The 64,729-nt window shown below is 43.8% G+C and overlaps 3 protein-coding genes across 4 annotated transcripts; all 3 read left to right on the top strand.

Moving 5' to 3' along the window:
• The first annotated feature begins 16,929 nt into the window (after positions 1–16,929).
• On the top strand, positions 16,930–24,846 carry LOC143773996 (platelet-derived growth factor receptor-like protein). The gene is made up of 6 exons (XM_077261292.1): positions 16,930–17,049; positions 17,569–17,899; positions 19,707–19,858; positions 20,016–20,309; positions 24,184–24,323; positions 24,443–24,846. Exons 1-6 carry the CDS (start codon positions 17,001–17,003, stop codon positions 24,662–24,664), a joined length of 1,188 nt encoding a protein of 395 aa, XP_077117407.1. The 5' UTR covers positions 16,930–17,000; the 3' UTR covers positions 24,665–24,846.
• A 13,053-nt stretch (positions 24,847–37,899) lies between these two features.
• Positions 37,900–44,507, top strand: LOC143776694 (zona pellucida sperm-binding protein 4-like). The gene is made up of 12 exons (XM_077266360.1): positions 37,900–38,115; positions 39,379–39,500; positions 40,011–40,107; positions 40,798–40,950; positions 41,687–41,877; positions 41,984–42,078; positions 42,151–42,278; positions 42,521–42,710; positions 42,790–42,937; positions 43,615–43,693; positions 43,814–43,921; positions 44,348–44,507. The coding sequence occupies exons 1-12, from the start codon at positions 37,932–37,934 to the stop codon at positions 44,485–44,487; spliced, it is 1,635 nt and encodes a 544-aa protein (XP_077122475.1). The 5' UTR covers positions 37,900–37,931; the 3' UTR covers positions 44,488–44,507.
• A 13,735-nt stretch (positions 44,508–58,242) lies between these two features.
• Positions 58,243–64,273, top strand: LOC143773995 (zona pellucida sperm-binding protein 4-like). Of its 2 annotated transcripts, none has more exons than XM_077261291.1 (13): positions 58,243–58,449; positions 59,521–59,642; positions 60,214–60,307; positions 60,966–61,118; positions 61,330–61,520; positions 61,697–61,794; positions 62,069–62,196; positions 62,748–62,937; positions 63,015–63,165; positions 63,417–63,495; positions 63,572–63,685; positions 63,810–63,935; positions 64,010–64,273. In XM_077261291.1, exons 1-13 carry the CDS (start codon positions 58,266–58,268, stop codon positions 64,150–64,152), a joined length of 1,773 nt encoding a protein of 590 aa, XP_077117406.1. In that variant the 5' UTR covers positions 58,243–58,265; the 3' UTR covers positions 64,153–64,273. The 2 variants fall into 2 exon arrangements, with proteins under 2 accessions (XP_077117406.1, XP_077117405.1); XM_077261290.1 differs by having other exon boundaries at positions 63,807–63,935; positions 64,010–64,168.
• The last annotated feature ends 456 nt before the right edge of the window (positions 64,274–64,729 follow it).

Here is a 64,729-nt window from a genome sequence, read left to right as displayed (position 1 = left end):
CAGTGCTTATTGTTTCCAGTATTTTCTATGTTTATTACCATTTTGAGGTACATAAAACTTTACTGTCGATTTTGTATTCCTTTTTTTGGGAGGCAAAGTGTTTAAAAAAAAAATCCTGTGATTTAAGTTCTTTCCATTTCTGCCTTTTACCCTATGAGATAGATAAACTATCGTTTTATTAGTTCGGACAGTTACACGGTGATACCAAATATGTTGATGTTTTACACTTTTTTTTTTTTTTTGTTATAAGAAAATGGATTGAAATAAATTTTCTATATTCTTTTATCCATTTATTTTATGTTTCCCTTTTTTTCCCATTTTTTTTTTCTTTTTTACAGATGACTCCTAAGATCACTCTTATAATACAATGTAATTCTGTAGTATTGCAGGGTATTATAAAATAACTGCTCTCCCATAAAGCCAAGGCACGAGGGTGTCTTCAGTAAGTCTTAGATGTCATCGGGCGATCATGTTAATCAGGAGCTGCCAGAAGCCAGAAACGACTCCTTCACCAGTTTCTTCCCTCTTAAATGCTGGTGTCATGGTTGAAAGTGGTATTTAAGAGGTTAAACTGCTGCGATGAGAGCTGGCTACAGTTGCAGGAAACAGACTTGGTTGTCAGCTGTATAACACAGCCGGCACCCGTGCTGTACGGAGCGAGAGCAGTTCCTGAGCTCCCTCCACTAACCCCGGGAACCTGTAAACCTTTTTGTACCATCTAGAGATTCCTGCACTAAAATGTTAACAACCTCTGAGCACTGCCAAATTTACTACAGTGCCTTGAAAAAGTATTGGTACCCTGTGAACTATTAAATTTATTTTTTTTCCAAATTTATATTTTTTAAATAATTAGAAAACCATTTATCATTTCCTTTACACTTCCCTAATACTTGCTATTGTGTGTTGGTCTATGACATAGAATCCCAATATAATACATTTAATTTTGTGGGGTATGAATACTTTTATAAGGCACTGTATAAGCTCGCTATAAAGATTCATTCCAGAAATCGGAAAATTGATGCACAGGACCTGAGCCTGCAGTCAGGTCCATATTCCGTAACCGACTCTTACCCGCCAGCGTCTGCTGTTCCCATTTTCATTAGCCGGCTGGCACAATGTTGTTTGTGCGTCACGCCGATATGACGACGTGGTTCCAGCCCAGCTGATCAGTAGAGGAGCCATATGCAGGAGCATTTATGGGGCAATGGTGGTGGTTGGACACTTTGCACAGCCACCGATTAGCTGTTTGTAGTGCCCGGATGTAAATAGAGTGATAGAGCACATCACTGTTCCGTCACAATGTGTAGTAGCTGCGGCCAGGTACTGAGGATCAGCTAATATTCATGTAATAGGAGCTGATCTGCAATACCTGGCTACAGACACTACATAGTGTGACAGAGGACATCACTGTTGTGTCACAATATGTAGTAGCTGCTGCCAGGTACTGGGGATCAGCTAATATTCATGTAATAGGAGCTGATCTGCAGACACTACATAGCGTGACGGAGCATATCATCGTTCCGTCAAAATGTGTAATAGCTGCTGCCAGGTACTGGAGATCAGCTAATATTCATGTAATAGGAGCTGATCTGCAGTCCCCGGCTGCAGAATCTACATAGTGTGACAGAGCATATCACTGTTCCATCAGATGTGTAATAGCTGCTGCCAGGTACTGGAGATCAGCTAATATTCATGTAATAGGAGCTGATCTGCAGTCCCCGGCTGCAGAATCTACACAGTGTGACAGAGCATATCACCGTTCTATCAGATGTGTAGTAGCTGCGGCCAGGTACTGGAGATCAGCTAATATTCATGTAATAGGAGCTGATCTGCAGTCCCCGGCTGCAGAATCTACATAGTGTGACAGAGCATATCACTGTTCTATCAGATGTGTAGTAGCTGCGGCCAGGTACTGGAGATCAGCTAATATTAGTGCAATAGCTGATCTGCAGTACCCGGCAGTAGACACTACATAGTGTGACAGAGTGGTGGTGTCCGACTCCAACATACTGTTTACATCCCACCTATGTCGGCACCCCAAACAGCTAATTAGTGGGGGTACTGAGTGTCGGAGCACCACTAATCTGATATTGATGCATATGGAACAGGGTGGGAAGGGGATAAAGAATGGCTCATGACACAGGTATAGAATAATTACCATACATTTATTAACACAGCATCACCGGGATGGAATGTGCTCCTCACTGCGACTTCACCATGGAGCGCTCAGATGTTGCCTCCTAATCACAGATCAGGAGAAGGTGTAATTTCAACATGGACGAGAAGGGTGGGATCGAACGACCAGTATCTTGGTACTAAGCCCGCTTCTGCGATGATGATATTTCTTAGCCATCCGTCCAACTCCTCATGACCACGTATGCCAAGCAGTATATGACGGGGTATAATGCGGCCACTGGCCTGGGCTCTTAACCCAGCAAAGCCCACGATCTGCCAAGCTACATCTTCCAGCACGGCGGCCAGGAAAACTGCAGCATCAGCACGGACAGGTCGGCCATTATTACTTCTTCTCAGAAACTGGTGTATGCGGCCAACTGGAAAAATCAGGCCAGCCATGGCTGACCTGCTCCTTCTCCTCATCTCTCTGCGACTTTCTCTATCTGACATGTTCCCAAGGAACAAATAGCTACTGTATAAAACAATAACCAAGAGTAAGCAGAGCAGGTGGCGACTATTTATGCCCAGTGCTGCTGTCTGGTGGAAAATCCAGGTGCGCTGTGACTGGTGGAACCTCATCGGCATTATGATCTCACAGTGGCCACGACTCATACAGTTCTACTGGGTTCTCCAGGGCGGGTCTGCTTTCTGATTGGTGGAAAATCTGGGCGGGGCTGCATTCTAATTGATGGAACCTCAAGTCAGTCTTCTAACCTCACGATGCCCATGGACTCCTACCTCATGGGTGGTTCTGTTGGTCCTGGGCGGGGCTGCATTCTGATTGATGGAACCTCAAGTCAGTGTTCTAACCTCACGAAGCCCATGGACTCATACCTCATGGGTGGTTCTGTTGGTCCTGGGCGGGGCTTCTCTGATTCATGGAACCTCAAGTCAGCATTAAGACCACACAATGGGCATGACTCAAACTTCATGGATAGTTCTATCTGCTGATCTCTAGTGGAAATTCAAGTTGGCTTCATGACATCATAATCAGAAAGAACTTTGCCTCAATGAATATTCAATTTACTTAAAGGCATATCTGTCAGTAAGATCAACCGCCTATATAGGCATGTAGGCCATAGAAAGTTTAATAAAATGAGACTTTTATATCAGCGATTCAATGTCTTATTCCAGAGAAATCCATGTTTTTCTTAACATGTAAATGAGCTGGTAAGATCTATGAGCTCAAAAAATCTGCCTTCAGATCTTATTATAAATAAACTAGACTGTGGCCCGATTCTAACGCATCAGGTATTCTAGAATATGCATGTCCCCGTAGTATATGGACAATGATGATTCCAGAATTCGCAGCAGACTGTGCCCGTCGCTGATTGGTCGAGACAACCTTTATGACATCATCGTCGCCATGGCAACCATTATGACATCTACGTTGATACCGTGCCCGTCGCTGATTGGTCGTGGCCTGGCGGCCTCGACCAATCAGAGACGCGGGATTTCCAGGACAGACAGACAGACAGACAGACGGAAAACCCCTTAGACAATTATATATATATATAGATTAAAGGGGGCGTTACCAGTGGGAGACATATAGATCAGGAGAGCAAGCTGTCAGTCATTACATGTCTCACACTGGTAACGCCCAGAATATCACTCCAAAATCATTATCCTACATTATAACCCCACGGAAATCAATCATACATAAAGTACCAAAAACATTTGTATTTATTAATGAGTAAATATAAGACTCTACCACATAAAAGCAAGTAAAATCAATTAAAAGAGAGAGGCAATGACCATCACTGTACATCACAAGGCAGCCAGATATGATGGGGAGACAGCAATTCAGCTTCATATTCTTCTTCCCTTCCCTCAAAAATGCATGAAAAAGGTGATTTTTTTTAATCATCTATCAAAAATATTACATCATATATATAATATAGGGTTTCATATTATTTACATATACACAAATTATATATATTTTCTTCTGTATATATCTCTGTATAATACATACATATATAGATTACATCCTTTACAGAATATGGGTGCAATATACAGCTGCTTCTCACTAAATTAGAATATCATCAGAAAGTTAATTTATTTCAGTTCTTCAATACAAAAAGTGAAACTCATATATTATTTAGAGTCATTATAGAGTGATCTATTTCACGTGTTTATTTCTGTTAATGTTGATGATTATGGCTTACAGCCAATGAAAACCCAAAAGTCATTATCTCGTTAAATTAGAAGAATTAACAAAAAACACCTGCAAAGGCTTCCTAAGTGTTTAAAAAGGTCCCTGAGTCTGTTTCAGTAGCTCCACAATCATGGGGAAGACTGCTGGCTTGACAGATGTCCAGAAGGCAGTCATTGTCACATTCCAATCCAAGAAGGGTAAGCCACAAAAGGTCATTGGAAAAAAAGCTGGCTGTTCGCAGAGTGCTGTATCCAAGCATATTAATGGAAAGTTGACTGGAAGGAAAAAGTGTGGTAGAAAAAGGTGCACAAGCAACCGGGATAACCGCAGCCTTTAAAGGATTGTTAAGAAAAGGCCATTCAAAAATGTGGGGGAGATTCACAAGTAGTGGACTGCTGCTGGAGTCATTGCTTCAAGAGCCGCCACACACACGTATCCAGGACATGGGCTACAAGTGTCGCATTCCTTGTGTCAAGCCTGTTATGATCCGGTGACCTTGGAGCCGCATGAGAGACTTTCTCAGGAGTAGGTGGTACCTGTACTGACCGCAAACCCTAAACTAACACCGCAACTAGAAGTAGCCGTGGGATGTACCTAACACGTCCTAGGCACCTCGACACAGCAGGAGGACTAAATATCCCTATAGATGGAAATGGGAATTCTATCTTGCCTCAAAGCAGAACCCCAAAGGATAGGCAGCCCCCCACAAATATTGACTGTGAGTATAAGAGGAAAAACACACGCAGGCAGAAAAACAGGATTTAGCAAAAGAGGCACTTCTAGCTAAATAGAAAAGGATAGGACAGAATTCTAAGCGGTCAGTATTAAAATCCTAAAAATATACACAGCAGATAATACAAATATTCTACATCTAACTAAAGACATAGAAAGTATATCTGCATCTCCTGAGAATCCAGCATGACTGAAAAATCCAAACAAAGTCTAAGCTGGACAAAAACACAATGAATTGCACTGATTTGCAAAGCACACTGCATGTGTGCACAGAGACAAAAAAACAGACACTTATCTTAGATGAATTGGCAGCAGGGCATGAGGAGCCAGAGAGATGCAATCCCTCCAAGTACAATGGACAACTGGCATGGACTCATGGATCCTGCAGACCTAAATACCTAATAGAGCTGCAATAATCAGAAACACCTGCCCGGATTACAACCCCAAGACAACTGCACTACCACCAACAACCACCGGAGGGAGCCCAAGAGCAGAATTCACAACAGTATCCCCCCCCCCCTTGAAGAGGGGTCACCGAACCCTCACCAGAGCCCCCAGGCCGATCAGGACGAGCCAGATGAAAGGCACGGACCAAATCAGCAGCATGGACATCAGAGGCAAAAACCCAAGAATTATCCTCCTGGCCATAACCCTTCCATTTGACAAGGTACTGAAGCCTCTGCCTCGAAAAGCGAGAATCCAAAATCTTCTCAACCACATACTCCAACTCCCCATCAACCAACACAGGAGCAGGAGGATCAACCGAGGGAACAACGGGCACCACATATTTCCGCAATAAAGATCTATGGAAAACATTATGGATGGCAAAAGAGGCCGGAAGGGCCAAACGAAAAGACACCGGATTGATAATCTCAGAAATCCTATAAGGACCAATAAACCGAGGCTTAAACTTAGGGGAAGAAACCTTCATAGGAACATGACGGGAAGACAACCAGACCAAATCCCCAACCCGAAGCCGGGAACCAACACACCGACGACGGTTAGCAAAACGCTGAGCCTCTTCCTGAGACAACACCAAATTGTCCACCACATGAGCCCAAATCTGCTGCAACCTGTCAACCACAGAATCCACACCAGGACAATCAGAAGGTTCAACTTGCCCCGAAGAAAAACGAGGATGAAAACCAAAATTACAAAAGAAGGGCGAAACCAAGGTAGCCGAACTAGCCCGATTATTAAGGGCAAACTCGGCCAATGGCAAGAAAGCCACCCAATCATCCTGATCAGCAGACACAAAGCATCTCAAATAAGTTTCCAAAGTCTGATTAGTTCGCTCGGTCTGGCCATTTGAGGATGAAATGCGGAAGAAAAAGACAAATCAATGCCCAGTCTAGCACAAAAGGCCCGCCAAAACCTAGAAACAAACTGGGAACCTCTGTCGGACACAATATTCTCCGGAATACCATGCAAACGAACCACATGCTGAAAAAACAACGGAACCAAATCAGAAGAGGAAGGCAATTTAGGCAAAGGCACCAAATGAACCATCTTAGAAAACCGGTCACAAACCACCCAGATAACCGATATCCTCTGGGAAACCGGAAGATCTGAAATAAAATCCATAGAAATATGCGTCCAGCGCCTCTCAGGGACCGGCAAGGGCAAAAGCAACCCACTAGCACGGGAACAACAAGGCTTGGCCCGCGCACAAGTCCCACAGGACTGCACAAAAGAATGCACATCACGTGACAAAGAAGGCCACCAAAAGGACCTACCAACCAAATGTCTGGTACCAAAAATACCAGGATGACCAGCCAACACAGAACAGTGAACCTCAGAAATCACTCTACTAGTCCATCTATCAGGAACAAACAGTTTCCCCACAGGACAGCGGTCAGGTTTGTCAGCCTGAAATTCCTGCTGAACCCGTCGCAAATCAGGGGAAATGGCAGAAAGGACCACCCCTTCCTTCAGAATGCCGACCGGCTCAAATACCTCAGGAGAATCAGGCAAAAAACTCCTACAGAGGGCATCAGCCTTAAAATTCTTAGAACCTGGAAGATACGAGACCACTAAATCAAAACGGGAGAAAAACAGGGACCATCGAGCCTGTCTAGGATTCAGCCGCTTGGCAGATTCGAGGTAAATCAGATTTTTATGATCGGTCAAGACCACAATACGGTGCTTGGCTCCCTCAAGCCAATGTCGCCATTCCTCAAACGCCCACTTCATAGCCAACAACTCCCGATTGCCGACATCATAATTGCGTTCAGCAGGCGAAAACTTACGGGAAAAGAAGGCACACGGTTTCATCAAGGAACCATCAGAATTCCTCTGAGACAAAACGGCCCCTGCCCCAATCTCAGAAGCGTCAACCTCAACCTGAAACCGAAGAGAAACATCTGGCTGACGCAACACCGGGGCAGACGTAAATCGGCGTTTAAGCTCCTGAAAGGCAGAGACAGCCACAGGGGACCAATTCGTTACATCAGCGCCTTTCTTCATCAAATCGGTCAGGGGTTTAACCACACTGGAGAAGTTAGCAATGAAACGGCGATAAAAATTAGCAAAGCCCAAAAATTTCTGAAGGCTCTTCACAGATGTGGGTTGAATCCAATCATGAATGGCCTGAACCTTAACCGGATCCATCTCTATAGATGAGGGAGAAAAAATAAAGCCCAAAAAAGAAACCTTCTGCACTCCAAAGAGACACTTAGACCCCTTCACAAACAAAGTATTATCACGAAGGATCTGAAATACCATCCTGTCCTGTTTCACATGAGACTCCCAATCATCGGAAAAAATTAAGATGTCATCCAAATATACAATCATGAATTTATCAAGATAATTCCGGAAGATATCATGCATGAAGGACTGAAAAACAGATGGAGCATTAGAGAGCCCGAATGGCATCACAAGGTATTAAAAATGGCCTTCGGGCGTATTAAACGCAGTTTTCCATTCGTCACCCTGCTTAATACGAACAAGATTATATGCCCCCCGAAGGTCAATTTTAGTAAACCAACTAGCCCCCTTAATCCTGGCAAACAAATCGGAAAGCAAAGGTAAAGGGTATTGAAACTTGACCGTGATCTTATTCAAGAGGCGATAATCAATACAGGGTCTCAAGGAGCCATCCTTCTTAGCAACAAAAAAAAATCCCGCTCCCAACAGTGAAGAAGATGGCCGAATATGCCCTTTCTCCAAAGACTCCTTAACATAACTCCGCATGGCGGTATGTTCCGGCACAGACAGGTTGAAAAGTCGGCCTTTAGGAAACTTACAGCCTGGAATCAAGTCAATAGCACAATCATAGTCCCTATGCGGTGGAAGGGAACTGGACTTGGGCTCATCGAATACATCCTGAAAATCAGACAAAAACTCTGGAACTTCAGAAGAGGAGGAAGAGGAGATTGACATCACAGGAACGTCATTATGAACCCCCTGACAACCCCAACTAGTCACAGACATAGATTTCCAATCCAACACAGGATTATGTATCTGCAACCATGGAAAACCCAGCACAATAGTATCATGCAAATTATGCAACACCAGAAAACGACAATCTTCCTGATGGGCTGGCGCCATGCACATGGTCACCTGCGTCCAAAACTGGGGTTTATTTTTAGCCAAAGGTGTAGCATCAATGCCCCTTAAAGGAATAGGGTTCTGCAAAGACTGCAAGGGGAAACCACAACGCCTGGCAAATTCAAAGTCCATTAAGTTCAAAGCGGCGCCTGAATCCACAATCGCCATGTCAGAAAATGACGACAATGAGCAGATCAAGGTCACAGATAACAGAAATTTAGGTTGTACAGTTCCGATAGTAACTGAACTAGCGATTCTCTTTGTACGCTTTGGGCAGACTGAAATGACATGAGAAGCATCGCCACAATAAAAACACAACCTATTCTGACGTCTGAATCCTTGTTGTTCCGTTCTAGACAGAATCCTATCACACTGCATAGGCTCAGACATCTGCTCTGAGGACAACGCCACAGCGCGCACAGTTCTGCGCTCCCGCAAGCGCCGATCAATCTGAATGGCCAGAGACATAGAATCACTCAGACCAACAGGCGTGGGAAATCCCACCATAACATCTTTAACAGATTCAGAAAGACCCTTTCTGAAAATTGCCGCCAAAGCATCCTCATTCCATTTAGTCATCACAGACCATTTTCTAAATTTCTGACAATACAATTCTGCCGCTTCTTGACCCTGAGACAGGGCCAACAAGGTCTTCTCCGCTTGATCCACAGAATTTGGTTCATCATATAATAATCCTAGAGCCTGAAAAAAGGCATCTACATTAAGCAAGGCCGGATTCACAGATTCCAGGGAAAATGCCCAATCCTGAGGGTCACCACGCAGCAGGGAGATGACAATTTTAACCTGCTGAATGGGATCACCAGAGGAACGAGGCTTCAGAGCAAAAAACAGTTTACAATTGTTTTTAAAACTCAAAAATTTGGACCTGTCCCCAAAAAACAAATCAGGAGTAGGAATCCTAGGTTCTAAAAGCGGAGTCTGAGCAATATAATCAGAAATACCCTGTACCTTAGCAGCAAGCTGGTCTATACGAGAAACTAATCCCTGAACATCCATGCTAGCACAAGACTCCTCAGTCACCCAGAGGAAAAGAGGGAAGAAAAGACAAAGCAGGCTACAGAAAAAAAAAAGGCTCTTTCTTCCCTTCTTCTGAGATGCATTTAACTCATTGTGGCCAGTTGTACTGTTATGATCTGGTGACCTTGGAGCCGCATGAGAGACTTTCTCAGGAGTAGGTGGTACCTGTACTGACCGCAAACCCTAAACTGTCACCGCAACTAGAAGTAGCCGTGGGGTGTACCTAACACATCCTAGACACCTCGACACAGCCGGAGGACTAAATACCCCTATAGATGGAAATGGGAATTCTATCTTGCCTCAGAGCAGAACCCCAAAGGATAGGCAGCCCCCCACAAATATTGACTGTGAGTATAAGAGGAAAAACACACGCAGGCAGAAAAACAGGATTTAGCAAAAGAGGCACTTCTAGCTAAATAGAAAAGGATAGGACAGAATTCTAAGCGGTCAGTATTAAAATCCTAAAAATATCCACAGCAGATATATATATATATATATATATATATATATATATATATTCTACATCTAACTAAAGACATAGAAAGTATATCTGCATCTCCTGAGAATCCAGCATGACTGAAAAATCCAAACAAAGTCTAATCTGGACAAAAACACAAAGAATTGCACTGAATTGCAAAGCACACTGCATGTGTGCACAGAGACAAAAAACCAGACACTTATCTTAGATGAATTGGCAGCAGGGCATGAGGAGCCAGAGAGAGATGCAATCCCTCCAAGTACAATGGACAACTGGCATGGACTCATGGATCCTGCAGACCTAAATACCTAATAGAGCTGCAATAAGCAGAAACACCTGCCCGGATTACAACCCCAAGACAACTGCACTACCACCAACAACCACCGGAGGGAGCCCAAGAGCAGAATTCACAACACAAGCCACTCATGACCATTAGACAACGCCAGAAGCGTCTTACCTGGGCCAAGGAGTAAAAGAACTGGACTGTTGTCAGTGGTCCAAGGTGGTGTTTTCAGATGAAAGTAAATTTTGCATTTTATTTGGAAATCAACGTCCCAGAGTCTAAAGGAAGAGTGGAGAGGCCACAATCTAAGCTGCTGGAGGTCTAGTGTGAAGTTTCCACAATCAGTGATGGTTTCGGGAACCGTGTCATCTGCTGGTGTAGGTCCACTGTGGTTTATCAAGATCAAAGTCAGCGCAGCCGTCTACCAGGAAATTTTAGAGCACTTCATGCTTCCCTCTACCGACAAGCTTTTAGGAGATGGAAATTTCATTCTCCAGCAGGACTTGGCACCTGTCCACACTGTGAAAAGTACCAATACCTGGTGTAAAAACATCAGTATCACTGTGATTCATTGGCAGCAAACTCACCTGACCTTAACCTCATAGAGAATCTATAGGGTATTGTCAAAAGGAAGATGAGAGACACCAGACCCAACAATGCTGACGAGCTGAAGGCTGCTAACAAAGCAACCTGGGCTTCCATAACACCTCAGCAGTGCCACAGGCTGATCACCTCCATGCCACACCGCATTGATGCAATAATTGATGCACAAAGAGCCCTCACCAAATATTGAGTGCATTTACTAAACATACATATCAGTAGGACGAAGTTAAAGGCGAAATGTGTGGCAGTGTATGATGTGGTACCTGGAGGTGGATTAAATCAACTGTAAACAGTCTGCTCTCCTGATTTTACTACAGAGCTGTGTGTGAGTACAACTTACACAGTACAGCAGAGTGAAATTTGACTAATTGCAAGCACATTTACAGCTGTAGTGGTTTTCTCACAGTGCTGTACAGCCCTTCCCCCCACACGGGTTGTCTGTGAGTTGGAAGATGAAGAACTAGGCAGATGTGTTTATAATGCCGTGCTGTATTAGTTGTAATCACACACAGCTCTGCAGTGAGAACAGGAAAGCAGACTGTCAGTCATTACATGTCTCACACTGGTAACTCCCCCATTCTTTTAAAATAAGCTCTGGTATCAAATTCACTATTGGATTTCACTGGTATAAGACATCAGATGGCAAATATCAAGGTCTCATTTTATTGAACCTTCTATGACTTTATATGCGTCTTAGGATTGTTGATCATACTGATAGAATCCCTTTACGATGTCTGATCCTAGCAAAATGCACAGCAGTTGTCCTTGTGGAGATTATTAGCAGCTGTATAAATCCATATACTGATAGTGCCCCATAACAAATGAGAGACCACAGTACAGACTTTAATTCCTACTTGATCCTCTGTGGGCCTCTCTATATCTTTTGTTAAGCACAAAATATATATCCTGAGTGCTGCTCACTCCCACTTGCTACCTAGTTATAAAGTAGACACTCTCTGCATTCATCTTACATCTACTGCCGGGAGACAGGAACCTTTTATTCTCCTGCCTCATGCTTCCTTTGAGCATATTTGCTCTGACCCCATTCTGCGCTCTACCCCAGCCATGACACCGGCAATTAGTGCATATTAAATAAAGGACACCATGCAGAGATTTCAAAAAGTCATGTTACCCTACCTTGTTAAATATCCTCCAGCTTCAATGCCATAGCTCAAGTTGTCCTTTCCCGCCATTGCTTACTTTGCTCCTATTACATAAGATACATTTACAAGAACATGGCAGCCGAGTGCTAACTGAACTGAACATCAGTGCTGGAGCAACAGAGTATGATGACCCCGACAGCCCCCTATATACAGTATGATGACCCCCACATCCCCCTATATACAGTATGATGATTGGGGGCTGTGGAGGTCATCATTCGGCATATAGGGGGCTGTGGGGGTCATCATACTGTATCTAGGAGGCTGTCGGGGTCATCATACTGTATATAGGGGATGTGGGGGTCATCATATTGTATATAGGGGACTGTAGAGGTCATACGGTATATAGGGGGCTGTGGGGGTCATACTGTATCTAGGAGGCTGTCGGGGTCATCATATTGTATATAGGGGATGTGGGGGTCATCATATTGTATATAGGGGACTGTGGAAGTCATACGGTATATAGGGGGCTGTGGGGGTCATCATACTGTAGGAGGCTGTGGAGGTCATACTTTATATAATGGACTGTGAGGGTCATAATACTGTATATAGAGGGCTGTGGGGGTCATTAAACTGTACAGGGGATGTGGGGGTCATCATACTGTATATAGGGGGCTGTGAAGGTCATCATACAGTACACTGGTTTCCAAATTATTATGCAAATTAGAATTAAGTACCATGAAGATGTATTTTTTTTGTTTTTCAAATAAACTCATGGATGGTATTGTGTCTCAGGTTCTTTGGATCACTAAAATCAATCTCACACTCCTGTGATAATTTGTTATCCAATTAAAGGAAAACTACTTGAAGGTAATGTTTGCCTACCCTACTAATAGTTACATAGTTATTAAGGTTGAAGGAAGACTGTAAGTCCATCTAGTTCAACCCATAGCCTAACCTAACATGCCCTAACATGTTGATCCAGGGGAAGGCAAAACAAAAAACCCCATGTGGCAAAGAGTAACTCCACCATGGGGAAAAAAATTCCTTCCCGACTCCACATACGGCAATCAGACTAGTTCCCTGGATCAACGTCCTATCAAGGAATCTAGTGTATATACCCTGTAACATTATACTTTTCCAGAAAGGCATCCAGTCCCCTCTTAAATTTAATTAATGAATCACTCATTACAACATCATACGGCAGAGAGTTCCATAGTCTCACTGCTCTTACAGTAAAGAACCCACGTCTGTTATTATGCTTAAACCTTCTTTCCTCCAGACGTAGAGGATGCCCCCTTGTCCCTGTCTCAGGTCTATGATTAAAAAGATCATCAGAAAGGTCTTTGTACTGTCCCCTCATATATTTATACATTAACATAAGATCACCCCTTAGTCTTCGTTAAATAGCCCCAAGTGTAATAACCTATCTTGGTATGGCAGACCCCCCAGTCCTCTAATAACCTTGGTCGCTCTTCTCTGCACCCGCTCCAGTTCAGCTATGTCTTTCTTATACACCGGAGACCAGAACTGTGCACAGTATTCTAAGTGTGGTCGAACTAGTGACTTGTATAGAGGTAAAATTATGTTCTCCTCATGAGCATCTATGCCTCTTTTAATACATCCCATTATTTTATTTGCCTTTGTAGCAGCTGCCTGACACTGGCCACTGAATATGAGTTTGTCATCCACCCATACACCCAGGTCTTTTTCATTGACGGTTTTGCCCAGAGTTTTAGAATTAAGCACATAGTTATACATCTTATTACTTCTACCCAAGTGCATGACCTTACATTTATCCCCATTAAAGCTCATTTGCCATTTATCAGCCCAAGCTTCTAGTTTACATAAATCATCCTGTAATATAAAATTGTCCTCCCCTGTATTGATTACCCTGCAGAGTTTAGTGTCATCTGCAAATATTGAAATTCTACTCTGAATTCCCCCTACAAGGTCATTAATAAATATGTTAAAAAGAAGAGGGCCCAATACTGACCCCTGTGGTACCCCACTGCTAACCGTGACCCAGTCCGAGTGTGCTCCATTAATAACCACCCTTTGTTTCCTATCCCTGAGCCAGCTCTCAACCCACTTACACATATTTTCCCCTATCCCCATTACTCTCATTTTATGTAACAACCTTTTGTGTGGCACCGTATCAAAAGCTTTGGAAAAGTCCATCTACACTACGTCCACTGGGTTCCCTTGGTCCAGTCCGGAACTTACCTCTTCATAGAAGCTGATCAAATTAGTCTGACATGAACGGTCCCTAGTAAACCCGTGCTGATACTGGGTCATAAGGTTATTCCTCTTCAGATACTCCAGTATAGTATCCCTTAGAATGCCCTCCAGGATTTTACCCACAGTAGAGGTTAAGCTTACTGGCCTATAATTACCGAGTTCAGTTTTTGCCCCTTTTTTGAATATTGGCACCACATTTGCTATACGCCAGTCCTGTGGTACAGACCCTGTTATTATGGAGTCTTTAAAGATTAAAAATAATGGTCTATCAATGACTGTACTTAGTTCCTGAAGTACTCGGGGGTGTATCCCATCCGGGCCCGGAGATTTGTCAATTTTAGTGATTTTTAGACGCCGCCGTACTTCCTGCTGGGTTAAGCAGGTGACATTTAATGGGGAATTTTTATCACTGATCATATTGTCTGCCATGGGATTTTCTTTTGTAAATACTGATGAAAAAAAGTCATTTAGCATATTGGCTTTTTCCTCATCCTCATCCACCATTTCACCCAGACTATTTTTAAGGGGGCCAACACTGTCATTTTTTAGTTTCTTACTATTTATATAGTTAAAGAATATTTTGGGATTATTGTTACTCTCTCTGGCAATGAGTCTCTCTGTCTCAATTTTTGCTGCCTTGATTTGCTTTTTACAGAATTTATTTAATTTTCTGTATTTATTTAATGCCTCATCACTACCTACTTCCTTTAATTCTCTAAATGCTTTCTTTTTGTCACTTATTGCGCCCCTTACAGCTCTATTTAGCCATATTGGTTTCCTCCTATTTCTAGTATGTTTATTCCCATACGGTATATACTGTGCACAGGTCCTATCCAGGATGCTAATAAACGTCTCCCATTTTCTTTGTGTATTTTTGTGTCTCAGGATATCGTCCCAGTTAATTGCACCAAGATCCTCTCTCATCCGTTGGAAATTTGCCCTCCTGAAGTTTAGTGTCCTTGTCACCCCTCTACTACACATCTTATTAAAGGTTACATGAAAACTTATTATTTTGTGATCACTATTCCCCAAGTGACCCCCAACCCTTATATTTGATATGCAGTCTGGCCTGTTGGTTAATATTAGGTCTAGCAGTGCCCCCCTCCTTGTTGGGTCCTGAACCAGTTGTGAAAGGTAATTGTCTCTCATAGTTGTCAAAAACCGATTACCTTTGCTGGAACTGCAAGTTTCTGTCCCCCAATCTATTTCAGGGTAGTTGAAGTCCCCCATAATAATGGCTTCTCCTTGAGTCGCAGCTTCATCTATTTGCTTTACGAGGATATTCTCCATTGCTTCCATTATTTTTGGAGATTTATAACAAACCCCTATCAGTAATTTATTATTTTTTTCCCCCTCCCCTTATCTCTAATAGCATCCTGATATAAGGCTTGGGTGACCCTTTCATGATATGTAGCTTTTATTGCCCGTTGTGTTGCTGTATCACTCGTCCGAGGATTGCAATGTGATCCTCGGGCGAGTAATATGGCAGTAATACGTCAGTCCGACTCTGCCCAATCAGTTACATGGAAGCAGAGGAGTGGGCAGGATTATGGGCGGGGAAAGGGGTGAATATTAATTTCATATTTACATATGCTTGGCTAGCTGGCGCGCATGTAAATACAAAATAATCTCGCCCAATTTCTGTATACCCAGCAGCCGCGATAAGGAGATTCTCTATGCTGGGAACCTCAGGATAGGATCCTGCTGTGATTAAAACCACCAGAGGCTGATGGGTGGAGTGATTGGTCAGAAAGCCTATGTATACAAATAACAAAATACTGGCCGTCACTTTCAAACAGAAAACAGGTGTGTACATGTGCATACCAAGAGTAGCCATCTCCATATATAACCAACAGAAAAACGTTCAAAAGTGATCTATAGCAAAATCATCTTCATGCATGACAATGAACCATCGCATGCTGCAAAGAAAACTTCTGAGTCATTGACTGCATTACGTGACTTTTCAAAGCGTTTTACCCCAGTTTTCTGTCGTATAAGCTTTTATGAATCTGGGTCTCTATGTCTAACCGTACTGGATCTGTCTACACATTAGCCTTGAAGGGCATCTGTCAGAATGATCAACCTGCCTACGTTGTCTATGTGAACAGGCAGGTCATAAAAAGTTGAATTAAATGACACTTTGATATCGGCGATCCGATGAATGGTTCCTGAGAAATCCACGTTTTTCTTAATATGTAAAACAGCTGAAGAGATCTCTGGCACAGAGATCTTTTCAGCTAATTTGCATATAAGAATAACATGGATTTCTCAAGAACCCTTCATCAGATCGCCGATATCAAGGTATCATTTTACTCATCTTTCTATGACCTGCATCCTCATACACATGGCTTAGGTGGGTTGATCACTCTGCAGATGCCCTTTAAGATCTCCAAAATGTTATAGTACTCAGCCAGACAGTTTTACAGACTCACTTAGGCTACACATGGGTTTTTTTCTTCAAGTTCCTGAATTCATGCTTTAGTACAATCCTACCTCTTCATTCCTACTCACCACCTCCTTAAAATGTCCCCTGAATGCACCTCCCCTCCTTCTGTAAAGTCAGCAGTGTGGATTCCTGTGACCCTCCATAGCTTTCCTCCTGTACACACAATTTCTCACTCTGGAGAGGAATTTACAGGACTAGTCATGGATTACAAACTGCTGCTGATCCTACTACCCAGCCTCTTACTTCTAGGTAAGTTCTGACCCATCTGTTTCCCCCATTTCTGATATTATAGCTCATCATTCCCTTAGCTTTGCACGCACATCCAATGTACATCAATGCACAGAGGGATTATTGTACTGTACGAGGCGGCACAAATTCACAACTAGATTTTCTCGTAAACCGTGAAAGTTATAGTACGTTCTTAGTACATCTTCGGCCTCACTCGAGATGTTGCAGCATATGTTAAATATAAACTGAAATTCCGCGATTAATGCATTTTATTAGCAATCCATAGGTTGCAATGTACATAAAGTATCACCATTTTGAAATATGACTATGGGAGAAAGAGGAAAATGGATCATCTCCCAGGACACAAAGATTTATTTATACATTTATACTGCTTTGGATACAATATGAGAATGAAAAGGACAAAATCTTTCACCAGCGTGCCTAAAATCACCCCCAAAAACACAGAAACACCCTTAAGCCCATACACACTTTGTATTATGTACCATTGTTTAACTAACTTAATCATGAATTTCTTCCCAGCTGAATGTGATGTCAGGCAAAAACAGGAGAAGGCTGCAAGCAAGAAAGTGATGAAGCAAGCGGCCCTTGGGGCATCAACCAAATCAACGACAAATAAGCCCAAGCAGGACATCATCAAACATCAGCCCAAGGCTAAACCTGCTTCCTCATCTTCCCAGGGCCAAACAGCAGGGTCCATTCTGTCTCAAGTTGTGAAGAAAGGAAAGTTTCAACCAATTAGTGACACAGTGACAATAAAAGCCGGTCAGAACTTGGATTTCCGCTGTAAGGGCACTTCTGTACGCTGGAATTATCCTCATTACTTGCAGGAGGACGATGAAGGAAGATTAAAGTAAGTAGAACTTCCAAAATATGGTGTAGTGAAGGTTACACAAGTCATACATTAACAAGGAACAGTGGCATGACATGTCAGTCCTTGGGCCTTGACAAGTCTTTACTTGACAGTGGCATTTACGCCCATACTTCTGAGATAAAAGCATTAGGCATGGCACTTTTAGTATCGATCAGTAAGGTGGTTAATGTCTCTTGAAGACAGCCTCAGTCCATACGTTTGACTAGGAAATGCAGTATATGGGTGTGATGCTGAAGGTCATCTTTGAGGACTTCTTTTATAGGTAGGATCAGAGAGCCTCTGTTTTGTAGAACCCAAGCCATCCTTGAACTGTAAGATATGGTATCCTAATGACTACCATGAAGTACTATATTGGGGATGTCATTAAATGTCATGGAAAAATAAGTTTTTTGCCAAGGGTGCCAGTAGTGGAACCTAGAGCCATCAGCTGATTGCCATTGTGGCTGCTTATTGGAGACAACTCCTTTCAAGAGAGTATGTCACCCCCAAAATGGATTTTAAATGAGCTATACAGGGATATAAAGGATTTAGCCCCTATAGAAATCATACTGTACCTGGTTCAGTGCCTGAGAAAGTAACATTTAATTTGTATGTATGTAAATGTGAGGGCTTTGATGCCCCCTTGGTATCGCCAAGACCTTGGTGCACCACTATACCCCTTCATTTGCATGTTGGGGGCTTCCCCAACTTTTGATTAAATTGCTCACTGGCATGGCCAGAGCTTTTAATCACGCCAGAGGGGCACCGAGGCTCCCTCATTTGCTTACAAATTAAAAGTTATTTTCTCAGGAATTGAACCAGTATCAAGTACAATGCTGATATAATTTTTATAGGAGCTAAGTCACCTAAATCACGATATAGCTTGTTTAATATCTATTTTGGAGGAGACAGACTCCCTTTAATAAAAACATTATTAACATTCTTGGTGTTTAAGGAAAGTAAATGGGTTAATGGTAATGCACCCCGTGGTCAAGGGTGGTGAAGGAGGTTATAACAACATCTCCAGTGGTATAGGGTAACATAGGGATTTGTCAGTGTCACGAGAGTTACCTATTTTGTCTCAGGCTTATTTCAATCTTTCCTGTGTGCTGCACTTTCGTAGTAGTCAGATTACAGTAGGAAGTATAGGGGACTGTTTGGACTAGGGGCAAATACATTCAGAAGATGGCTCCTGTGCCCTGTATATGGGCTCTTTGTAGTCCAATAACTCATCACATTGCACCCCTCTATGAGTCTGCAACAGAGGCTGCTTGCTGCTTTGGAGATGGAAGATGCGCCACTGTTTCGGTACAGATCAAATCAATGGTATGTCTGTCCTAGCTCGGCCATAATTTCATATTGATCACTAAAGAACAATCTTCCCCATTAACAAGGATCTTTGGATTAGTCCAGCAGGAAATATAAATTGATAAGAACCGATCGCTACTACTTTATTTAGAATTGGTAAACATCCCTAATCCAAGGCTTGGTCCTAATCCAAGGCTTGAAACTACTGCAAGGAGTGCCACCAAATTTTGGATGTGCCTAGACTTTGGTTGGTTCAGGGTCAAACTAGGGAGACCTTGCAAATGTGTATGAATGGCAAGTCTGAGTAACCCCCAATTTTTTTTGGCTGCAATGTATCATCTTAATATGCTTATTAATCATGTACATGGGCTGCAAAGTTCCACTGTTTTGTCATTCTATCAGCCAAAGAAAGTCACCCATGTGCAGTAGGTCACTTGCTTCCCCATATAGAGATATTCATTTTTTAATCAATGAGATCATTTTGTCTATTTCATCCAAGGATAAAACACTTTGGACGTTACAGTCAGCTCATCCTGATTAATGCCTCAGCAGCCGATACAGGGGAATTCGGCTGTGGTGGTTACCAGTGCAGTGGACATGGCTGCCATGGTGGAGAAGAGAAAACCGGCAAGACCTTTGTGTTTGTGGCAGGTGAGCTTATAACACAAACACTGGTGTGAAAATAACCTAGCAATAAGCGGAAATATACTCACCTATGGGTAACTGATGGTATGTTGTCTGCTTTTAGACGATCAGTCATAGATTACCTCTTACACTTACTTTGTTTTCTCTAAACCTTTTCCTCTAGATCCTCAGGAACTTTTTGTCCCAACAGAAGACTATTATGTGGTTGTCCAGCTTCGAACACGACAGCCAGCACTACTTCCATGCCAAGTTACCAACCCACTTGCCAAAGTGACTCTTCATAGAGAGTTTCCACCAGAGCAGATCCCCGTGGATGGAGTGAAGATTGCTTATGACCAGAAGAAGGGAATTGTCATATACCAGCCACAACCATCTCTTGCGGGATCTCTGTTCTGCATTGCTGAGCTCGGAAACCTTCGACAGATGTCGACCAAGTACATGCTGATATATGTGCACTGTAAGTGCTGTTACCATACTCCAGTTACATAGAAAGATCAAATCTAACAACCTCATTACAATTCATTGTAGGCCTCATTCAGACGTCAGTGATTTTTCACATGCGCAAAATTCTGTGAGTTATCGGTGTTTTTAATTTGATTTTCATCAGTGTTTAATAGATAAATGACAAAGCAATTCCGATTCATTGCAATGTTAATCATTGATGGCAGACGGATTTCACACTGATGCCATCTGTGTGCTGTCCGTAATTATTCCACACCCATAGAATTCCATGATGCAAATCAAAAATGGACATGTCTGAGATTTTTTGTAGACCACTCGGTCCTCAAAAAAATGGACATGTGAGAAGCTCCAGAGATTATAATGGGTATTTGTTCTATGTGTTAAAAACACAGCTAGAACACATACGTGACTCACGGACATCTGCATGAAGCCTTACCACCAATAAAAAATACCTCACCACATGTAATGTGTCTTTGGTGTGCTCGAAAAATATGTTCGAGTCCCCACGCCTGCATGTCTCGCTGCTGTTCAACAGCCGGAACACATGCAGGGATTGCCTAACAGACAGACAAACCCTGCATGTATTGTGGCTGTCGAACAGCCGTGAGACATGCAGCCGTGGGGACTCGAACAAATTTTTCGAGCACGTCGAAGAGACTCGGTTAGCACTCGAGCATGGTCAGATAACACCTTAACCCAGTGTAAGCAGGTAGCGGGATGCAGTGGCGGACAGGAGGCAGACCAAGGGTTAACAAGGGGTTTATTAAACAATAGTTACTCCTCGCAGGGAGATATGTACACAAGGAGCAAGGTTATACCTAATACAGAGAGAACTAATAGGGGGAATGTTTTTTAACGAACAGGGGAGAATAATACAAATAATACTCGGAACACTTTGGGCATCAGCTGTGGGTGTGGTCCTGGCCGTGACGGAGGATGTCTAGATTACGTGACAACAGTTCTGTGAAAAAATGGGGTAAACTTCTCTAGCGTTAACGGTGTCCTCCTGTGGTCCTGATGATGGCGGTGTCCTCTGGTGGTCCTGGCGGTGGTGATGTCCTCTGGTGAACCTGGTGATGGCGGTGATAATCTGTGGTATTATCACGGGCACTGGCCCTAACGGATGAAGGGAGGAAGGAGGAATAGTCTCTTCCCTCAGCGGTGAGAGTCCCTACACTGCCGGACTCTGTGACACTGTTCCTGACACACTCTATAATGGCCAGCTCGGTCCGCTGTGCCGTACTGATAAGCACCTGTATCCCAAACACAGACCTTGCCTCTCACGATCAGTACTCCCGGCCAGGGCGGTCTTGTCAGCGTCATTGGCTGAGTCAGTAGTCTCTTAACGGTCCGCAATGTAAGCGGAGACTGCGGTGTTAGCGAGGACAGCGTTATCTGTGGCGTCTCATCAGGACACCATCGGTCAGTTCCTGTCAGCGCGTTCTCTCATCCCCGAGCTCTCCCCCTATATCCTAGGTGACAGACCCATTACGGATGAGGCAAACCTGGCACCAGCACGATCACTCATCACAAGTAATAATGTATAAAACAAAATTATGGCCAAGTCAAGTGCCCATGGCAGCTAATCACTGACATCACTGGTTATATGTTGTCCAAAGTGGCATCTTTGTGCGACCAGTGATTGGCTGCCATGGTCAAGTGGCAACTACAACATGTCATCACATGTCTTATACTAAAGCAATAAGAAAAGATCGTTTGACCCTTGTGACCAGTGATGTGGGCCCCAAATTTCAAAGGTAAGTAGAGTAAAACTTTTTCAGACCTGGGAGTGAAGGCTCTGGCTATGGTGTTCTTGAATTTTAGGTTTGTGAGGGTGAAAGTGATCTTCACAAACCTTTGTCCCTTTTTTTGCTTTTAACGATTAAGTAACTCCTGTTGAAAGGGACATTAAAGTGTGTGCTGTCCATTTTTCGCAGAGTGTTTGGTATGAGAAACCTCAATCAGTTCATCCGAGAAAAACGTATGAAATTCTGACCAAATTATGAACGTAAAATCTGGCACTGACCAAACTGTGGTGACAATCTGATAAAAAACATTGACGAAGCTCAGACCTTTTTTTGAGTATGAGAGAAATCACTGACATCTGAATGAGTGGGAATGTAAGAACAAAATGCCCAATCTTCCCGTATATCAGCATATATGATAAATTACCACCATCCAACACCTTCAAGGAAGTCCTAGAAATTCTTGTTCATAAAGTTTAGATTAAACCAGACATGATTTTTAACTATTCCAAGAGGCGTTCAACAATGTTATAGATTTTAGTTTTGCTTTTATTTACCACGCTTTACCAAAAACTGGTTGTTGTACCATACAGGATTAGGAAGACATGGCTGCTTCCTTCCCCAAAAATGACCACAGGTTGTGTTTGGTAGGGCATATGAGCCATGTTTCTCCCATTTTGTACAGCCCCTCTAAGGCCTTATTCAGATGTCTAGGCTTTTTTGCACATGGGAAAAAATTGACTGTTTTAATTCGTGTGCTGGATCAAATTTTCGTCCATTTTTGATCTGTGTGTCCGTTTTTACCATCATGATGATACCTGTTTGTCTCATATGCAAAAAATATTAATTCCAAACTTCAGCACTTTGATAACACATGGATGGTATCCGTTTGCTGTCCTTTTTTCACAGACTTTTTAATTTGGATAGGTGAATTTGATTGGTGACATGGATCAAAAACCATCATGTCTCCATGTTATTTTGTGGACACCTGGTGTGCTATAAAACATGGACATGTGATCAGCCCCACAGACTATAATGGCTATGGTCCCATCCATGAAAACACGGAGAGGACAGGAGCATGAAAAGAAGCCTCGTTGCTCAGTACGGTGACCCCAAGAACAGTACAGATTTTGCTTTCTCTACAAAAAAAATTCATATAGTCCCAAAATTAGGCGTTACACACACAACTTGTTTTGAGGATTTATTTTGTATGCCTCTGAATTCAATGCTTTATCTCCATTTTCAAGGAGAATATTACATACAAGAGGGGTGCCATAAGGAATGCCTACAGTGATGTCACAAGTGTGTCACGTCCTCCTGGGAGATCACTACATATTGTGAATCGCAGATCTTCCATTTAGCCTGTGTGTTTGTGTCCCATATTAAATGGATTTTGTTTCTTTTGGTGTTGAAGAGGTTAACAACCCTTTCTGTGCTGGTCAGAAACTTGCAGCTAAATTTTCAGCTGCTTCTGATCTGGTCATTACCTCTCCCTATAAAACCTGGCCTGACCCTCTCTGCCTTGCCAGTGAAAGCTTTGCTTGCTAGCTTCTTTATCTGTGCTGAATAGGAGCTACTACTCTTGCTGCTGGAGATTGTTGCGTGCAGTTTTCGGGTGTATGCTTTCGTCATTGTGCTATTCCAATTGGTTGGCACATTCCTATCATTCTCTATATTCCTCTTTACCTTTGGTGAGTGTTTGTATATTTGTTGCTTTCTGTTATCCCTGTTTTGTCTTTGCGTCTTGTTTCCTTATATTTCTGTCCAATGCCTTATGGGGTGGGGGACGGGATAGATCAGGGTTTAACAGGAGCATAGTAAGGTCAGAGACTCAGGCCTTTCTACCTTCAAGAGTACCCTTGGGACAAGGTCCCAGTTCCAGGGACAGTTTGAGGCCCCACCTTACTGAAGATGGTCACTGCGGGATAAGTGACCACATCCACAGGAACTCTGAGGGCCAGTAAGGGAGTTGGATGCAATGTTACAATAGATCCTAAATATCATCTTCCAATGTGTTCAATAATCCCCAGTTACGCCAAGAAAGTTGGTTGTTGGGGGATGAGGTAAAAAATGTTACTCGGAAGATAAGATTTCAATTTCAAAAAGTTCTGTATTTTTTTGCAGACCCATCAGCCCCACCCAAACCCACCATTGAAGCATCAGTGAAGTCAATACGAGCAGGAGAGAATTTCATTGTCACCTGTACCGTTTTAGGAGAACTGGAAATCAGTGTGGAGTTCACCTGGGAATATCCTGGGCAACAGGTAAAAGATAAGTGACCTGGACATGTTGGAAATTGTAGTAATGTAATCATGATTAGACCTTTAAAGCCATAGTCATAAAACGACCATCATCATCGATTTACGACTCTTTCTTTCTATAGATTGGCCGACCTCCTTATGTCCGGGAGAACACATCACAGACAAGACGTGGAGGAACGTTAATGCAGGAGTTTCAAAGTATTTTGTATATTGATGAATCTCGTGCTGTGGATGATGGCACTTATACCTGTACAGCACAAAACTTACAGGGGAGCACGTCCGTAACCACAAGGGTTACCGTCCTCCCACCAACGTCTACAACCCGAGTAAGAAACCAAGGATGAGACGCCTAGGTCTCCGTGTGTATGGATGTTCGGTGACGTCATTAGTTCTTTGTGATCGAAAGATGTATTCATAAAATAAAATTTGTCCTTATATTTTGAATATTTTTGAATGACTGGTTCTACAGTCTCATAATAAACACATTCTGAATGTACTGTATTGTATCCGCTACGTTAAAGGTCTAATAAAGTGTTCATCTCAATCCAAATATCAGGTTATCACCTCTCTGCCGTGGTCTCAGGCAAAATTCCCTTTTATCCAGGTCGGTCTAATGGCTTTAGATCAAATAGTTACTGTAAAACCATTAAAAAAATAGATGATGTCAATACAGAGGACATAAAATAAAAAAAACTGACGAAAGGGAGAACAAAAGGATGTAACATTAAACTACCAACATTTAGAGTGCACTACAATGCTGCGGGCATCAACCGTCCCCAGAATGGTGTGCTGGAATAAAGTAGTGCTGAATGGTGTTGGAATTAACCAATTCAATGCTGAATACAAGAGAGGAGGATGCTGACAGGGCTATCTTATTAGTAAAGTGCTCAGTGCTAAACAGTGGGGACAAAAACAACCACCCAATTCACAGCAGCCTTATCCACAGCAGCAACTATAGTAGCATGTGAAAAAAACAATGCACAAATCATAGCCATTAGATATGTTACCCAGGACATTGACACTGTCAGTATACTCCTTTAAGGTATGCTTTAAAGTGTGCCATCTGTGTCCTGTACATGTGCTATCCATGTGCCATACGTGTGCTATCCGTGTGCTCTTTGTGTGCTGTACGTGTGCCATCTGTGCGCTGTATTTGTGCTGTGAGTGCGCTGTACGTGTGCTGTGAGTGTGCTGTACGTATGCTGAGAGTGTGTTGTACGTGTGCTGTACGTATGCTGTGAGTGTACCATACCTGTTCTGTTCATGTGCTGTATGTATGCTGTGAATGTGCTGTACATGTGCTGTATGTATGCTGTGAATGTGCTGTACATGTGCTGTATGTATGCTGTGAATGTGCTGTACATGTGCTGTATGTATGCTGTGAATGTGCTGTACATGTGCTGTATGTATGCTGTGAGTGTGCTGTACATGTGCTGTACGTGTGCTGTGCGTGTGCTGTACGTATGCTGCGAGTGCGCTGTACATATGCTGTGAGTGCTGTACGTGTGCTGTACATATTGTGAGGCAGTGACCGGTGCTATATGTGAGGGTCACTATGTGTCCCCCAGGAAGTGCAAAGAAGCATATGAAGGCCATGGGAGTGCAGTCCCATGCTTAGCTGTGATAGCAATGCAGAATAAAAGTGAGTGTTGATCTTGGGCAAGCTATTTGTCCAAGGCAGATTTAGGAAAACCAGCTCTGGGCTTTTATTTCTTAAACAGACTGCAGGATGGTAGTAAGGCAGTCCTTTTCCTTCCCGGCTGGGTTCTCCATGTGGCTTAAGGCCACAGGTTCCTTGTAAAGAAAAATTCTTCAGGAAAGGGTTGAGTGTGTCAGTTTGTTTTTTGCAAGCGCGCAGAGCAGAAGGCTCTGCAGAGCTCCATCTGTGCGAAGCAACACAGAACCTAAGTGGAGCCAAAAGGCCTGGCACCCCTCAGCGTACATGGCGGTGCAGTCGCCCACAGTAACATGGCCGGGTTACCGACTAACCTGTTTTCCCGGCTGCAATCCGGAAGATCCTATTTACTTTGTTCTGTTTATGAGAATGCTGACCATTTAAAAGAGACTTTGCTTTTGAACTTTTTTGAACTGTCTGTCACACTGCACCAACACCACTGCACTACAATATGCTGTGAGTGTGCTGTACGTATGCTGTGAGTGTGCTGTACGTGTGCTGTATGTAATCTGTGAGTGTACTTTACCTTTTCTGTTCATGTGCTGTACGTATGCTGTGAGTGTACGTACCTGTTCTGTACGTATGCTGTATGTGTGCTGTGCATGTGCCGTGCGTGTGCTGTGCATGTGCTGTACGTATGCTGTGAGTGTGCTGTAGGTATGCTGCGAGTGCTGTACGTGTGCTGTACATATGCTGTAAGTGTGCTGTACGTGTGCTGTGCATGTGCTATACGCGTGCTGTGCATGTGCTGTACGTATGCTGTGAGTGTGCTGTACATGTGCTGTGAGTGATATACATGTGCTGTACATATGCTGTGAGTGTGCTGTACGTGTGCTGTGAGTGATATACTGTACATGTGCTGTACATGTGCTGTACGTGTCCTGTGAGTGTGCTATACATGTACTGTACATATGCTATGAGTGTACTGTATGTGTGCTGTGCATGTGCTGTACGTGTGCTGTAAATGTGCTGTACGTGTGCTGTACATTTGATGTGAGTGTGCTGTACGTATGCTATGAGTGTGCTGTACATGTGCTGTACGTATGCTGTGAGTGTGCTGCACATGTTTAACATTGTAAAGTATAAGAGAAGCTTTGCCATTTATTTCTTTATCCATACTGGAAAAACACTGATGATAAAAAACCAACACACAGATGATACATGGATGACACACAGATGGAAAACACTGATGGCACCAGTACTATTTTTTCACGTACGTGTTTAAACACGGACGTATGAAGGAGGCCTTTTATATATATATATATATATATATATATATATATATATATATATATATATATATATATATATATATATATATATATATATATATATAAAGAAAAGGGAACAGCACAGAAATACATATCTTCGGGAGCAAGGCCCCAGATAATCAGTCCAATGATCATCCAAGTTTTCATAGAAGTTCAAAAAAGAGGCAGCACTCCATTATTCAGTGTAAAAACGTGCAGGGTTTAATTTACCCACATGTTAAGGCAACGTTTCAGCTCGCAATGAGCTTTTCTCTGTAAAATCAAATTACAGGCTGATCCAACTTCAGTGGAAATGCCTCATGACAAGGAAAAGATGCTCAGTATTGTATGTGGCCTCCACATGCCTGTATGACCTCTCTACTGTACAACGCCTGGGCATGCTCCTGATGAGGCAGCGGATGGTCTCCTGAGGGATCTCCTCCCAGACCTGGACTAAAGCACCCGCAACTCCTGGACAGTCTGTGGTGCAACGTGACGTTGGTGGATGAAGTGAGACATGATTTCCCAGATGTGCTCAATCGGATTCGTGTCTGGTGCATGGGCGGGCCAGTCCATAGCTTCAATGCCTTCATCTTGCAGCAACTGCTGACACACTCTAGCCACATGAGGTCTGGCATTGTCCTGCATTAGGAGGAACCCAGGGCCAACCGCACCAGCATATGGTCTGACAAGGGGTCTGAGGATCTCATGTGACATGTGCTCAGTGTAAACCTGCTTTCATCTGTGAAGAGCACAGGGCGCCAGTGGCGAATTTGCCAATCCTGGTGTTCTGTGGCAAATGCCAAGCGTCCTGCACGGTGTTGGGCTGTGAGAACAACCCCCATCTGTGGACGTCGGGCACTCAGACCATCCTCATGGAGTCGGTTTCTAATGGTTTGTGCAGACACATGCACATTTGTGGCCTGCTGGAGGTCATTTTGCAGGGCTCTGGCAGTGCTCCTCCTGTTCCTCCTTGCACAAAGGCTGAGGCAGCGGTCTGGGGTCAGCACTGAGGCTGAGGCAGCGGTCCTGCTGCTGAGTTGTTGCCCTCCTATGGCCCCCTCCATGTCTCCTGGTGTACTGGCCTGTCTCCTGATAGCACCTCCAGCCTCTGGACACTACGCTGACAGACACAGCAAACCTTCTTGCCACAGCTCGCATTGATGTGCCATCCTGGATGAGCTGCACTACCTGAGCCACTTGTGTGTTTTGTAGTCCGTCTCATGCTACCATGAGTGTGAAAGCACAACCAACATTCAAAAGTGACCAAAACATCAGCCAGAAAGCATTGGTACTGAGATGTGGTCTGTGGTCCCCACCTGCAGAACCACTCCTTTATTGAGGGTGTCTTGATAATTGCCAATAATTTCCATCTGTTGTCTATTCCATTTACACAACAGCATGTGAAATTTATTGTCAATCAGTATTGCTTCCTAAGTGGACAGTTTGATTTTACAGAAGTTCGATTTGAGTTATATTTTGTTCTTTAAGTGTTCCCTTTATGTTTTTGAGCAGTATATATATATATATATATATATATACACACACACCCTGACAGAAGTTATGTCGCTTATCCATGTTATGTAAATCAAAGCTTATAACCTGACGTTAAATTCATCCATTGGTTGTATAAATTGTTCTTTTGAAAGCTGAAACCCTCCGAAATGTGGTTTAGGTTAATAATATAAATTGGCATCAATGCAGAAATATTGATCAGTTAATGGACACAGAATGGTCAGATTTTGGCAATACAAAAGTTTTGTCACCTTGTCATGCACCCAATCCTAGTTTACATTCTCACGTGTGCTCAGTAAATGATCGGTCAATTAGTGTGTGTGTATGAAAAGAAACCCAGCACCCCAGACCTTCACTTGAACTGCAACTTGAGCTCTGACAACATGCCAAAAATCCACCCTGCGACCAAAGCCTGGATTATCAAGAGGCTGAAGACCAGATCCACTGCAGAGGTGGCTAGCACCTTTAATGTGTCTCAGCGTCAAGTACAAAGAATTAAAAAAAAAGATTTGAAGAGACTGGAAATGTGTTTGACAAGCCCAGGTCCGGCAGACCCTGCAAGACAGCTGCTCAGGAGGAACGTTTGTTGGTTAGAAAATCCAAAGAAAGCCTCTCTTCCACCGCAGCAGAGCTCCAACAGGCCTGGTCACCTCAAGTCCCCATGTCAACTAGAACAGTTTGTAGGATTCTGTCTCGAAATGGCCTCCATGCAGTGGCGTAGGAAGGGGGGGGCGAGGGGGGTGGGCCGCCCCGGGCGGCACAATGCGGGGGGCGGCACAATACGGGGGGCGCAGAATTTACCTGTTCGCATCTCGGCTTCAGAAAAATGGCCGCCGGCGCTGCGATCTCCATCTGCGCATGCGCGGCATCCCGCGGCCATTTTCCTGAAGCCCCGGGCAGCAGAGCACTCCACCTGCGCACGCGCGGCCTCAGGAAGATGGCCGCCCCCACCGATAACCAGAGAGAGCAGGATCGCGGTCAGGTAAGCAGAACTTTTTTTTTTTTTTTTATTGAGAGCGGCGATCGGGGGGGCCCAGGGCAGAAAGCTGGACACAGGGGGTCAGAAAGCTGGACACAGGGGGTCAGAAAGCTGGACACAGGGGCAGAACGCTGGACGCTGGGGCAGAACGCTGGACATTGGGGCAGAACGCTGGACGCTGGGGCAGAACGCTGGACACAGGGGGGCAGAAAGCTGGACGGTGGGGCAGAAAGCTGGACACGGGGGCAGAAAGCTGGACGCTGGGGCAGAAAGCTGGACGCTGGGGCAGAAAGCTGGACATGGGGGCAGAAAGCTGGACACGGGGGCAGAAAGCTGGACACGGGGGCAGAAAGCTGGACACTGGGGCACAAAGCTGGACACAGGGGGGCACAAAGCTGGACACAGGGGGGCACAAAGCTGGACACAGGGGGGCACAAAGCTGGACACAGGGGGGCAGAAAGCTGGACACAGGGGGGCAGAAAGCTGGACACAGGGGGGCAGAAAGCTGGACACAGGGGCAGAACGCTGGACGCTGGGGCAGAACGCTGGACGCTGGGGCAGAACGCTGGACACTGGGGCAGAAAGCTGGACACGGGGGCAGAACGCTGGACGCTGGGGCAGAAAGCTGGACGCTGGGGCAGAAAGCTGGACACGGGGGCAGAAAGCTGGACACGGGGGCAGAACGCTGGACACGGGCAAAACGCTGGACGCTGGGGCAGAAAGCTGGACACAGGGGGGCAGAAAGCTGGACACAGGGGGGCAGAAAGCTGGACACAGGGGGGGCAGAAAGCTGGACACAGGGGGTCAGAAAGCTGGACACGGGGGCAGAAAGCTGGACACAGGGGGGCAGAAAGCTGGACACAGGGGGGCAGAAAGCTGGACACGGGGGCAGAAAGCTGGACACGGGGGCAGAAAGCTGGACACAGGGGGGCAGAAAGCTGGACACAGGGGGGCAGAAAGCTGGACACGGGGGCAGAAAGCTGGACACAGGGGGGCAGAAAGCTGGACACAGGGGGGCAGAAAGCTGGACACGGGGGCAGAAAGCTGGACACGGGGGCAGAAAGCTGGACACAGGGGGGCAGAAAGCTGGACACAGGGGGGCAGAAAGCTGGACACAGGGGGGCAGAAAGCTGGACACGGGGGCAGAAAGCTGGACACAGGGGGGCAGAAAGCTGGACACAGGGGGGCAGAAAGCTGGACACAAGGGGGCAGAAAGCTGGACACAGGGGGGCAGAAAGCTGGGCACAGGGGCAGAAAGCTGGACACAGGGGCAGATTGCTGGACACAGGGGCAGAATGGAGAAACGGGGCATGATTGGAGACACAGGGGGCAGGATGACAGACATGGCGGCATGACTGGAGACACTGGAGGCAGGATTGGAGACAGATGGGGCAGGATCATGGGGCAGGATGGATACGATGGAGACAGATGGGGCAGGATGGGAAGATCATATGGGGCAGGATGGATACTCATTAGGGCAGGATGGGAGAACATATGGCTGACGCCAGGAATGAGACACACAGGGGCTAGGATGGCGAATATTATTACCATAGGGGCTAATTAAGGGATATTATTACTGCAGTGATGTATTTATTTTATTTTTTGAGTACACTGTTTTAAATGGAGGGGCGGTCCTATTAATGTGTACAGTGACACTATGTCGCCTTCTTCGTGTGGTGTAATGTAAAAGTTGGGAAAATTAAGTAATGTGTTCTGCAAGTGGAACTCGAGATAACTGTGTTATTTCCTGCAGAGACGAGTCCTGGCTGGATGAAGTGATGGCGGTCTGTGCGGGATGAAAGATGAAGGACTTCACCTAGAGACGTCACTGGTGAGTCAGTGTGTTACCTATACACTGACACTATACACTGTATACTATATACAGAGGTCCTGTGTATAATGTCACTGGTGATCACTGTATTACCTATACACTATATACAGAGCTCCTGTGTATAATGTCACTGGTGATCACTGGATTACCTATACACTATATACAGAGCTCCTGTGTATGATGTCACTGGTGATCACTGTATTATCTGTACACAGACACTGCATACTAAGTACAGATCTGCTGTGTATAATGGCACTTATGGTGATAGTATTGTGTTTTTTTTTATTATTGATCAGTACTATAGTATTCAGTCACTATGTGGTGGTAATATGTGGTCTGGTCATGATGTTTTGGTATTTGTTCCTTGTATTTGATATTATTCGATCACTGTGGTGGTAATATGTCATCTGGTCATGGTGTGGCGGTATTTGTGCCTTGTAGATAGTATTATAGAGGGGGGGGGCGCCAAACTCGGGAACAGCCCCGGGCGGCCAAAGCTCTAGCTACGCCTCTGCCTCCATGGTCAAATCAGTGCCCAGAAGCCAGCTCTAAACAAAAGGCAAATAAAAAAACGTGGCATTTGCAAAGTCCCACAGCCTGCTAAACAGATGGACGCTGGAAAAGTGGCAGAAGGTGGATTTCTCTGATGAATCTTCAGTAGAATTACACCACAGCCACCGCAAATACTGCAGGAGACCTACTGGAGCCCGTATGGATCCAAAATACACCCAGAAAGCAGTTAAATTTGGTGGTGGAAAGATCATGGTCTGGGGTTACATTCAGTATGGGGGTGTGCGAAAAATTTGCAAGGTGGAAGGCAATATCAATGAATGATGAAAGAGGAAGCTTGGAAGACAAAACTGAAGAATCTAGATGAACTCTGGGAGGCATATAAGACTGCTTTCTTTGGTATTCCTGATGACTTCATTAATAAATTGTATGAATCATTGTTGAACCGCATGGATGCAGTCCTTCAAGCTCATGAAAGTCACACAAAATATTAAATATGACTCTAATAGCACCACAACTTCATTCACCAATATTAGGCTACTTTCACACTAGCGTCGGGCTCAGCCCATCGCAGTGCGTCGGGCCGAGGTTACCGACGCTAGCATTGTATACGCCGCACAACGGGGGCAGCGGATGCATTTTTCCAGCGCATCCGCTGCCCCATTGTGAGGTGCGGGGAAGTGCGGGGAGGTGGGGGCGGAGTTCCGGCCGCGCATGCGCGGTCGGAAAAAGCGGACCGTCGGGGGCAAAAAACGTTACATGTAGCGTTTTTTTGTGCCGACGGTCCGCCACAGCACGGCGCAACCGTCGCACGACGGTTGCGACGTGTGTCAATCCGTCGCAATACGTCGCTTAATGTTAGTCTATGGGGAAAAAACGCATCCTGCAAGCACTTTTGCAGGATGCGTTTTTTCTGCAAAACGACGCATTGTGACGGATTGCAGTTAACAATAGTGTGAAAGTATCCTTAACCTAAACCACATTTCGGAGGGTTTCAGCTTTCAAAAGAATAATTTATACAACCAATGGATGAATTTAACGTCAGGTTATAAGCTTTTATTTACATAACATGGATAAGCGACATAACTTCTGTCAGGGAGTGTATATATATTGTAGTACAGCAGGGTTGGTGCAGTGTGACAGACAGGCAGTGACCCAGGAAAGTTAATTAAAAACGTATTTTATTGTCCAGAAACTCACAAAGTACACGGTATCCTCCGGGTCGCAGCCAGGAATCAAGACAGTCCATAAACGAAACCCAGAACTGCAAGAGGGGACCTAATGAATGACCTGCATAGAGCTGGGACCTCCGTAACAAAGGCTACTATCAGTAACACACTACACCACCAGTGACTCAGATCCTGCAGTGCCAGACGTGTCACCCTGCTTAAACCAGTACATGTCCGGGCCCGTCTGAAGTTTGCTAGAGAGCATTTGGATTATCCAGAAGAGTATTGGGAGAATGTCATATGGTCTGATGAAACCAAAGTAGAACTGTTTGGTAGAAACAAAGCTTGTTGTGTTTGGAGGAGACAGAATGCTGAGTTACATCCAAAGAACACCATACCTACTGTGAAGCATGGGGGTGGCAACATCATGCTTTGGGGCTGTTTCTCTGCAAAGGGACCAGGATGACTGATCTGCGTACATGAAAGAATGAATTGGGTCCTGTATAGTGATATTTTGAGTGCAAACCTCCATCCATCAGCAAGGGCATTGAAGATGAAACATGGATGGGTCTTTCAGCATGATAATGATCCCAAGCACAATGCCAGGGCAACGAAGAAGTGGCTTCGCAAGAAGCATATGAAGGTCCTGGAGTGGCCTAGCCAGTCTCCAGATCTCAACCCCATAGAAAACCTTTGGAGGGAGTTGAAAGTCTGTGTTGCCTAGTGACCGGCCCAAAACATCACTGCTCTAGAGGAGATCTGCATGGATGAATGGGCCAACATACCACCAACAGTGTGTGCCAACCTTGTGAAGACTTTCAGAAACCGTTTGACCACTGTCACTGCCAACAAAGGATATATAACAAAATATTGAGATGAACTTTTGCTAATGAGTATGTGCAGGGTTGGACTGGGGTGTCTGGGGCCCACAGTGGGAATTGACTCTAAGTGCCCACCCTACAACTATATGCAAATACCTGTTAGCAGTTATCACCGTTGCAGTGGAACATCGACTGTAAAACACAGGTGGCTCCTGTACATCTACTGTGCGCCACCATAGCTGGGATGTACAATTACTGTAGTTTGTATTAAAGGTGCTCTTTAGACAAAAGAAGATATAATAATCCCACATACAAGGGAGAAATACTGCTACACCATGATTGAACTACATATTCCACCACATAATGATCAAATAATACCACATAATAGGGACAAATACCACCACACGGTGACCAGACCACATATTACCATATGAAAAGAATAAATACTGACACACCATCACCAGACCATATACTACCACACACAAGGAACAAATACCGCCACACCATGACCAGACCACATATTACCATCACATAGTGACCAAACAATACCACATACAAAGGAGAAATACTGGGCAGCACAGTGGCTGGAGTCCTGGGTTCAAATCCCACCAAGGACTACATCTACAAGGAGTTTGTATGTTCTCCTCGTGTTTGCGTGGGTTTCCTCCGGGTTCTCTGGTTTCCTCCCACATTCCAAAAGGCACACTGATAGGGAATTTAGATTGTGAGCCTCATTGGGAACAGTGATGATAATGTCTGTAAAGCGCTGCGGAATATGTTAGCGCTATATAAAAGTAAAGATTATTATTATTTAATTACAGCCACACCAAGACCAGATCACAACCACATAGTGACCGAATACTACAATACTGATCATTAATAAAAATTACAATACTAACAATACCATTATTACCACCAGTGACATTATATACAGGATTGTATAGTGTACAGGTAATACAGGGATCACCAGTGACATTATACACAAGAGCTTTGTATCCAGTTTACAGGTAATACAAGGATCACCAGGGACATTATACACAGGATCTGTGTATATAGTGTACAGGTAATACAGGGATCACCGGTGACATTATACACTGGAGCTCTGTATATAGTGTCAGCGTACAGGTAATATAGGGATCACCAGTGACATTATACACCAGAGCTCTGTATATAGTGTATAGTGTACAGGTAATACAGGGATCACCAGTGACGTTATACATAGGAGCTCTGTAGATAGTGTATAGTGTACAGGTAATACAGTGATCACCGGTGACATTATACACAGGAGCTCTGTATATAGTGTACAGTGTACAGGTAATGCAGTGATTACCAGTGACATTATACACAGGAGCTCTGTATATAGTGTATAGTGTGCATGTACATGTAATTCACTGACACACCGGTGATGTCTCTAGGTGAAGTTTTCCATCTTCACTTATCTTCTTTATCTGGCACAAACCACCATCACTTCTTCCTGCCAGGACTTGCCTCTGCAGGAAATAAGCAATATTGTATGACTCGTTAAAGGGTTGATTGTGACCTGTAGGATTGCTACTTCCAACAGGTGGCACTATAGAGTTTAAGTCCTCTTTCTCTCTGAAGAGTCAATTTGCATACAGGAAATAACAGTCATTTATAGCTGATCTCTTGTAGAGCACATTCCTCACTTAATCCCCAACTTCTACACTATGCCAGATGATGAAAAAAGGCGACATAGTGCCTCCCTGCACAGTAATAGGACCGTTTTATTCCCCCCACGGAAAACAGTCTCCTAAAAACTAAATTATATTACAGCAGTGATAATGTTCCCCACTTGCTATCATAAACTAATAATGTATGTTACTCATTCTAGCCATCATACAGTGATAGATCTATGTCATCTACTGAGGAAGAAGGCTTTGTACTTCGAAATGCGTTGAGAATCTGAATAAATCATCAAGTTTTATCTTCTACCTGCCTGGATGTTTAATTGCACAGTAGCGCAAAGGATATCCACAAAATTTTCCCCGGTTTATAAGTTCAGAATTCTAAAATCTGTACTAAAAATGCATCAAATAAAGGGGAAAACACACAAAAAATGCAATAATCAGAGCAGATTGTTATTACGTAATTTGGTGAAAACATTTTATCTGCACATTTTCTGCAGAAAATGTGCAGATAAAAAGCAGCAGGAAAAAACGCCGCAGTTACGCTACCTGTGAATATTGGCCAAAAGGCTTATTCACACAACAGTTTTTGGTCAGTATATTCCATCAGTGATTTCGCTCCTGCAGATGAACGTAGTTTTGGTCTGAGCGCGATCCATCAAAATAATCAGATCACACTCCGAGCAATGTTATTCAATGAGGCTGTGCTCATATTTAATATTTTCCTCGGTCCGAGGAAAAAAATCCTAACATGCACAATTTGCCTCCGAGAATTGGATGACACTCAACCATTCATGTTTATGGATCCGTGGAAAAAATTGGACTGCACATCCAAGTGCAATCCGATTTTCACATTTTTTTTCTTCACCTCTGAAAAACATGGTTTCCAGTCTGATCAAACTCTGATCACAGTGATTATCATTATCGGACCGTTTTTCTGGGAGGGAGATCATACGGTCGTCTGCACCTGCCCTTTGTATGCCACAACCAGGACGGATTGAACAGAGAAAAACTGTAATTGAAAGATTGACACTTGTTTTGTGTATGGAGACTCACCTGGTTTTGGCAAACAACAAAATACTGATGAAATACTGATGCAAAAATACTGACGTGTGAATAAGGTCTGACAGAAAAGCTTTTTGTTAAAACATGTCAGAATGGTTTTCTCCAAAATCCTGTTATGTGCCAACTTTGGGCTCATTAAGATGTCAGGTTTTTCACGTATGAGAAAAATGGAACAAGTTTCATCAGAATTTCATCAGAGTTTGGTCAATTTAATAATTTTTTTCTCTGAGGGAAAAAAATGTTTCTCTAGCTTCTTCTATTAGTCAGTGAAAAATGGACAAGCACACAAATGTGCCGAGCTCTCCAATTTTTTCGCTGACCCATAGGCCATGTTCACACCTTCAGTATGTTTTACCTCAGTATGTATAAGCCAAAACCAGGAGAGGAACAATCAGAGGAAAAGTATAACAGAAACAAGTTACCACTTCTCTATTTCTCACCCACTCCTGGTTTTGGCTTTCAAATACTGAGGTAAAAAACTGACCAAATACTGAATGTGTGAACGTGGCCTTATAGGTATGAGGGCAATCAGTGAAAAAAAGAACCTGGCACTAGCAAACTAAGGACACAGTTCCCCCGGCTAGGTGCAGTGTCGCATCACCTTGCGGGTGACAATTCCACCCCCCGCACACTTGCATTGTGCTGCAATGTAGCAGCATCCGGCGATCTCTGGTCCCGTGACTTGTATATCATAGCCCAACTTGCCGTGCATCCCCGACCTAATAAAATACATTTTTACACAGTGCATTTGAAATCTGCGCACCTATGCCCATCTCTTGCATTATCACAGCCACATCTCAGCCATACGGAGACCGCTATGTTGGAAAATACCAAAATCCCATTTGTTTTCAGATTCTTACCATTATTGCCCCTTGGGGTAGGATTTTCCATAGTTTGCTGCTGCAAGAATCCTTTGCTATAATGATGACATCTTTTGACATTTTTTTAAAAATAGTCTCATGTAAACTACAGCTGCATGTGTAAACTATGAAGGGGTTAAGCTGATCATAGAGGTCACTAATGAACATTGGGGGTCCGCCCTGCACCTGATGCCACTTAATTTCTTGTCCTATCAGAGATGCTCTGGTGTGTTCACATTGTATAAAACCCTGGACTATGGTGGCTGGTGATACAGGCAGCTGCTGACAAGATGGGCTTGTGTAGAGTGTGGTTTGGGCTTGTAGTTGCCCTTTGGGCCTCTGGTCTGGGGTCACCAGTGGGTGCAGTGCAGGACTTTTGGAATGAGCCATCACATCTGCAGTGTGGAGCTGATGCCATGGAGTTTTCTCTCCCTTCCTTGCTTGGGGATGCAGTATTTGCCTTGGCTGTGATTGGTAAGTGCCATAATGTGTGGGAATGTTGCCCATAGAAGTCATGGTGGTTTGTAGGAAGCTGGGCTGATAATAATGATCAATCACAGTGCAGCCTTTACTTTATTTTTGCCCTGTATGTGGTTGCTGTGGATGACTCTTGGACATGAGTGGTTTTTTTTTGGTTTTGTTTTTTTCCTGTGAACCTTCTATCACCTTCAGGCAAAATGATGTATGTTTACTATGGTGTTGTGTGCTTGCATGCTGAGGTTGCATTTTTACATGATGGCTGAGTAAACCAGTAATCCTGTGCCTGTAACAGCTGTTGGGATTGCCAGGTCAGACTGGTTTTGTCCTCTAGGGACCATGATTTCTGCTCTGCATAGTAGTGTTGTGTATTGCCATTGGATGATTGCAGTAAAAAGCTTAAGTTTCAAAAAAAGTTCAAATTTCCACCCTTTTGCCTCCTATATATTAAAAAAAGAGAATAAATAATAAAAAAACACGCTTAGTATTGCTGCATCAGATGTATAAAATTACCTAATTGGCATAGCATAAGCTCAAATGTCAATTATGTGGGTTTTTTTCTGCCTCAGTGCCATACTGTGGCAATAAAACCATTTTTGGGGTGTAAATAGGTTTAACAAAACTGTCAGATTCCAGAAAACTAAGCCATCCCTGCCCCAAATCTCAAGCAAAAATGCTGTGGGTGGGTCTCTGAAAAATGGTGATGACGTGTGTGTGTGTGTGTGTATATATATATATATATATATATATATATATATATATATATATATATATATATATATATTTTACAGCTTATCCTGTAGAGAAAAGCCCTCTCACAGCTATATTGGTAAAAAATAACAGTTGGGTCTTCGAAGAAGGGGAAAAAATAAAAATTGGCTGTGCTTAAAAGGGTTAAGCTCTCCCTGTAGCTGCTCCTAATACAATGTGTAGTGACTGATATCTCCCTACAATGCTCAGTAATCCTGGCTGTAATCTCTCCCTGGCACTGACAGCCAGCACTGCAGAGCATTGTGTAGTGACTGCAGTGTGCTCATTGTATAATAAGTGGTACCTGGGGAACAAGCAGCTACAGGGAGAATAACTCTTCCATTTTCTTCCTGTAGCTGCTGCTTCTGAAGGTGATGGGTTCCCAGTAAAGCATTTCTCCCTTGTATAATGATCCTGAGGATGGCCTGGATAACACCTTTACACAAATGTGGTGATAACACTTCATGTTGGCATGCCAGTAATGTCATATATCGCTTGCCTTTCTTATAGACAAGAATGGAAAGTCTCATTACTTTCACAATGATTCCGCTTGTGGCACCTGGCTTGGACAGAAATCTGATGGCTCAATGGCGCTCGGCTCTACATTTCGTGGCTGTTATGTGCGAGAGGAGGTAAGCTGAAAAAGGGAAAGAAGAACATTATATAAACCGTAACTGGATATTGACTTCAGTGAACTGTTTGCTTCCAGCTTCTCCATAGACTTTTATAAGCAGCAACTGATGTGACTTATCCACCCAGGAGGATAGATTTCTAGATGTATGACAAGGTTACTGAGTTCTCATGCTTTGCACTGACGAGGGCCAACAGCCCGAAACACCGTGTCTGCGAATTGAGATACTGATTTGGCTTTTATCCTAAGTCATATTGCACGACTCGTTAAAGGGTTGATTGTGACTTGTAGGATCGCTACTTCCGACAGGTGGCCCTATAGAGTTAAGTTCTCTTCTCAGAAGAGGCAATTTGCAAGGTTACTTACTGTCACCAAACTTGTACAGTTATTTCTATGTAACAGACATGAAGCTTGCGTCCTATGAAGACCTTTTTATCTATATGGAAGGACTACCAAAGTAGTAGTAGTCCTCTTGCATAATGAGGCAATTCGTTTACTTTATTAATTGCAGAATGACAACTATGTAATGACCATCACTCTAGAAGAGGTCTTCCAGGATGGAAAATCCCAGTATCGCAAGAAGGACCTGATGTGCCCCATTCTCCTAGGTAAATGTCTATGGTGTTAACAGGACTTAAATCCTGTGACTTGTTGCTACCTTCCTTTATAAACGGGGTTTGTCATGGTCCAATGGCTATTCAAATGAAGCACGAACATTTAATATACCCTTGTCATGGCCAAGCAGCTCAATGCACCTTCTTGAGGTCTTTCCTCCTATCCACTATCTCTCTTAAGAAATAATCCCTGCTAGGAAATGTCCACTCATCTCTGTAACTCCCTCAAGGTTAAATACCAGGGCAAAGTACTGTACCAACTCGGCATTTCGTTCAACTTCACTTATTGGAGCGTGCATGGATGACAGATGCTGTGTGCCCCCAATCCCAGCTTTCTTTAAACTTGGACACCAGCAGAAATTTAACAAAAGTTGTGGCCTACCATCATAACTTGCACCATTTCTGTGTAGGATCTGACTGTCTTCTCCCCCACCAAAAAAAGATGAGCATATGCTGTAAATGGCAGGGCATTGTCTGCACCACTGTAGTCAGTTGGTGTGCATCACTTTTGGCAGTATGGACCTACTGGAGGCAGTCAACAACACTTAGTCTTGACTAAATCTTACTGCCCATTTCTTGGGATTAAGCCATTCTCCAAAGAACACCATGAACTCAGTCTTGGACTAAAAGGCCAAGTAAATCATTAGTGATCCAGTAACTCTTCTGGCCTTCTCTTCCCCATAGCTATGGATGCTCCAAGCCCAAGTGACTGTGCTTCAGTTCAGCCAGCCGACCGTCTGCCGTGCGCCAATGACTCCGTCTCTAGAGATCTCTGTGAAGGACTTGGATGCTGCTTTTCTCAGTATGACCGGCTGCGCTGCTACTATGGGAAAAAGCGTAAGTTTAACTGCACATAGTCCCATATAAAGCTACATCTACATGGTCCTGATATAGCAAAGCTGAGTTTGACATGACGGCTGTAGTGTTTTATATATCTTGCATGGGACTGCAGTGTTGCTTAAACCATTAGGTGTTATCAACATTTCATGTTAAGGCCATGCTAGAATGCTAATACAGTTGAATGTGGGGTCCAGTGCTGGCACCAGGGCAGCCATGTGGTCTGCTGCCATTGGCAGCACCCGCCATTGGCAGCACACCACTGGCTGAGGGAGTGGGGGGCCCTAGGCAAATGGCTAGTCTGCCTTGCCCTAATGCTGGGGGAGGGGCCCCTACAGTAGACAATTATCAATGGTTTAGCCAACACTCGAATGGGGAGCCAAACTGGTTGTTGAGGAGTGTCAATTTGGCTTGTGCACTTTTTGGGTTTCCAAATGCGTTGATATGCTGGAGATACGCCATTGATGGGATTCTCATAAGACACAAGCTCACCTGGCTTCGCAAATGCCCCTATGGGATCATCCAGTCTTATGATCTCACTGGTTAACTGGCCTTGGGTCTCAAAACAGAATTATGGCCAATAGTAGTACTGTGCTAAACTTCCAGTCTTTCACATTACTTGTGTAAGTGCCAACCATCTTTCCAGGTATTAATGACTTTATACGTATGAAAGGCTAAAATTCTTGTCTCGCCCGTGATGCTTATTTCCATATTAACCATTTGACTTCCTGTGCAGTGACGGCTTATTGCAATGCTGAAAACAAGATGGTGGTTGCCATTTCAAAAGACCTGACTGTACCTTCCTTAATTTTGGACTCTGTTAACATTATGGATGTGGACTCTGCCTCCTGCCCAGAGCTGAGAGTGGCCACAACTGCATCATTCATTGGGTTCCAGTTACCCCTTTCCTGTGGAGGTGCAAACCAGGTGAGCAAAAAAAGTTAATCCGATCAACTGCATAAAGTCAAGCCTGCCTTGCTCTACCTGCAGCAACTGATACTCCTCTATAACTTGGTACCATCTGGTTTTACAGGTGGCCGAGTCATTGGTATATGAACGCACTTTTGTGGCAACCAACCGTGTACTCACCTGGCAGAGGGCCTCTATCACTAGAGACAGTAACATGAGGTAGTAAAGTACAACTCTAATCTAATGGATAAGATTTTCTACAGACTTTTACTAATATACTCTTTAATACAGGGTGACCGTACGCTGCAACTATGGACATACTGGAGTCATACCTCTGCAGGTTGAAGTTTTGACGCTCCCACCACCTCTTCCTGTGTCCACCTCTGGACCTCTTCTTTTGGAAATGAGAATAGCCAAAGGTAAGCTTTTCTATTAATACTTAAACCCATGATATGGTGTCAAACAATTAATATTACAGAACAAGTAGAGTAGTGCGCAGAAGTCTTGCAAAAAATGCCATTTAGTTAGGACAAGGCTTGTCCCAGTTGGTTAATCAATGAAAGCCTTGGGTCTGTAGACTGTATGAGTTTTGGCTCATGACAGATGATGGATCTTATGATCTTGTTTTAATGAGAAGCAATCACCCATCAATGTCTTGCAGATCAGCAATATACTTCATATTACACTGAACGAGAGTATCCCATCGAACGAGTCTTAAGGGATCCTGTGCACACAGAAGTTCGGATACTGCAGAGGACTGATCCCAGCCTGGTTCTGGTGTTGAACAACTGTTGGGCCACCAATTCTCCTGTGCCTACTGACAGTCCTCAGTGGCCTATCTTGTCTAACAGGTAAGGGTTAAACTAAGGATAAAATCCTTGTCCTGTTGAGGACTTCCATGATGTAATGCATAGTGTTCTCCCTCCTCAGCTGCCCTTTTCAGGGTGACAACTATCTGACGGAGCTGGTTCCTGTAGTCTCTTCACAGAGCATGACTTTTCCAACACACTACAAGCGCTTCATCGTTAATGCATTCACCTTTGTGGATGCAAACACCCAAACTGCTCTTTCTGGACTGGTAAGCGTCTTGCTTATATATGGTCCACTGCCACACTAATCTGTAAAGGAGATTGCAAAGTCTTGTGAGAATCACACGACTGGTCTCATTTCATTTTTTTTTTTTTTTTTTTTTTCCAGCTAAAGGACACCTTATTGTATTGAGCAGCTAGAAGTTCAGCTGACTCTCCTACTTGGGTGACTTGTAAGGGCGGCACATTTCCAGCCACTGTTAGACAGCAGGGTTGGTGGGTCCCCTTGGCAATGATTCCTAAAACAAACAATCGGGCATATGGCAAGTGAGGGGGGGGGGCGGGGAGGGGGGGTAGGGGGGTGTACCATTTAAAATCTGCATCAATTAAGAAGCTTCATACTGGACACAGTGGTGTGCTTAGCTTTTGAGGGTCTGACCTACTATGACTTCAGGTGTTGGGACTCTCTTGCTGATACGTATTTAAAGTCTTATCCAAAAACCATGTTGTATACATACTACAGGATATTTACCCACTCTTGATTTGATATTGGGCCTTGTCTACTACTCAAGCAGGAAGTGTCAATTGGGGCTAAAAAAAAAAAATCTCCTGCCAAATCCCAACAGTCAGACAATCCTCAACACAATTAGAGACTTGCCATGCAGTAGAGTATAGTAGGTCTGAGCTGTAACAAACCTCAGTTGGTGACTTCTCTGTGGTCCTACAGGTGTTCTTCCACTGCAGTGCGTCAGTGTGTGTGCCATCTGCCACAGAATCGTGCTCCATCAACTGTGCCAGAAGAAAAAGTAGGTGGAAATTGAGTTACACTCAACTACTGTCTTGGTATTGAGGGGCCTCATCTTCTGGAATCTGTTATTTGACGTTCTGCACATCTTGTGGGCCTAACTTTCAGACTTGTCTTGCAGAAAGAATGGTTGACACATGGGGGTCGGATATAACAGTGACTTCCAATGGGCCGATTGTGTTTAACACTAAACTAACGGAAATGGAGAAGTTGCTCCATGAGGAGGAAGGTAAGGAGCTACATACTAGGCTTAATCTATTGCATCACATAACAACTATGTAAGGGGTATTCCCTGACATGTGTATTGGTTGGGCATAGACATTGGTAACATGTCAACCTCCCTGTACTCCAACTTGAGAAGACTACCTTCATCGTGAAGGAACCTAGCAACTTTTGATGCTAAGGCCCCAATTCATAAAGTAGTCTATGCCAAAAAACTTGGCTTTTAATGTCCCAAATATTTAACTAAATCTTTCAGAGATTTAAAACAAAACAATTGTATCATGGATATCAGAAGATGGTTGACGTTGGAAGAGTCCAGCCTTGGCTTTCGGAACCAATCCTAGGTCTCAATAAATTAGGCTCTTATCAGTCCAGGTTACATCGTCTATTGGCTGTCTGATCTCAAATACTCAGTATATGTTTCTTCTCATAGGCCGTCTTGATTCTGAAGTTCTCATGGCTTGGCTACAAGCAGGAGCGGCTGCTGTTGGTATACTCCTGTCTGTGTATCTGCTGGGGATTTATCTGTATAAAAGGCACAATAAATGTGTTGTGTCCACACTGAATCCTTGAATAAAACAGACTTTTCAGAACCTTGTCGCATGTCTTTAATCAACTTCATATTTCTAGTCTCCTGTCTAAAGCTTACTCTATAAAAGCATAGGGCCTAACAAACATGTCTGACTAGTCTTTGGCTTATCTAGGCAACTGACAAGACCTTATGTGCTTTGGTACACACTTGGCCACCAAATGTGTACAAGCTTGTCTAAATGACTTGTGCATTTTAGGACATAACTCAAAATATGGAGTATTGTTTCAAGATCAATCACATCTAAGGTTATTATGCTATTCTCAATTATATCATGCTATGTACTTACAATTGCTCTTTTTGCCCTTCAACCCATCCTGTTCCATGAGGTCCATCACATGACAGTAATTTTATCCTTCCAAGTTCTATGTAGAAACAGTCTCTTCCCTGCTTGAGTCATCACAAATGCAAATACACTTTTTTTTTTTTTTTTTTTTTTCTCCCCATTTCCTTTTATCATTGAGCAGGATTGTAGTTTTAGTGAGGACTCGTGCAACAAAGACATACTAGATGAATCAAAGGTCCATATAGAAACAGGATGATTTTTGTCATGTGATGTCATAGACCTAATAAAAATGAATCAATAGGGTAGAAAGGCAGAATAAGCAGTTGTAAGTTCAGTGTAACCAAAAAAATTAAACACTAAATGGAGTAATTCAATAAGTAAATTTTTGTGGCTCAAAGCAAATCGATTTGCCATTTCCTTTCTGTACTAGGATGTCATAAATTTAACTCTTAACCTAAGTGGGCTTTTTTTTTTTTTTTTCTTTTTTTCCTTCTTCCTACACCAGCTTTATGTATTAAGCAACTTGTCCAGCTAGAGTGTCTGCTAATTAGGTGGTGAGAACAAGGACTACAATCTCATAATTGACAGCTTTACCAAACTACAGAGATTCTGATAAATCTAATGCAAAACTGCCTGAAAATGGCACCTTACTTAATACACTATCAATTTCTTCAGGCTTCTTCCATTTAGTGGCAGCTTCTACCTTATATAATGGTGGATGTGCTCCTCTGTCCAAAAGCTGGGATGGATGACTCCAGAGCCATTTTATTGACCCTGTATGCAAACTCAGACAGTCCATTCAAGACTATGGCACTGGATATTGCAAGACGTGCACGCATTGACTCCTGTGCCATTTTATTGAACAACTGTACCACAACTTCAACATGGCAGTGTGCCGGCCATCACCATTATCCCAAAGACCTTGACACGTACACTGCTAACTCGATGTTGTATGACATTTGTGCAATATAATAGCTCCAAGTCGGCACATACACATACCGCAATTGACAACACAACTTTATTGACCCTTTATAAAATCTCACAAGCATTGTTGGTGGAACACTTAGCAGTATTCTCTAAAAATCAGATATTAGTGGAGTTACTATAGGCTCTACACAGGCTTCAAGCCCGATACTATCACTTTCCTCTAGAATAAAGGGATTTGATGAATTTGGCCATGTACGCAATGTTGGCTTCTATTTTAGAATAGTTGACCATGAGCAACTCTACACTGAACAGACAACTAATTTCCCCTCTGACGGAAGCAAGTTCTAGGGAACTTGCATGTCTGCATCTTTTATTATGCCCCCATTATTAAAAAGCTAATGAAAACTAGCTTGAAGATTCATATGTGGAACTGAAACTTCTGCTGATCTTGGCTGGGCCTCCCACCAGGTTCAATTCAATAACAAAGTTCAGGAAGGGTGTTTTTTTTTTTTTTTTTTTTTTTTTTTTTTCCAAAACATCTTTATAAAGTCCAGTCTGCTCTCCTATCTCAACACTATTCGCAAAGTTTGTGTAAGTAGAATCGAAGCTTACAACATACTGTATTATCAAAAATAAAGGGGATTACTAGTCTGCTGATCTAAGAAACAGATCACAGTACTCGCTCAACACTTTTTGAAAACCTAGGAGCAAGTCTTAATCTCAAACGTAGATTGTTAATGGATCCAATCTTGTTTGACATCCCAGATTTCCCCCTGCTTTAGGTGCAGACTCATTTCTAATCTGGAACTGATCCACCAGGATTAGATTGAGACCCATTCTCATGCGATCGGGCTCTTTGCCTTCCTTTACAGAACTTGGCTTTAGGAGTGCGTCTATCCTGGCTCAAATATTTCCAGCTCAGGTTACATATAAATTCTCACAACTTCTGACTAGTTTAAGGCTTAACACAGTTCATCCAATAATCACTCAACTTTGTACTAAACTTCTAACCTGTATATACAAAGGTACTCCTGCAATGATCCTTTACTGGGGCTTGGGAGAAGGAATTAGGTCATCAGATTTTTGGCAAAAGGCATTCAGGCGCTCCCACAAATTAACAGTTTCTCAGCCGGTAATTATCTAGAATATGGAACAGTTGTCCCACTATGCTACATAGGCTCATCCCCTCTGTTGGACTTGTGCTAGTGGGCAGCTGGGTCTGTTATATATGGTGGGAATGACCATTTGTTTGTGGGTTATGGAACTCAAGCTTCTCATCATACAGTAGTCACACTCTGCCCAAATAGACCAACTTTCTATCACTCCGGATTCAATCTCAACAGCAAAGAAAAATATAATTAGAAGGTACCTGAAAGTTAAGACAATTGTTCCACCTCACTGGAAATCCACAAACTCACACTTTGGGTGGAAAAAGTAAACATTATAAAAATCTTAATTGCATATAAACTCCTCAAAGCTTTTCATCGCCAATGGACATGTTGGATATTATTGTATGAGGGGAAATGACCTGGCAATCTGGTTGTCAGTAATAGAATGTCGTGGAAGATGTGGTCTCGCCTGGAGCGCTGGTTCCTATTCTTTCTCTTCTTGCCCTTCTTTACATTACTCTAGAGAGCACACAATTATTTGCCTCGTGTAAGAGCTTACATTAATGCCTCCTAAAGCTGGTTATACTGTGTTCTAATGTTTAACGATGGCTTATTAACAGTCAACTTTTTTTATTGAACGGAATTGCAATGTTCAGTTTTCATGTCAATGTTAAAACTCAAATAAAAATATTTAAAGAAAAGTGTAGGTACGCCAGGGTTTAAAAGGTGCTGTATGCACATATCCTTAGTTTACACTGTGTAAGAATTAGAGCGTTTCGATTAATGTGCATAACTGTCTCAAAATATCGCAATTCCAGAATTTGCTGTCTGTCCCCAAGTGTGTGCCCCTGCCAGAGACTGTTCCTGCCAATTCTATCCACAGCTATCTATAGCCATGTCATGTACTTTTCACAATTATATCATATTCCTCGGGGCTTTACAGACATCACCATCGGGGCTCACAAACTAAACCCTATCACTACGTCTTTTGAATTTGGGAGGAAACTGGAGAACCCGGAAGAAACCCACGCAAACAAGGGGAGCACATACAAACTCCTTGCACATATTGTCCTTGGTGAGATCTGAACCCTGAAGTTACAGTGCTAACCACGGAGTCACCATGCCTGCTGTCAGTTCCTGCTTTTAACTATTGCTGCCTCCTGTTCTTTATGTGAATATTCTGGCATCCACTGCACCATCGAGCCTCTGGGAAACAGGATTTCCATGGATGATCTTCCCCATACCATCATGGGTTCATCATTCGGTCAAGACCAGACTCCTGTGCTCCTTTACACTCTGGCACTGTAACAAGAAAATGTAGAATTGAGCCCTTGGTAAACTTTATTAATTTTATATGTGCCGGCTGCTATCACCTATTGTTTTGCTGTTTCCGGTTTAAAGAGGACCTCTCTCCAGGTCAAAAGTGGCACGTTTGACTCTTATTTAATTGCCACTGCTCCTCAGAGGTTTTGTTTTGCTATATGGTATCAGACATGTTTTAGTGCTAATTTACATGGACTTTCCCAAGGGGGCAGTGCTTACAGTGTAATAATGCAAAGCAGCTTAAAACACACCTCAGAGGATCCTTGGTAAATACCATAAAAATTAGCGCGAAAGAAAAGTCCACTATCTCTGGAGCAATATAGCGGAATTAAGGAAAACAAAAAAAATTGTATATTTGGAGAAACTGCAAAAACGCACAAAAACCACATATTAACCGCATATGTATCAATAAAGTTTTGTTACTGTGAAGTAACCAAAACAAAGCCGCTTTACTTATGCAAGATGTGCCAAAAGAGACAAAAAATGCAATAGAAAAAAAAGCAGTAGCCTAGGTTACCTAATAGGTGCAAAAAAAATCTGCATCCAAAACTGACCAAAAACTCACTGCAGGGACGAGGCCTTAGGCTAAGGATTTGTTGCATTTTTGTCCTATTTTAAGGTTTTGGCTTACAAATACTGATATGGGCAGCACGGTGGCTCAGTGGTTAGCACTACAGCCATGCAGCGCTGGGGTCCTGGGTTCAAATCCCACCAAGGACAACATCTGCAAGGAGTTTGTATGTTCTTCCTGTGTTTGCATGGGTTTTCTCCCACACTCCTAAAAGATACTGATCGGGAAAGTAGATTGTGAGCCCCAATGGGGACAGTGTCAATAATGTTTGTAAAGCGCTGTGGAATTAATGGCGCTATATAAGTGAGTAAAATCAATAAATAAACCACTGACCAAATACCCTTAGACATCTCCACAGCTGTCTGCTTTCATTTATTCTCCGCCATCAGCTTCTGCTACTAATCCGCTATGTTTCTTGGTGCTCCTCTTTTTCCACCCCGAGCAAAATTGTGGTATCTTTTTCTAGTGGAAACTGCTTTTTTTGTGGAGTTTTTTAGTTCACTAAAACAATTTGGAGTTGCGCAAAAGTGTAACTTTTAGCATTTGAAGCAGCTAAGGAGGAGCTGTGGTGGGATGGGGCATGGCTATGCCCACTTATCAAATTCAGTGCTGGCATTTTGGACTCCAGAAATGCTATTCCAGTCTCTAACTGGAGTGACATTTCTGGCGAAACTCACAGAGACGTACACGACTAATAAGATGCGCCAAATTCATTCATTGGTGAGCGTCTATTAATTAATTCAGTGCATCTTAATCCTGCACGCCCCTCATTAACACTGGAGTAGGGGAAACTAGTCGTAGGCTACGTGCACACGATGCGGATTTTGCTGCAGATCCGCAGCGGATTTGACGCTGCAGATCCGCAGCAGTTTTCCATACGGTGTACAGTACAATGTAACCCTACGGAAAACAAAATCCGCAGTGCACACGATGCAGAAAAATCCGCGCGGATTCTCTGCGGAAAAAAAGAAGGAGCATGTCACTTCTTTCCGCGGATTCCACTGCGGATTTCAACTTGCACCAATAGGAAAGTGCAGTTGAAAACCCGCAGAAGAAACCGCACAAAAATCCGCAGTGAAAACCGCAGCGGTTTTGCACTGCGGATTTTGCAAATCTGCTGCGGAAAAATCCGCATCAGAATCCGTAACGTGTGCACATACCCTTTATGGTTTTTTTTTTTAGGGGGGTTCACTTTCTTTCGTTTTTTTTTTTCCCAGTATTTTGGTCTGATATTTCATGAGGAACCCATCTCATAGAAGTTGAGGAGATGGAAGAGGTGTGCACTGAGTGTAGTCACGAATGTAACTGGAGTGACGCCATTCAAAGGCTTATTCCTTTTAGAAAATCTTCATCCACATCTTCGGTTTTGCTCTGGGGCTGTTCTTGGTGACCGGTATGGGCTGCGGCTCTTACGTCACGTTGAGCTCAGTGGCTCTGAGTGGGCGGTAAATCTACACTAGCAGAGCCATCTGAGTGGCTGTCAATACTGTAAGCAGAGACAGAGACTCAACGCTAGATCTGAGGGGGGTGAGTATAGAGCAACTTGTTATTTTTTTTAACAAACTGCAGCCAGGGATGAAGATTTTCCGGTGTCTTGGCGTCCCTCTTAGTGCATGTCCTGCTAGTCTCATTCGTTGGCGCCATATCCATTCTGCCGCTCCGGCCTCTTATATTGTGGAACCGCGTCACGAAGGTCACCTGACCCCATGCTCCATCAAGACTTGTCCTTCCAGAAACTCTTCTACTTCCTGTTAGTTCCACAGGATTCTGCTTGGGCAGTAGATGGTAGTCTCCAGACAAAAATGCCACACAGCGCTGGAGAATCTCATCTTCTACGGAACACACTCTTACAGCAACAGAAACTCATAAAAAGGTGCCAATTTTATTTGGCTTATGAGATCTGAAAAATAAAATTGCTGAAATGCCTTGAATGCTCGAAAAGCCACTTGTGTTTTGTGCTAAGGAGAATTCAGCAGATTCGGATTTTTGGTGACTGCTGTGTCACAGAAGTAATGCTACCACATGCGTGATGATGCTTTATGACCTCTGTCCTGTGTGACTAAAGTCATGTGCATCCCCAGCCTAAGGCTACTTTCACACTAGCGACGTACCGACGCTAGCGTTGTTTGCGCTGCACAACGGGTGCAGCGGATGCTGATTTTCAGCGCATCCGCTGCCCCATTGTGAGGTGCGGGGAGGAGGGGGCGGAGTTCCGGCCGCGCATGCGCGGTCGGAAAAGACGTTCTCGACGCAGCAAGCAACGTTTTTTGCTGCCGACAGTCCGCCACAACACGACGCAACCGTCGCACGACGGTTGCGACGTGTGTCAATGCGTTGCAATGCGTCGCTAATGTTAGTCAATGGGGAAAAAACGCATCCTGCAGACAACTTTGCAGGATGCGTTTTTTCGCCAAAATGACGCATTGCGACGTATTGCAAAAAACGCTAGTGTGAAAGTAGCCTAAGGGTATATTCACACAGTGTTGTTTTGAGACTGAAAAATCTGGTGTGGTTTTCTGGAGAAAACCCATGAAGTGTCTGATGATATTGGATGTGGCTTTTGATGTCCTGTTTAATCTTTTTTCCAGTCTTTTGAAAACCTTGCCTTAAAAAAACAACAACAAAACAATCGATTGCCCATTGAAATAAATAGTATTTAGGAGTGAATCTGCTTCAAAATTCACATAAAGAAAACGCTTGAAATATTCCTCCTATTAATCTGAATAGGAAAATCCACTTTACTGTTCATACTACAAGGGTTTTGAGAAGTTTTTATTTTGCATCTAAACTTCTATGAGATGGGTTTGCAGCGCCCCAGAGTCCTGGTCGTTGCAGTACTGTGGCTCCGCCGCTAAGGGGGGCTATGGTACGTCTGATGGCACTGAAGGAGTTAACCTGACCAGGTATCACAGACACCAATACACTTCACAGTCTGGCCTCCAGGGGGAGCTAAGGGTGCTAAGTATTAGGCCACTCCTCACAATCTGGTAAAACTGGGGGTTAGATAGGAAGTTAGAGAGAAGCTGACTGGGTTGGAACCAGGCAACATCCTGTGGCAGAGGGTGTTGCAGGGGAAGATTCAGGGGGGTCCCTGTCAGGGGTGGGATCCTGACAGAGGCCTAGCGAACAGAAAGAACGTTACGGGACCACACCTGCACTTCATCGCGGCGGTACCCCAAGAAAGGACAAGAAGCGAGGTTTATTGTGCTGAGTGAGAAACGAGATCAACGCAACAAGGAGAAACACCAGTAGGAGTCGTGCTGTAAGACGAGGCAACATCCTACTGAGGCGCGTAGCCGGTGGCCGGAAACGCCGAGGAAGTATTGAGCTCCAGGCCTTACTTCAAACCTACAGCAGGACAGTCAATTATAGGCGGGCTGTCTCACTCAAATCACCTAAGAAGACATAGGGGGCAACATTTGGAGAGGGGCGACTCTAGGGTCCCGGAAGAGCTCCGAGCCTACCCGTCATACGGGTGCGTCCTAGCCATATCATCTGGGGGGACGAAGAAGAACATCATAATCGAGTTGTGAGGGAACTTCAGAAACAGACACAACAGTTGTGGGGACTATCCCGTAAGCACAGCAGGGGAGGACCACAACACACAAGCGCTAGAAGGTAGGCACAGATTTCCACCTGCAAAGGGAACTCTGGAGGTGCCATCGGACCAGCCGGACTCAGGTAGCCTGGTTAACCATATTCCGGACTGAGGATCCTGAAGCCTTCAGTAAAGAGGTAAAGAGACTGCAACCTGGTGTCCTCGTTATTCACCGCGACCTGCACCACACCACAACAACATCACTCTCCACCTTCATTGGACGCCCCTCAGCAGGGTCACGGGCCGGGTCTAGCCACCGTGACAACCCCAGAACTGCGACAGAGAGGCCCGGTACTGGGTACCCCTCGGCCCTGCGGCAGCGGGGGCGCTCCAACTTGGCGTCACGAACAGGATCTACTTAAGCCTGAAGAATCAGGTCATGTGTGCCTTGGAACTGTGATTTGTTGTGCTTGGACTGTGACTTATTGCAAAGACTGTGTATTGCCACTTGCCGCCAGAAGTTCCCGCCAAAACCGCCGCCATTACAGCGCTAAGGAGAGCGCAGGAGAAGAAGAAGGGCGTGGAGTGGGCGTAGACAAGCTGAAGAGCGCGAAAGACAATGGCCATCCAGTCTAAATATTTCTGCCCCTTGAGGACGTGTCCGTCAGCAGCCGAGATCCGCCTACTGATCCTCAATGGGGGGCGGAGACAACGAAAGCGAAACCGCCCATGAAGGAGAGAGCGGGAAAAGGACCAGGAAGAAGGAGTCAGCGACATGGAGGACGCCATGGCCAGCCACCCGGAGCCGGAGCGTGGGGTAGGAGCAGAGGACTCCCCCAGCTACCCAGAGGGGCACCGCAACCAGGCCTCCACCGCTGATATTGACTTCCTGCAGGCCGGAGTGGATGAGCTCGGCGACCAACTCCGGCGGACGCAGCTGAGCGCTGAGGCCGGGTGGAAGAAGACCTTCATCGGGAGCCTCATCAGACGTCTGTTGGCAGCCTCGTCTGGTCCGGAGCAAGAAAGAAGTTCCAGCGCTCCGAAGCCAGAAAGCAAGGCCCTGCCGGAAAGCGAGGTGCTGCAAACGGAGATGACAACGCCGCAGCGCAAGGTCCTGCAACTAGCGTTCCAGACCCCAGTGGAGACGGAGCAGATCGGCACCGGTGGGACCGCATCTGAAGCAGGTATGAAGAACGACCCTGCCTCGCCAGCAGAGGACTTGCTGATAGGCCCCGTTGCGGTACCCCCTCTCCCTGGGACCTATAGACTCCGGCGCCTTACACCCTGGGATCGAGCCACGAGTATGGAGCACTTCTTAAAGGCCCCGATCTCGCCGATCACCTTGCCGAGCGAGGTCTATGCGGAGCTACAGCCGCCAGAGCGAGAGTAAACCTCGATGCCATGGATATGTAAATAGTTAACTGCTTGTTTCCCTGCTTTTTGCTGCTTTAAACCCGACTAGGGTTATTCTTAAAGGGATCCCTTAGTTTACCCGGGATCCCTACTTTTGCTTTTGTTTTTGTTTCTCGTTCATCATTGTTGAAAAGAACTGCTGGATCATGAACACTGCATGATTACAAACTTATTGTAAATAGTTTGCACCTTCTTAAAGGTGCCCTCTACTGGTTTTACAAAGAAAAGGACTCTTTGCGAAGAAACTGTTCCTGGAAGCAGTTCCGGAGTCCTTGCTGTACACGAACTTGCAGCTTGAGAAGTTGCACTACCTCCGAGAGACTTGGTCCCTTCTTAAAGGGGACGTTCACCAATAGCACTTAAAGTCGAATAATGCTTACATGTCAAAGTTATGTGTAGACAGCTAGTTAATTGTAAGAAATGTTTAATAATGTGTTAGAGAATGAGGACAGGAAGTGAACCCATACGGGGTTAGTCGGTGAGTCCTCCTAGGAGCCATACAGAGATGGCTCAGTGATCTTGAACTGAGAGAAGGTTGATAAGTTCTATACTGTGTATAGTAGCAGAAAGGCAGTAGGCCCGGGCGAGAAGGGGCGGTCCTGCAACAGAACGAGAGGCAGTAGGCCTTGGGCAGATAGACAGGCGGTCCTGCAGATGTAAAGGTGGAAAATGAAGAAAAGTTGATTAGCCTTATAGTGTTTTATAAGAAGGTCTTTAGTGGATTCAGTGTGTACGTCCTTAAAGGCAATGTTAAATTATTGTTCAGAAATTGCACTAAGTAGAATACCCGGTTGGGTAAGTGTATTGCCAAATTTTTAACACTAAGGTTCGGATACGGCTTTAAAGAAGGCTACTACTTGCGATATAACGCAATTTTATTTCAAAGTACAAAATTAAAGGAATAATATGATTGGATAGTATGATTGCATACACATTTGTATATTTTAAGATACAAAGTACATACAGTATAAGGATTAAATTCATATAATGATTAAGTAGATATAAGGATTAAATACATATAATGATCAAGTACATATACTCACATCATCCGTCACCAAGGAGCTTTTAAACATCATCCGTCTGGAAAATCAGAGAAGCAACACCAAGACAGAGAACCCCTGGAAAATTCACAACACTGCACGGGCGTCCCCAATTATGCAGGTATCACAACACTGTACATGTAAGTACAGGTACACCAGCTTATACTTCTGTCTTAGTCATGTTTCTCTGGCCTTATATAGTGATTTGCACCCTGCCCTTCAAGTGGCCAGCTTTCAAGATAGGATGAGACCAAGATATCAGTCATACATCAGACAATGGGCCATAAACCCTTAGATACATAAAAGCCCACAAGGGTTAAGGTACCTTCACACGAAACGACATCGCTAGCGATCCGTGACGTTGCAGCGTCCTTGCTAGCGATATCGTTTCGTTTGACACGCAGCAGCGATCAGGATCCTGCTGTGATGTCGCTGGTCGCTGAATAAAGTCCAGAACTTTATTTGGTCGTCCGATCGCTGTGTATCATTGTGTTTGAAAGCAAAAGCAACGATACCAGCGATGTTTTACACTGGTAACCAGGGTAAACATCGGGTTACCAAGCGCAGGGCCGCGCTTAGTAACCCGATGTTTACCCTGGTTACCAGCGTAAAAGTAAAAAAAACAAACAGTACATGCTCACCTGCGCGTCCCCCAGCGTCTGCTTCCTGACACTTACTGAGCGCCGGCTCTAAAGTGAAAGTGAAAGCACAGCGGTGACGTCACCGCTCTGCTGTTAGGGCCGGAGCTCAGTCAGTGTCAGGAAGCAGACGCTGGGGGACGCGCAGGTGAGCATGTACTGTTTGTTTTTTTTACTTTTACGCTGGTAACCAGGGCCCTGCGCTTAGCAACCCGATGTTTACCCTGGTTACCCGGGGACCTCGGCATCGTTGGTCGCTGGAGAGCGGTCTGTGTGACAGCTCTCCAGCGATCAAACAGCGATGCTGCAGCGATCGGCATCGTTGTCGCTATCGCTGCAGCGTCGCTTCGTGTGAAGGTACCTTTAGATAAAACTACCACAGACAGAGATTAAATAAACCTTGTTTTACAATAACAAACTAACTTAAAACTGTTTGTGAACTGGAAGGTCTTCAGACAATAAATAAACAGCTCTCAAGATTGTGTCACAATGAGCATTGTCTGTCTGTAAATGTATTACAAGAAATGCTGCTCTGTAATAGTCTGTATGCATTCAGTATATTTCAAAATGGACTCAAAATAGCCATTTTTATATTCACATTACAGTAAGAGAAGTTATTTATAGTAAAGTTATTTAAAATATTTAACCATGTTTGTAACGTTCAAGTGTCCTCACCTCCCATAAAGGGAAGCTCTGTTCAAATTTACTTGTTATAGCATTTCAAAAATTGTATGTCTTTTTGCTGACATGTATTGTTGTTTTCTTCCCAGTCCAGGAGTACTGGATTTAACCGGGGGGAGTGCAGTGCCCCAGAGTCCTGGTCGTTGCAGTACTGATGCTCCGCCGCTAAGGGGGGCTATGGTACGTCTGATGGCACTGAAGGAGTTCACCTGACCAGGTATCACAGACACCAATACACTTCACAGTCTGGCCTCCAGGGGGAGCTAAGGGTGCTATGTATTAGGCCACTCCTCACAATCTGGTAAAACTGGGGGTTAGATAGGAAGTTAGGGAGAAGCTGACTGGGTTGGAACCAGGCAACATCCTGTGGCAGAGGGTGTTGCAGGGGAAGATTCAGGGGGGTCCCTGTCAGGGGTGGGATCCTGACAGAGGCCTAGCGAACAGAAAGAACGTTACGGGACCGCACCTGCACTTCATCGCGGCGGTACCCCAAGAAAGGACAAGAAGCGAGGTTTATTGTGCTGAGTGAGAAACGAGATCAACGCAACAAGGAGAAATACCAGTAGGAGTCGTGCTGTAAGACGAGGCAACATCCTACTGAGGCGCGTAGCCGGTGGCCGGAAACGCCGAGGAAGTATTGAGCTCCAGGCCTTACTTCAAACCTACGGCAGGACAGTCAGTTATAGGCGGGCTGTCTCACTCAAATCACCTAAGAAGACATAGGGGGCAACATTTGGAGAGGGGCGAGTCTAGGGTTCCGGAAGAGCTCCGAGCCTACCCGTCATACGGGTGCGTCCTAGCCATATCATCTGGGGGGACGAAGAAGAACATCATAATCGAGTTGTGAGGGAACTTCAGAAACAGACACAACAGTTGTGGGGACTATCCCGTAAGCACAGCAGGGGAGGACCACAACACACAAGCGCTAGAAGGTAGGCACAGATTTCCACCTGCAAAGGGAACTCTGGAGGTGCCATCGGACCAGCCGGACTCAGGTAGCCTGGTTAACCGTATTCCGGACTGAGGATCCTGAAGCCTTCAGTAAAGAGGTAAAGAGACTGCAACCTGGTGTCCTCGTTATTCACCGCGACCTGCACCACACCACAACAACATCACTCTCCACATTCATTGGACGCCCCTCAGCAGGGTCACGGGCCGGGTCTAGCCACCGTGACAACCCCAGAACTGCGACAGAGAGGCCCGGTACCGGGTACCCCTCGGCCCTGCGGCAGCGGGGGCGCTCCAGGTTCCTCATGAAATATCAGACCAAAATACTGGGAAAAAAAAAAACTAAAGAAAGTGAACCCCCCTAAAAAAAAACCCCACAAAGGGTATGTGCACACGTTGCGGATTCTGCTGCAGATTTTTCCGCAGCGGATTTGGAAAATCCGCAGTGCAAAACCACTGCAGTTTTCACTGCGGATTTTCTCGCAGTTTCTTCTGCGGATTCCTCTGCGGGTTTTCAACTGCACTTTCCTATTGGTGCAGGTTGAAAACCGCTGCGGAATCTGCAGAAAGAATTGACATGCTTTGGAAAATAATCCGCTGCGTTTCCGTGCTGAATTTTCCGCATCATGTACACAGCGGTTTTTTTCCCCATAGGTTTACATGGTACTGTAAACTTAGGGAAAACTGCTGCGGATCCGCAGCGTCAAATCTGCTGTGGATCCGTAGCAGAATCCGCAGCGTGTGCATATACCCAAAGTTGCAATTACTGAAATGGATCCCTCTTGAAAACCATGTGGATTCTCCCCCAGCAAAAAAAAAAAAAAGTATGAACATACACTCAAGTCAAAAGCCTGAAAAAAATGCACGGAAAAAAAAAACTTTAACCCATTGCTTCTGAAAAAGGAAGAAAAAATAAAATCTATGGGGGCTGAATGAATGGATATGATTAGGCCACATGCACACGTTCAGTATTTGGTCAGTATTTTACCTCAGTATTTGTAATCCGAAACCAGGAGTGGGTGATAAATACAGAAGTGGTGACGTGTTTCTATTATACTTTTCCTCTGATTGTTCCACTCCTGGTTTTGGCTACAAATACTGAGGTAAAATACTGAATGTGTGAACATGGCCTTATATACCAGGATAAATGTGGGTGTATTTGACCCTGATAATAGACACCTGTAGGTTCTCCCATCTCTGTCCAATCACAATGGAGCCCTCCCCTCCCCCTCACTATATATAGGACTGCCGTGTGCTTAGGGGTTGTATTGGGAACTACAGTCACACAATGGGTTGGAGTAAGCAGCACCTGGGCCTGGCCATGTTGGTTTGGTGCTGTAGTTTCCAATGTTTAGTCTCTGGCCTTAGCCGTTTTTTAGATGAAGTTTCCAATCTGCAGTGTTGGCCTAATTCTATGAGGTTTTCTATTCCCACCATATATGATGAGTTCAATTCCGCTTTGTTCGTGTTGGGTGAGTATAATTATTTTATCCTTTGATTATTTAGTATTCTTATAGTATGGGGGTTATTGGTCCGGATTCATCCATGATGTCAAATCACAAAACTCAAGACTATAATTTTATGCTTAGAAAGTAGACTTCATATATAGATTTTTAGGTTTGCTGTGTATGTAGTGTAGTTTTTGTCTGTTTTTTTTTTTTTCTTGGCACACCAGCTGCAAAATATCAGACTCCCAAAGAGGCACATCTAGCTTCATCAGGTGCTTACCCTGCACACAGGCTATAGATCTATGTAGGGAAATATATGTAGAGATATATTCAATTGGGAACAGTTTTGCCCTATGAGCCTGTATGCAGAGAAAGCCCCTGATGAAGCCAAATGTCACTAAAGCTCTTTACTCACATTTGGCTTCATCAGGTGCTTTCTTTACACAAAGGCTTGTAGAGCAAAACTGCTTCCCAATTGAAGATAAACTTATAGATGCTTTCAATTGTAGAAGTACTATTGTGCTGAGCATGTATGTACGGAAAGCGCCTGATGAAGCTAAATGTGCCCTTAAATCACACTTGGCTTCATCAGGTGCTTTCTCTACATACAGGCTCATAGAGCTAAGCTACTTTCCAGTTGTCATCTGTATAATGTGTTGATACTTCACTCTTGAACATCTGTATATCCTTGCAGCTGACCTGCTATATCCTAAATGCTGCAATACCAGATCCAGCCTTTAAACAAGAGGGGCACTGTTTGTAAGCTGTGGGTGTGTTTTTTTTTTTTTTGTTTTTTTTTATTTGGTTGGGTCACCTAGTGGTAGACAGTCTTCACTGTGATATGCACTCATACATAGTGAAAACTGAACCCAAATTCTCAGTTTAGACAGCATTTCAAAGGTTTGTAAAAAAAAAAAAAAAAAGCTTTTAGCTTCTCTCCCTTGATCCTATCCATAGTTGGAAATGCAGAACACTTGATGGATGAACATTAATTCTGTAAAAACTCATGGCAGGACACTACCCATATTACAAGCTTTGATGACCAACATGGAGTAACACCCAATTAATTATGTAAGTTTGTACTTTGTCTTCCAGATTCTAAAGGAAATTCTCAAGATCTGCGCAATGACTCCACTTGTGGATTGTGGGTAGGACAAAATCTAGATTCCTCAGTGACCATCAATGCAGCTTATGATGGCTGCTACGTCAGAGAAGAGGTGAGACTCGTGCCCATAAGCAGACGCTTGGAGGCATTGACTGGCTTCACATGGCTGCGTTTTGGCCTGTGGTAACCCAACTGACTGACTGCCTTTGCTTCACCATTGATGGGGTACCCCCCCTCCAAAATGTCTTATACTCACCCCAAAAAAAGTACTAAAATTAAGTTAAAACTGTCATTTTTAAAGCCAAATAATAATAAGTGTGCATATCCATGCTTTATTAAACAGAAGCATGTAATGAAACAACTTTTTGGCCGCTGCAGAAAATTTGGGTAATACTTGTAATCATCTAGACTCCAATGCCCAACTGCTCAGTAGCGCATGCTGGATGATAAATTTGGTGCATTCTCTTTTTTTTTTTTTTTTTTTTTTTTCCCCCCCCCCCCTTCTCCCTGTCCCTTCATATAAACTACCAAGCTATGACCACTCATTCAGTGAGTCTCAAGTGTCTAAAATGCATATGTGTGATATACAAATACTTAGATAGTCGTGTGTTCCTTGTTTTTATCTGCCTGTATGATAAACTGAGTGATCTACACTTCTAATACTTCTGTGGCTCTCGTTTTAGCTCGGAGAACATGTGATGACTCTGATCATGGAACATATAAATAATGGTGAAGTGGAATATGATAAAAAGGACTTTAAATGTCCTTCATTGCCAGGTAACTCTATGGTTTCTAGGTCAATATCTTATATCGTTCCTGTGGCTTAGAACTTTAGTAGTGATCAGATGACCCCCAGTTTTCTCATGCTTGAGACACCATAAAGAATTGTCCCCATAAATGTATTAGTGTATGTAGTACATATACACCACATACCACCCTAGTGCTTTTCCTGGCAGTTGCACGGCCATTATGAACAGTATGACCACTGAGTGGCGTCCATTATGTGCATCAAAATGAGGATTGAGGTGGCTTCTGGAAGTACCTTCTCTTGGTAATTACTGACTTCTTCTATCCTGTCTACTTGGACTGAAGTCTACCAAAGCAAAAAATAAATACTGGGTCACTACAAAGGTTCTCACTAGACTGTGAAGCATTTGGAGAACAGATTAGTCTCAAACTTAACCACATTTTTAATGTTGAGCAAACATCATTCCTTGAATGAAAATATATATAATTTATTTATTGGACATTTGCCACACTGGCCAGGATTCCAGATGGCAGCTGAAATTTGTGGTTTCCATAAGATTATGAAGATGCATATTTCCATTGTCTTGAGTGCTGTCATGCTTGGCTCGGTTAGCAACACCACTCCGAGCACCTTGGTGGTCGTACTTTTGCAGAAGTTACATGGTTAATATTGAGGCATCTTTCATAGCTTTAGATGCTCCAAGCCCTAGTGACTGTGCTGCTATCAAGACAACTGATCGTCTGCAGTGTGCCAACTCATCTGTCCCTCGGGATGTCTGCAATCAACTAGGATGTTGCTTCTCTCCTGGAGCCTTGCCCCAATGTTATTACGGGAACAAATGTAAGTTATAAGAATTAAAAATGTTTCTGGAGGAAAAAAAATACGTCTGCATCTGCCCCTAAATTATTAGAAATGAGCAACTTTCCAACAAAGAGGTGGGGTGAAACACCACACAACCTGTGGGTTTTGACTCTATACTCAGTATACAGTGTGTTCATTGACACCTTCCAAAAGTCTCACACCTAGTCTGTTTCCTTTACTCCTATTCCAGTCACTGCCCTATGTACTGATGATGGTCAAGTTCTGATCGTCCTTTCTAAAGAGCTGACTGCACCATCGTTGATCTTTGAATCTGCTTTTGTCCATGGTGTGGATTCCTCATCCTGTCCGTTGCTGAGAACTTCTAAGAATTCAGCTTTTCTAATGTTTCAGTTTCCCCTCTCATGTGGTGGAGGAAATCAGGTAAGACTACAGTGAATTCGTCAAACTAACTTCCAAGATAAATTTACATGAGGTTGGTGGATAGGTCTTGGCCACCAACATCATAAACACTTTAGAGGTCTGTAGCAACTCAATAGTTGACATATCCTCAACTAGACATGGATGTTTGTCATGACTTCTATATTATCCTGCGGCAGGTCTTGGGTAACGCTATTGTATATGAGAATACAGTTGAAGCCACTAGGGATGTTAGGACATGGAAAGGCTCCTCCATCACAAGAGACAGTACAATGAGGTAAGATCAAATCTGTAACTCTGACATGAAGGTATAAGTTGTCATGAAGTTGCTATTGGGGCCAATTCCAGTTCTTTCATCACCGTTTTAATAAGGGTGTTAATATTCCCCAGAGTTGTGATATCACTCTTTACAAAAAAAAAAAATGGGTGAGTTGTGGAAATCAGAGACTGAGTCTAGTGTCGGGAAGCACCTGTAAAAGCCCCCCAAACAAAAAAACACAGCTTCTTCATTGGTGGTTGCACAAAATAACTGAAAAAAATCTATCTCCTAGGCTGACTGTTCGATGTAGTTATTCTCAGACTGGCAACCTCCCACTATATGTTGAGGTGCTTACTCTGCCACCACCTCTTCCAGTATCAACTACGGGACCTCTGCTGCTGGAGATGAGAATAGCTAAAGGTAATAAGTGGTCACAAAGTGATGTCTAGAATTGGAGGGGTGGGGGGTCTGCTAAAATGAGCCCAATCTCCTCCTGTTAGTGCCACTTCTCTTGTGATCTCTGACAGTCTAATTTAATGCTTTGTCATGACTTCATGTAACAATCCTGGCATCAAGGATGCTTGCATGGCACAAGACTTCTCGGGCTAGTAGTTGTGCATAGTGGTCATGTGTAATGTATCACTGCCCAACTAACGAATCGCTAAAGTAGTGGTGCTAGAGCAGCCTGGGTTTTGGGTAGTTAAGTAATATCTCCTCTAGAAAACATCTTAAATTTTGAGGTATGACAAATACTACCATAGTGCTACACATCGGAGCTTGCCAATAATGTTGAACACCTATTGGTGGAGAAGTTGAACTTGATAAACCCAAGTAGCATGTCAATCTTCTATAAGACTACTACTCATTAAAATCTTTTGGTAGCATGTATAAAACTGACATCATGGTTTTACATCTTGCGTTTGATGCTATATCCTTAACTCTTGGCCTTCTGATCAAATCTTGTATTGTAGATGAGGCATATGCAGTATACTTCATGGACAATGAGTATCCGGTAACTAAATTTCTAAGAGATCCAGTCTTCTTGGAAGTCCACATTTTGAGAAGAACAGATCCAAGCCTGGTCCTAATGTTGGATGACTGCTGGGCCACGTCTACTTCAGATCCCATACAACAAGTCCAGTGGCCTATACTTGTAGATGGGTAAATCTTAAAATTTAACTTCTAGGAGGGAGTAAAGGCTTAATTTTGTACAACGGGTAACCAAAAGCTTATTTCAGATGCCCCTTTCCTGGAGATGACTACAGGACAAAGCAGTACTCGGTTGGAACTCCCTCACAGAGATTGCAATACCCAACACACTACCAACGTTTCATTGTCAACACGTTCACATTTCTGGATGCAAATGACCAACCTTCTACTGGTGGACTGGTAAATGCCTTTAGCCTTTATTGTTGGAATAGATGTAGTAATATTAGGAAGTGTCATGGAAGACCACAGCAAAGGCCTAAATGCCCAAAGTGTGACAGCAATGTGGGGGGAGCTTGGAGGGAATGTTGAAACATGGGTGTAAAACATAATTATTATTGGGTTAAAACTTAGTGTCCTCACTGTCTATAACAGTCATGGCATTTGTTTAGATCCAATGCATATGGTCTTGACTTTTCTACTACACATCCCAGGTGTACTTCCACTGCAGTGCCGCCGTTTGTGTCCCGTCTGCTACACAATCCTGCAGAACCTCATGCCCACAAAGAAAAAGTAAGGGTTTTACTTTTTAGGACTTCTGATTATTGACTGGCCAAGCATAACTGTTTTCATTGTTATCTAACTGCAGGACGAGACATTGAGGAAAGTGGCGAGAAGATCACAGTGAGCAAAGGTCCAGTTCACTTCATTGACCCTAAAATGCCATCACAGACAAAGGGTGACATGTCTACTAGCATGCAAGGTATGTTGCCCCTTACCAGATCATCTGGTAGATACACGGTTGCTGACTCAATCACCCACTTCTATGTTCGGTTGGGCAATGGGTTCTAGAATGCCACCATTTTTGGGACTTTGTCTACCAGCAGGAGACATCTGGGATTATGATACACAGAATGAAACGTCTGTACCAGATTTCATTGGTGCTGAAAAGGAAGATCCTGTGGACGGGGACTTAATTGACATAACCAAGAATTTCCCCAGAAGAGTCAAAGGTAATGATGGCAACACATGGACTTACTTTCTGACTTTGGGCTGTTCATTCATTACTTTTTATTTTTTCCCCCAGACTTTGAATCAGATGACTCCACCCTGGTGTGGCTCAAAGCAGTGGCTGTAGGAGGAGGAATCTTTGCTTTAACGGTGGCAGTACTTGGTGTCTGGCGGTGTCAAAGAAGTCGGAGGCCCACAATGTATTCTGTAAAAATATGAATAAAGTAACATCCTCCATAAATACTCGTGATGTATTCATTAAATGATTCTAAAGAGAATTAATGTTAAACATGGCGTGGAAGGGTACTTGTGTAGGAGTAATAAAATAACTGATAGGATGTAAAGTACATGTGGCCTCATGGCAAGCGGAGCTGCTCATGGTGGTAAAACATGCCAGTGGTACTGACTGACCTGTGACTACAGTGTTCATGCTATGTATTTATCTTTATTTTTTTTTTTTGTACACTGCTTCTACAAGTGAAATGATAACTTTTCACCCATAGGAGCTCAATTTGTAAAAAATGTCTGGTTTCATCACATTGCTTAGATGGTACCACTTAGTTTGGTTGGACACAAACTTAAAAAAAAATCACTGGTGGGGATGTAGCAGTCAAACAGCAGGAGGAGAAGCGGTGCACTAAGTCTGCATTATAGCTAGCTAGCGAGTAACGTGGTCCACTACTTCAGGGCTATAGAAGGGGCTACGGACAAACTAGTAGGTCTATGTAATCTGTCCCAAGTATTGGAGACATTAATCTACCTGCCCCACTTACTAAGACATATGCACAATTTTGGA

Source organism: Ranitomeya variabilis, chromosome 5 (assembly GCF_051348905.1).
Source record: "Ranitomeya variabilis isolate aRanVar5 chromosome 5, aRanVar5.hap1, whole genome shotgun sequence".
In the NCBI taxonomy this organism is placed as follows: domain Eukaryota; kingdom Metazoa; phylum Chordata; class Amphibia; order Anura; family Dendrobatidae; genus Ranitomeya; species Ranitomeya variabilis.
Note: the sequence above shows the minus strand (reverse complement) of the source record. Positions and strands in the feature narration are given on the sequence as shown.

Excerpts from the sequence above, each read along its gene's own strand:
- LOC143776694 (XM_077266360.1), top strand. The coding sequence starts at position 37,932 with ATGGGCTTGTGTAGAGTGTGGTTTGGGCTTGTAGTTGCCCTTTGGGCC. Across the intron at positions 42,279-42,520 it reads GGAAATGAGAATAGCCAAAG|ATCAGCAATATACTTCATAT; the intron begins GTAAGCTTTTCT and ends AATGTCTTGCAG. Across the intron at positions 43,922-44,347 it reads GTTGCTCCATGAGGAGGAAG|GCCGTCTTGATTCTGAAGTT; the intron begins GTAAGGAGCTAC and ends TTCTTCTCATAG.
- LOC143773996 (XM_077261292.1), top strand. The coding sequence starts at position 17,001 with ATGGATTACAAACTGCTGCTGATCCTACTACCCAGCCTCTTACTTCTA. Across the intron at positions 17,050-17,568 it reads ACCCAGCCTCTTACTTCTAG|CTGAATGTGATGTCAGGCAA; the intron begins GTAAGTTCTGAC and ends ATTTCTTCCCAG. Across the intron at positions 20,310-24,183 it reads CATGCTGATATATGTGCACT|ACCCATCAGCCCCACCCAAA; the intron begins GTAAGTGCTGTT and ends ATTTTTTTGCAG.
- LOC143773995 (XM_077261290.1), top strand. The coding sequence starts at position 58,266 with ATGGGTTGGAGTAAGCAGCACCTGGGCCTGGCCATGTTGGTTTGGTGC. Across the intron at positions 61,119-61,329 it reads ATGTTATTACGGGAACAAAT|TCACTGCCCTATGTACTGAT; the intron begins GTAAGTTATAAG and ends CTCCTATTCCAG. Across the intron at positions 61,795-62,068 it reads ACAAGAGACAGTACAATGAG|GCTGACTGTTCGATGTAGTT; the intron begins GTAAGATCAAAT and ends TCTATCTCCTAG.